Source organism: Trichosurus vulpecula, chromosome 6 (genome assembly GCF_011100635.1).
Source record: "Trichosurus vulpecula isolate mTriVul1 chromosome 6, mTriVul1.pri, whole genome shotgun sequence".
NCBI lineage: Eukaryota > Metazoa > Chordata > Mammalia > Diprotodontia > Phalangeridae > Trichosurus > Trichosurus vulpecula.
The window spans coordinates 260,679,417-260,751,505 of NC_050578.1; the positions used below are offsets into that span (position 1 = coordinate 260,679,417).

At 36.9% G+C, this 72,089-nt stretch overlaps 3 protein-coding genes and 1 pseudogene across 3 annotated transcripts; all 4 read right to left on the reverse strand.

Annotated features, from left to right (window-relative positions):
* Window positions 1-3,195: 3,195 nt before the first annotated feature.
* LOC118853354 lies at window positions 3,196-6,917 on the reverse strand (annotated as a pseudogene).
* Window positions 6,918-16,182: 9,265 nt separating this feature from the next.
* LOC118853320 (olfactory receptor 4C46-like) lies at window positions 16,183-17,127 on the reverse strand. The gene has a single exon (XM_036763337.1). The coding sequence runs from the start codon at window positions 17,110-17,112 to the stop codon at window positions 16,183-16,185; it is 930 nt and encodes a 309-aa protein (XP_036619232.1). The 5' UTR covers window positions 17,113-17,127.
* Window positions 17,128-38,757: 21,630 nt separating this feature from the next.
* On the reverse strand, window positions 38,758-39,702 carry LOC118854542 (olfactory receptor 4C46-like). Its single transcript, XM_036764910.1, has one exon. The coding sequence runs from the start codon at window positions 39,685-39,687 to the stop codon at window positions 38,758-38,760; it is 930 nt and encodes a 309-aa protein (XP_036620805.1). The 5' UTR covers window positions 39,688-39,702.
* A 15,580-nt stretch (window positions 39,703-55,282) lies between these two features.
* On the reverse strand, window positions 55,283-56,254 carry LOC118854994 (olfactory receptor 4C12-like). The gene has a single exon (XM_036765147.1). It carries the CDS (start codon window positions 56,243-56,245, stop codon window positions 55,283-55,285), a length of 963 nt encoding a protein of 320 aa, XP_036621042.1. The 5' UTR covers window positions 56,246-56,254.
* Between the last annotated feature and the right edge of the window lie 15,835 nt (window positions 56,255-72,089).

Consider the following 72,089-nt stretch of genomic DNA (forward strand, 5'->3'; position numbering starts at 1 on the left):
TTTAATGAAGAAGAAGAACAATGCTCATACTCCCTGGGGGTGGATCTAATTCATACTGGGTCCTTTTTACACAGTAAGGAAAGGCAGGGTCTTATTTGTGTGGGGCCCAGCCCAAACTAGTGGAGCAGATGCCTTGGGGCTAGGAGTGATCATAGCACATTACTCTATCACTTCATGCTCTTCACCCTTGGCCTTTTCAGGAAGTGGTATTCTGACAAAAATAGGAGAAAAAGGCTGGGTCACAAACTAATAAATGGTTATTAACATAACATTATAATATTAATTTCCCTCAGAGTAATGTAGAATAAGGTTGGAAAGTTAGGTTGAGGGTCAGGTTTGCAAAGAGCCCTAAAAATTAAATAGGGGAACTTATTGTTGAGACTAGAGACAAATGGGACCATTTGGAATTTGCAGAGGAGAAAAGTGAGATGATCATACCTACATTTTAGGGAAATCATTTTGCCATTTGTATAGAGTGTTAATTAGGTAAAGGACAGACCTGAGTCAATGATACCAGTGCTATAGTATTGTTATACCAGAAGCGAGTGAGACACACCACAGAGTATCAGTTTTAAGTGGAGAATTTATTAGCCGGTGGCCATTGGGGAACTGCACCACAAATCAATGGCCACGTTTGAAGTGAAAGGGTAGTTTATATAGGGAATTTACATGCCAGGTCACAGGGTGGTCTGGGGGTACAGGAACAAAGGCCCTGACAGATCACAGTTTCTGACAGGTTATCATTAAGTGGGATAACCTTATCTATTGACATTCCTTGGAGGAGTCACGGAACCCAAGGATATTTGCTAGACTCCAAAAGGTCTGAGTCCACTCTTTAGTATGTAAAACTGGGGTTTGTAGTTAGGGGCTGGGGGCAGGGTTTTTTTAGCAATAGCTGGCTACTCAAGTATCACAGTATACCTCTTGCTATAGTTCCATTGATGAGGTTAAAGAAAAATGATGAGGGTTCAGAACCATAGGATTTAGGGGTGCTCAAGACCCCAAAATAGCGGCACGCCAGGTCCTGCCAAATGAATTCAACTCCAACCTTCTCCACCAAGGAAAAAGACAAAGTTTATTATTTTGTAGATGAGAAACTGAGGCAAGCAGAGATTAAGTGACTTGTCCTGTATCACAAAGTAGTTAAGTGTTTGAGGCCTGATTTGAATTTGGTTCTTCCTGACTCTAGGCCCACTGCTTTATCCACTGAACCACCAGAGTATATCAATGGGTTAGAACAAAAAGAAATTGTGGAGGTAAATGAAAAGCAAAATCTGGTAACTAATGAACTATATGGAGAGACTGAGGTGTTCAGGATAATCCAGAGATCGTGAATGTGGGTTCCTGGGAGGACAGATTGATCCCTTCAACCAAAAGAGGGTAGGTCAGGTGTTTGACTGGTTTTGGGTAGAGGACATAATTAACTAAGTTTTGTACATATTGAGTTGGAGGTGCCTTTGTTTACACTAGTCGACCTTTAAGCTTGGTTAAAGGAGTCGAACAGACTAGGTGAAATAAAAATTTGTATAGATTTATTCCCTTAAAGCTAACTTGTACATGATCATGACTGGAAGAAGACAGGCAAGTGTTAAAGGAAGGAATCTCAGCTGCAGTTTATGGTCTCCATATCAAAGAAAGGAAATTCTTAGGTAAACAAGGCAATTGACCAGGTAGGGTCACTTAGAGATGCAAATGTCTCTAGCCCAAAGCTCTGGCTGCAGAATTTCTGTCACCACAGACAATAAAGATACTCCTTCTCTTTGAAATTGCTGAGGCAGGAAAAGGGGATTTTTAGAATAGAGCAAAAGCAGTTTGGAAGCTTTAGATATTATTGGGGTTCAGATAATCTGATACACTATAGTAAATATACCACTTAATGCTCACACATTTCTCCTCTGATTATCTCCAGTTTATCCTTTATCTACGTGGTTTGTATATAGGTGAGTCCTTGAGAGAAGTGATTGTTTTTTGCTTATTGTTTTTCTCGTTTATTTGTATGCACAAAGCTAAACACTCTCCCTGGCAGAGTAGTTGCTTGGGCCCTTTCTCTGAATCAAGGGTTCCTAAACATTTTGATGGATACCTTGGGGGTCCCAGTGATTTCTAGGGACACTGCTAAAATATCTTTTAAAGTAAATTGAAAAATACACAGGATTACAAAAGAAAACAATTATTATAATAAGTGTTTTACATATTTTCACAATAACCCTGGGTGGTAGGTGCTATTATAATCCCCATTTTACAGCTGAGGAAACAGAGGTGGTTGGTGACTTGTTCTGATAATACAGCTATTGTTTGTCTAAAAAGGACCAATCACATCAGGGAGGCCATGTCTTTACTTGCAAATGAATTGGATTGGCAAATAATAAGTCCCAGCCCAAGCCTCCTTTTGTTATTTTTTGGGTTTTAATGGCTCAGAGTGAATGTAAATGACTATTGTTTCTATTCTGGCAAGAGACCTGTGGATCTTCCCCTTCCAGATAGACTTTTATGAGTAGGGAAAAGATGCCTTCTTTTACCTCATTTCATACCTAGTTCCAAAAAAGAGCTGGGGAGGGGCGGTTTCTAGAAAAAGACTCTTATAATCCTGTCTATTTGGTTACATTATGACATCAAAGAGGAGAGAGAAGGAAACTTCAATCAGAAAATCTGGGTGGTAATAAACAGGCTAGACACCATCTAGTCCAAACTGCCTTAAAAATGGGCTCCTCAGTTCTGTACACAAAGAAAATATCTCCCCTTTTTTCATTCTTTAAGAAAGAAATGCATTATAGACATGCATTCAAGGTCGTGTAGTGGAGGGCCAGTTTTGTGCAACTTGAATAGGAAGCATTGTCAAAGAAAGAAAAAGACATTATATAATCACAGAGCCAAAAAGGAGGTCAAAGTTGTTTGTAGGGGGAAAAATTCAAGGCAAAGATTCTCTGCAGATGAGTTTCAAAAAGGGAAAAACATCTCAGTCAAATGGCCAAGTGTCTTATGGAAATGTAATGTGTGGTTTTGTTTAGATCTCTCATGTAAAGACTATGGGGAAATTATGATGATAAAAAACCTGCCATCGATGAACATTGGAGCCCCAATCTGTAACCTTTATTTTGAGAGAATTCTATAGGGATACTTAGATGCTAAGTAGTTTGCTGATGATCACATCCCACTTGTATGTCATGTTAAATTCGGTTGAAGGAAATAACAGAGCTAGGTGATAGAAAAATCCATGTTGTTTATTATTTTCCCTTAAAGCATAGCTAAGCTAGCTTACTTGTACGTACAAGGAGTCAGAGCATAAGCTCTGGCTGGCTGAACAAAGCAATGAGAAAACTTATATACGTTATTTTAGCAGACCTACCAAGCCTGTATTACCTCATGTTTATGACCCCCATGTATGTTTAACCATGATACAAGAAGAGGATTTTCCTTAATGGAATAGGATTTGTAAAGAATGTTGACAAAGGTCAGTTAATATTAAGCAAGGTATTCTTTCTTGGGTTTAGGGTCTCATCCTTTAATGGCTAACAGGGGTAAGAATGTCCTTAGGTCAGTCTAATCTGGCCTTGTTGATAGAGGTAAGGGTATTGCCTGAGCAAACTTTTAGAGAGAACAAAGAAGCCCAAGTCCTGGATCTTTATCCAGTTACTCATTAATTCAGGCTCTGGGCCTAGTTGAAATTAAAAATGATATAAAATGGTATAAAACGTTCCACAGCCAGAAGGACTTGAATTCAGGTCTTCCTTAAAAACAAGGCCATCTTCCACTCTATTCAGCATGAAATTTTGGCTGTAGTATGAGTATATAAAGCAGCCACATAGTAATTGATGGATGAACATTTAAAACATGAAAAACAGTAATTTATTTGCCTTCCCTAAGTATATTATTTAAAAGAAAACTCAATTTCCTATTGATGAACACCATGTGATTACTGCTAGAATCCTACTATTGGTGCAGCTATATGGCACAGTACATAGAGAGCAACAGCCCTGGAGTCAGGTGGATCTAAATTCAAATCCAGCCTCAGACAATTATTTGCTATGTGATCCTGGGCAAGTTCCTTCACTAGAATTGTGAGAGAGAGAGAGAGAGAGAGAGAGAGAGAGAGAGAGAGAGAGAGACAGACAGACAGAGACAGAGATAGACAGAGACAGAGACAGACAGATTGGGAGAGACAGAGACAGAGAGAAAAAGAGAGAGAGAGAGAGAGAGAGAGAGAGAGAGAGAGAGAGAGAGAGAGAGAGAGAGAGAGAGAATTTCAGCATTCACCTTATTTCACGTTCCGCACTTCAAAAAAAAATAATTTTTACATGACATCATTGTTTGACTCCATAAATTTCTCATGGCAATCTTTACCTCTGTATTCCTCAATGTATAGATTAAAGGGTTTAACATGGGGGTTATCATTGAATAAAAAACAGTCATAGCCTTATCAATGGGGAAGATGGTCATTGGCCGGAGATACACAAATATGCAAGGAATAAAGAATAATAGGACCACAGTGATATGGGAGACACAGGTAGAGAGGGCTTTGAGCCTCCCCTCCAGGCTGTGAGACTTTAGGGAGGTCAAGATGACTACATATGAAGCCATCAAGAGAAGAAACTTTAAGAGGCAGATGAAACCACTATTTGCTGCAACAAACAGACCCAGGGCATGAGTATCCATGCAAACAAGATTTAACAAAGGAAATAAATCACACATGAAATGATCTATGATATTGGGGCCACAGAAAGGGAGCCAGACTGTGATAAGAACCTGTATTAATGCATGGAGAAAGCCCCCAGCCCAGGCTAGCCACACGAGAAGGCCACAGAGCCTCTGGCTCATAATCATGGTATAGTGTAGAGGTTTGCAAATTGCCACATAGCGGTCATAGGCCATGACTGTGAGCAGAATGATCTCAGAACCACCAAAGAAGTGTTCTGCAAAGAGCTGGGTTATACACCCATTAAAGGAGATGATTTTCTTCTCAAAGAGTGAATCAATTATCATTTTAGGGGCCAAGGAAGATGAACAGCAGCAATCTATGAAGGACAAGTATGATAGAAAGTAGTACATGGGGGAACCCAGAATCTGGCTGGTGGTGATGGTGATGATAATGAGCAGGTTGCCTGCCAGTGTTGCCAAGTAGATGAGCAAAAACACCACAAATATGACTTTCTGCATCTCTGGATTCTGTGTAAGGCCCAGGAGAATGAATTCAGTCACATTGTTCATGCTCTTCATCTGTATAAAAATGTGAGAAATAAACTGGTTAGACTTCATTCACTTGAAAAGAGAGAATTATAATTAATTGCCCTTGGAATTGCATTTGTGACTTCATGTTGTTATATCTTCCTAGGTGAACCACATTTTGTAGATAGTAAAAACATAAGAAGGTCAAATTTTCCCCATTCTTGCAATGGGTGAGTCACCAGACTAGACCCTGGGCTAAACAAACCATGTCTAAGAGAATCCCTCATTCATTTCACCATTTCCTCACCCCCTAGGGGTGTTTCCTTTTATTCTTTTTCATTTTTTTCTGGCTGAAGCACTATTTTTTGGGGGGAGCACAGAAACATTCAACAAAGACATGACCTTCGGACACATATACACCTGTTATTTTCAAAGCCAACTTATATTGTATGTTCTAATGTGTTATAACATATTAGAAATACATGATGTTGCCTTGAAACATAAGCTCTGTCTCCCTTTCTGGCTCTGTCTCTTTCTGTCTCTGTGTGTCTGTCTCTGTCATATACACACATTCACACTACTTCACACATCCAGAGACACGACAAGATATCAGTCAATATCTCACAGTTCTAAGAATTTTAGATATCCGTTCCAAATCATTTTTCTTATCCCAGCATCCCCTGGAAAATCACTATACAATATATCTGATAAATGTCTCCTTAGGCTCTCTATGAAGCATAATCCACCACCTTCACTTGTAACTTATTATATTTCAGGATTGTTCTTTTTTAATTTTTTAAAAAAAAATATGTTCAGCCCAAATTTTCCTCTTTAAATTGTCATCCTTTCTTCTTCCTGTTAAGCAAAAGAAGACTTTTTTTATCATCCACATAAACAGCCTCCACTGCCCCATGAAGGCCTCTTCTCATGGTTCTCTCTACTTCATCCATGTTTTCTTAAATTTGGTGTCCAGAATTGGATTTAATTCTTTAGATATGGCCTGTCCATTTGAGAGTATGCTAACTGGACTATCACCTGCTAATCCTAGATGCCACGTCCTCACTTATAACCAAAGTTGCTTTTGCTTTCTCAGTTGCCTCATATCAAATTTGAAGGCCACCAAAACTCAGACGTTTCTTTTTTTTTCACGTGGATGGTTCTTCTTCTAGGTCCACCCTGTCTTGAACTTCTGGAGATTATTTGTTAAAGTAATTCTAAGAAACTGAAAATATCCATATCCTAAACATATTCTGACAAGGATCTTGCCCCCTTAGGCTTCACTGAAAAGCGTAGTTACAAAGTGAGATAGCTAATATTCTGGCTGCTTTTTCCACAGTAAGAAGAAATATGGCTGTGTGCCACATTTTAGGAAGAAGATTGATAAGCTGGAGCAGGTCCAGAGAGGATGACAAAACTGGTGAAGGGCCTTTAGAAATGATGTCATATGAGTACTGGTTGAACGTACTCATACTTATCAACGTGGATGAGAGCAGATGGGTATCTTGTAGTGGGGATGGGGTGGGGGCATATTACAGCTTCAATTATTTGAGGGTTTAATAGATGGATGGGGTAAGAAACATTCTGCTTGACAAATATAAAATAAGGGACAAGAAATGGAAATTGCAAAGAGATATATGTGGACTTATTTATAAGGATGACTTTCCTGTTAATTAGAGCCACATGAAAGTGCAGTGGTTTACATTATGAATAGTGAGATTCCCACTCACTACCTTAAGCTAAGACAGGATGACCATTTCTCAGTTAGATTGCAAACAGGATTTTTGATCCATTAGGCACTGGAAAACATGAACTATGAGTTTCCTCCCAACTCTTAGATCCTGTCAGGTACAGTTTTTGTGTGTGTGTGTGTGTGTGTGTGTGTGTGTGTGTGTGTGCATTCAGTTGCCTAAAGGAACATTAGGGAAACCATGATATTGTTGATAAAATGCTGGACTTCGAGTCAGGAAGATCTGGGTTCAAATTCTTCCTCATTTATCCACTTATTAGCTGAATGACCCAGGGTAAGTCACTTATCCTCACTGGCCATCAGTTTCCTTAGCCATAAAATGAGAAGAGTGGGACTGAGGGTGTTTAAGGTCACTTTCAGCTCTGAATCTATGATCCTTCCATTTGTATTCTTAGCTCTGTTTATTTGTAGATAGAGCTGAACTCCTGAATTCCAATAATTAATTTCAGGGCTGCATGAGGACACTAAGTATCTTTCAGTATTCAAATTCTACAAATACACTCTGAGCATGAGGAAATGTTTATGTGCTTAGATTGTTTGGAGTCAGGTAAGAACAAGATTTGAATTCCAGCTCTATTCTATCAATGACTAACTGTGTGATCCTGGGCAGGTCTCCTGACCTGGAAGGGCCTTAGTCTTCTCAATCTGAAACAGTGTATACAACCAAGGGTGGGGAATCTGCTGCCTCTAGCCACGTGAAGACACCCCTGGGACTCTACATCATAGAGATTCATGGGAACTTAATGAGACAGACATATATATACATATATACATTTCTGTGTGTACATACGCATATAAATATCATTATACATAATTATTTGTAATTTTTAAAGGCTTATTTATCATTCATAATTTGTTTTTACAATTAGGCATATTAAATTAGTATGTATGACTACAGGTTTTGGCATTTACTGTGAAATCATAGTATCTTAAAGATGAAGTCGTCATGAAAATGAGCATTTTATGTGCTAGGCAATATGGGTCTAATCCAGCACAATCATCTGTCAAGTAAAACAGTAGATTTAAAAGGATTAAGTAGTTTGGCTAAAGTCACAGAAGAGTCTTTCAGCTCTACTCAACACAAAAAGCAACAAACAATCTCTGTTACAGTGCTGGGTAACAAACCACCATCTCTCTAGTGCAGCTAGACTAAGGAGTTGAGAGCTATTGATTTTTGTTTCTTTGTTTGTTTCCTGTTTCATTTTTCCCCCTTTGTGCTTTGATCCCTATGTTTTCTAGTTAGCCTGGTAATATGGGCAAATGTTTTTAGAGAAGCAAAGTAGATTGAGATCTGATGTTGGGATCAGGAATTGAGGGTAAAAATCCAACTCAGAGACTAACCTTATAAAAGTCATTTAAATTATCCATGCCTCTATTGCTTAGTCTGTAAGATGGGAATGATCATGTATCACCTACGTTATAGTGTTATTGTACAGAGAATCTTTTTGAAACCTTAATATGTTTTCACACACCTATATATTAGTCCAGAATAGAATAGAGATGGTGATGCTGATATGAAATGAACTTGAAGAATGCAGATAGTCTCATCTTAGTGCTAAAAAAAAAATATTGACAAATGAATTTAGATTGCAACTATTCCCGTGACCTCTTGTTCCTTGTTTCTTTATTTCTTTTTTGTTGGGGGTGGGGTAAGAGGTTGATAAGTTAAATCAGTTAAAGAATGCCTTAGTTTTAGAATAACTGAGGTATGCACTGTCATGGGTAATCGTTTTTTTTCTGAATGTATCCTTTTGAAATGTAAACGACTTTTGATTTTTTCTTCATAACAAGGCACATATGAAGGTCTAATCATAGACATCATAAAATCACTTTGTTCTAATTGAACACATACACACCCATCCACACCCACACCCATACACACACCCATACACACACACACACACACACACACACACACACACACCCCACCCCCCACACAGAGGCACATCCTCCATTTCAGAGGAGAGAATTAGAATAAATAGGAATAGAAATTGAAAATGTTGTGACTGTGTCTTTTAAGGAGGCAGAATTATAGGATTTTGAGATGGAGATGACCTTAGAGATGATCAGTTCCAAAACTGTCATTTTATAGACCGAGTAACTAAAGCACAGGGAGTGCCTTGTCCAAAGTTACATAATTAATAAATATTTGAGGAAGGATTTGAACACAGGTCATTAGTTCAATATCTCATTTTGTCGAGTAGTTTCCCAACTTAATGGGTTCAGCACCTTCATTGCCATATGTAGAACAGTCATACAGATTTAAGATTAAACATACTTCAGAACACCAAAAAGAATTATCCGTTCCACCCCCCTACCCCATACACATTCATTCTCTCTCTCTTTCTCTCCCTTTCTCTCTCTCTCCCTCTCCCCCTCTCTTTTTCTCTGTCCCTCTCTGTGGATCTCCATGACTCTCTCTCTGACTGTCTCTCTCTGTGTCTCCATATTTCTGTGTCTCTATGTGTGTGTTTGTGTGTCTCTGTCTCTCCTTTTGATAATATCTTTCCCATAAAAAAATCTGGAGAAAAATACTCAAAAAGCATAAGATTTGAGATATAACCCGGTTTACCTCTAATAATACAAAATATGTGTTTAGAACTGGAAAAAAAGGTTTAAAATCAGGTTTACAGGTACCATGAGAACAGCAGTGGCTTAAAAGTCCTTGGATTAGACATCCCCTTCTGAAGTCAGTTCCTCCAATGGTATTTCTCTTGTGGCCCAAGTCCAGCTGAGCATGTTCCTTTAATCTTCCCCATGCAGATTCCTCCCTTTTCCATTACTCATTAACCAGGAGTAGAGGCAAGGAAAACACGAAGTACAGCTATCAGTGGGAGACACTGCTTTCTGCAAACAGTTCTGGCAAGGAAGCATTCCAGCCAATCCTTTTCAATTCTTTTTTCACTCATTGTAATGGGAGATTTAATATGAACTACATTCAGTGTAGGGACTGGGTGACATATTGGCCCCTTATCTCCTCTGAGGATTAATAATTGGTCCTATTAGGAAGGTATGCCATTACAACAGTTCAACTATTTTAACCCTTTAAATCTGTTGTGTTGTAATAGAACAGGTCGAATGGTCTGGTGAGGAGTTTGTAGCGGATCTGTTGGCATAAGTCTAGTCTGTGGCCAGAAGTCCACCTGATTATGGTTACTGGCTAAACTCTGCCTGGTATTATGTGGCAGTGATCAGAATTAGGGTAAGATGAATTCAGAGAAACATAAAAATTATGTGCCAACTTGTGCAGAGCAAAATAAGCATTTAATACATGTGATTCCTCTTCCTCCTCCTCTACTCTTTCTCCTTCTCTTCTTCATTGTCCTTTTTCCGCTTCTCCTTCCTCTTCTTTTTCTTCCTTTTTTTCTTTGTCCTCTTCTTTCCCTTCTTCCTCTCCTTACTCCTCCTTATCCTTCTTCTATCTTTTTTTCTTCTTATTTTTTTCCCAAAAAGCTGAGACAATTTATTTTTTCCTGTACAGCTTTTATTTTTTTATTTCTCCAGATATACCTCTGGAAAAAAAAAAACAGGCTTTTAAAAAGCCCGTTGTGTTTTAAAGGGAACTACTTACCTATGGCCTCTAAACCCTAATCACTCTAGGGTTCTTTGAATAGCCAGTAATAGCCCCAAAATGAGACTCTCTTGCTTACTATTTAGATTTTGATGGCATGGAAGAAGTGTAAATAGTGATTTTTTTTTTCTCTTCCAGCCAGAGTCTTTACTTCAAAGATCTTGCCCTCCTACAGTAATATCTTTGTGATGGTACATTTGGCCATCTTTTGTGTCAATTCTTACCCAGCCCTTTGTCATTGAATGGTCATGGCCTTAGACAAACTGAGACCTTGGAAAGACCTTAATTTAGAAAGTCCAAGGTTCACCCACTGCATCCTCGGCCATCACCAGTTGTCTGGGTCTTTGTCTCGTTACTGGCTTGTGATCACTTTGGAAAAGAGAGTGAGACCGATAACTTTGCACAGCTCTGCCTCACTTAAGTCCAATCCATGAGCAATTCAAGACATCACCCTTTGGATGTCATGAATCCTCTTGGAGAATGAAAGACAAACAACAACAACAACAATAACCGTATAAACTCTAAATATTTTTATTATTATGTATTGCCTTGGCCAAATCTATTCCCGTGTGTCTCTCCAATTATGGACTCCATGGACAGCAATTTATATTTGTAGAATACTCCAAGTTATTGGGGGAAAATGGTGTTGCTACTTTTTAAAGATATATCATTTCAGTAAATCATTTTCTTTTTGCACTAATTATGCCATCCAGCATCAGCCATTAGATCAATGAGCATTAAAACAAAGCATTTACTAAATGCCAAGCATTGGGGTAAACACCCGGAATACAAATAAAATAAGAAAAAAAACTAGCCCATACAATCAAGAAACTTATATTCTAATTGTGAAATAAGAAGAATATACATAGGTACTATATATCTATATGTAGGTTTACAATAACACACACACACACACACACACACACACACAAGCTACAAGTAACAGAGGGGATAAGAACTGTGGAGAGAAGGAAGGCTGCCTAGAGATGTTTGCTTTTCAGCCTTCTTGAAGGCAGAAGCCAGGGATTCAAAAGCTTGTAGTTGAAGAAGGAGATAATTCCAGATATTTGAGATAGTTCATACAAAGCTTTAGAGAAGAAAAGTAAAGTGACATGTGTGGGGACCAGCAAGTTAGTCACTATGGCTAGACCTTAGAGAGTGTGGAGAAAGGTAATGCCTAAGAAAGATGGGAAGGGACTACGTCATGAAGACCTTAAATTCCAAATAAATGACCTTTTTATTGAGGTTAAATATTTTATGAGTAATCACTGCAGAATATATTGAAGGAGTAGAGGGGGCACATACTTTCAGAAAATCATTTTGCACTTTGGTGGAGGGTGGATTGGAGTAGGAACTAAAGTGTACTTGAGGCACAGGGAGCATTTCAAAATCTATCATAGGGAAAACAGATATTCGAGAAAAATAAACAAACACAGCAACCCAGGGAACTTCAGTGAAAACTGCCTGTAGTTGATGATTGACATGAACATAAATGATATCATCAGAGGGGGAATCCTGAAAGAATTGTAAAAGATTACTAAAACTTAGGCAAAATGGTGAAGACATTAGGGCAAAAGTGTTGTTTTCATCATGGCTACTGATCAAAGGTAAACATTTGAAAAGATGAAAATATATTTCACAAGTGATTAGGTGGTTAATGAATCTTGTCTAAATGACTAAGAAGGAATTACTCCATGCTGGAAATCTCTTGAGTTGTAGATTACAATGCTGCAATGGAACAAGCCAGTTGTGCATCTGTACTAAGTCTAGTACCAATATGAGCAGCGGGGTTATCGAGGGACTACTAGATTGCCAAAGGTGGTTCAGGCCAGATCCAAAGTGGAGGAGGCCAAAGTTCCTATAGCCTGTCAGTGGCAGATTTGTAATCATGAGTGGTTCTTCTAGGCTGGGTGAGATAAGGAGAACCAGATTTCAACAAATAAACAAAGGAAGAATGAATAAATAAATAAGTGAATAGATGGAGGAATGAATGGATAAATAATAGGTAATTAATGAACAAACAAACAAGATGGTTTCTTTTTTTTTTTTTTTTTTTTGCTTTTTGGCAGGGCAGTTGGGGTTAAGTGACTTGCCCAAGGTCACGCAGCTAGTACATGTGTCAAGTGTCTGAGGCCAGATTTGAACTCAGGTCCTCCTGACTCCAGGGCCGGTGCTCTACTGACTGCGCCACCTAGCTGCCCCTACAAGATGGTTTCTGAAACTCATATCACCTTTATCTAAGACTTCTTCATCTCATCTCCTCACCCCTACCTTCTATTTTATGTTGTTGAAAAATCCTGACTATTTTTAAAAGTAACTGAACCCTGGACCACATTCTACAGTGAAGTGGTCTATATTTTTGTACCCACTGATACTTGAGTAGATGTAGGGACTCTTGATTCCTGCTGCACCTTACTTTTTCTCACTGTCCCCTACTCTGTAAATTTTCTCCTTTGAATTCCACCCCATTTCATTCTTCTTTCAGCCACATTTGCATTGACTTTCAGGTACCTCCTTTCTCAAGTTTAGTTTTTGACTCACAGGCTTGCTTTCTTTTTTTCATGCTTGAAAACTCTAATATACATGTCAATGTGATCTAAGGAAAAATTCCTGTCATGGTTCATTTTCCTAGTATGATTCTACTACAAGGTACACATAAATCAGAGTTGCTATATCTCTCTTCTACTTCCATCATTTTATATTCTGAAAATCCCTTTCTGCTAATACTGTCCCCGTTTTGTGTCTTTTCTTATGCCAGAACTACTTAGTCATTGTGAGTTTGTGTGTGTGTGTGTGTGTGTGTGTGTGCGTGTGTGTGCAAGCATGCATATGTGTGTGTGTTTGATTGTGTGATGGACCACATAGACTGACTAGTGAATTCTGTGTTACTCCATTCTCAAAATAATGTTTTAAAGGCATAAAATCCTTATGTTATGTGAGATTGTGATGGATACCAATTATATTGGAAAATATTTATCAAAATATTGAACAAAGTTGAAGATCCCAAGTTAAGGACATATCTTCTCATCTTTTAATCATACAGGTTCTCATAGCTCACTACACCTGGCCTAGCCTTGTTTTTCATTCTTCAGAGTCTTGTTCTTGTAGATAACTACTTGAAACTGATAAGTAGCAGGAAAAGCTGGAGATCAAGAATCCCACAAAACCATGCTCATGCTTTCTGGTTTGGTTATGTTAGATTTGTGACAGTGGGGACATACTCTGTGGATATTCACCTTTGTGCCATGTGAGCAATGTCCTTTTTAAGAGGCTGGTTGCAGGGATAGATAGATGCCCAAGCCAGAAAGATATAAGCATCCATGATATTAGGAAGTTACCAGGCCATTTATGAAGATGCAGTCAAAATAATCAACGTCTCAGCAGCACTGCACAATTCCTTTAAGGATTATATCACAGTACTCTTTATCCTGGCCTTAATAGAACAGGGGTAGTATTATAAAATAATAAATTTCAATGCTGACTCAGATCCAGATAGTTGGTTTTGGAAATGGACTACAACTAGAATGGGAGATTGGAACGGAGATGTTGTATCTTTTGATACATATTTTTAATTCCTCTTCACTTTATCATGCTTTTAGTAATCACATTAAACTCTTTAACTATGTCCTTGGACCTTGAAAAACTGCAATAATTGATAAGGCCTTTTAGGAAATTAGTGGCATGTAGGCGGGTGCTATAACTATGAGTGACAAGTATTCAGTAATTGTTGACAGATGATCTTTGCTTTATGTGGTTTAAAGTTATTGAGTTTTACTGTTAAGGAAATTAGCATATTTTAGTATTATTACAATATACTTTTGACCCTCAAAACCCTCTGGAAAGGTGTCTGCAGTAATCTCCACGGGTCTTGAGACCACACTTTGAAAGCTATCAAATTGATGGATGACTAGAAAAATAAATATTGGTAACAAAAATTTAGTCTTTCTTTACATAAAAAGTCATGACAAACCAGTCTTAATCTTACATAAATGTATAAAAATTATAAACATATGAATTAACATAAAGATTCAGATAGATGTAGATACATACCTACAATATTACAATATCAGGATGGTGATGAATGCGTGGTTTACCCAGATATTCTCAGTAATTTTGACAAAGACTTTCGTTGTATTGTTGTAAAAGGAATGGATAAGACAAAGAAATGTGGGTCAGATGATTGTTGAGCTAAATGGACATTTAACCCAGTCGAACCAGATGCAAAGAATAAGGTTTAGAATGTAGGAAGAGTTCTTTATGCATATAATCCACAACTGTATTTGTAGTCCTTTGATTTTCATCATTGCTTTCCTTCCCAATTTTTGCATTCCAAAACGGGCCTCCTTGCTACCCTTCATATAGAGCATTCCATCTCCTTTGCAATTTCTGTTTCTCATGTTTGGTAAAACAATACAAAGCAAACAAAACAAAAAAAAACCTCTTATTTTCTCCCCGTAGTAAGATTTCTGGCAAACTTGAAGGCTTGGACAAAGTGCCATCTTTTACGTGAGAGCAGCCCTAAGTTCCCATATGCCCCAAATGTTAGGCCTCCCTCTGAAATTACTTAGTTCTTATTTCATATCTCTTTTGCATTTACTTCTGACTATTCATGTTTTCCCGATAATATAGTACAAGCTTCATGAGCGCAACAATATTTTTATTGTTGGTTATGTATCCCTTGCACCAAGCATTGAGTCAGTTAACACACATTTATTAAGTACTGTGACCTTGTGGACAATGCCTGATAAAGAGTAGGCAAATACAAAATACTTGTAAAATTTAATTGATATTTTTTTCACGTGTGTTAAAACAGCTTTAATCTCGTTCTTTGAGGCTTCTTGGCACAGTAAGAAATATTGCACATGATCAACATGTATTGTTCCAGGGGTGGGGGGACAGGGAATAGGGGGAGGCAGCAGAGGGCAGAGGGGGGACTCTGGCTCCCATGGAACCCCCATACATAACCTGGAGTTTGTTATCTTGTGAAACTTTTCACTCTACTTTATGCAAAATGATTCATGAGGGCAGAACTGAAGGAGGGAAAGATGGGAGCCCTGCTACCCCATGGGAGTGGGTACTGGGGTGATAGCCCATAACTGAGAGCAGTGGCACCCACATCTCTCTCTCCCCTCCCTCAAGTGGCTGGACTCAGGTTAGTTTGGGGGTAGGGGTGGAGGACCAAGTTTGGGGGGCCTCCTGCACTTTGGCCCTGGCTCGGAGGGGGGCAGGGCAGGGTGTGCCCGTTTCCTCCTTACCTGCTACCCCACCAGGCTGTACTTTCTAATTGATATTTTTAATGAAAACTGTACCTACATTAATATTTCAGTTTCTGAAAAAATCTAATGCTTACTTTACTTGTAGTGTCTAGATATGTATATATTCAGAAATTAAGAGATATAGTGCAGTCTTTTAATGGGACCTGTAGGTCTTCCAATTCCCCTCTATTATTAATTTATTGACTGTATGAAAAATGACTTGAAAATGCTAAGTATGTACCTTCCCCATAGGGAGCCTGTTTTAAACCTTAGAAGAAATCAAATAGGAAAAAATGATCCCGATGTAGACTCAGTGAATATTAGATAGCAATTTCGTTATCCTTGAATTTTCCCTTCACTTACCAATAAAATCTTTTTCTTTCTTTTCTTTTTCTTTCCTTTCTCTCACACATGACTTGGTGTCTGATGATTTGATTAGGGGGCCTTTACTGGCTAACCATAATCTCCTTTCTGCTGAATAATTTTCTGATGGCATTTTTCATTTGTGCATTTCTCAGCGTGTAGATTGAAGGGTTTAACATGGGGGTAATCATTGTGTAGAAGACTGCAACAGCTTTATCAATGGGAAAGGTTGTTGCGGGTCTCATGTAAATAAACATACATGGAACAAAGAATAAAATGACCACAGTGATGTGGGAACCACAGGTGGAGAGGGCTTTGTGTCTCCCCTCCATACTTTGAGTCTTCAGAGAACTCAGGATGACAGCATAGGAGATCATTATCAGAAGGAAGGTTAAGAAGCAGATGAAACCACTGTTGGCTGGAACAAATAAACCAAGGATGTGAGTGTCAGTGCAGGCAAGATTTAGCAAAGGATTTAAGTCACACATAAAGTGATCTATGACATTGGGACCACAAAATGGAATCTTGATTATGAAGAACATCTGTATTGTTCCGTGAAGGAAGCCTCCTATCCAGACCACACCCACTAGAAGGGCACGCACTCGCGAATTCATGATGGTTATGTAGTGCAGGGGTTTGCAAATTGCCACATACCGGTCATAGGCCATTACTGTGAGTAGGATGACCTCAGCACCTCCAAAAAAGTGTTCTCCAAAGACTTGCATCATGCAACCATTGAAGGAAATGGTTTTCTTTTCATAAAGTGAGTCTATAATAAGTTTAGGTGTATTAACAGAGGAATAGCAGGCATCTACAAAGGACAAGTAGGCAAGAAAATAGTACATTGGGGAATCAAGGCTAGGGTTGAGGACGATAGTGATTAAAATGAGTATATTACCCACCATTGTTACAGCATACATAATGAAAAACACAACAAAAACAATTTTCTGCATCTTTGGATTCTCAGTCAGCCCCAATAGGATAAATTCAGTCACATTATTTCCATTATCCATTTATTCCATACAGATGTTGAATTCAAGCAAGAGTTGTTTTGTCTGCAAAGAAAGTAAAAGTTTTCAGTAAGGGAGCCTTGAGTTTTTTTTGGATTGTACTCTAGAAAAGTCATGTGGAAAGAAGCAGGCCTTGGAATCAAAGAAGACTGCATTTATATGCCTAATGCCCCTTCACTGGATGAATATGAACTAGGAAATTTATACTCTTTGAATCTGTATGCTCTTATACATAAAAGTGACTTAGAGAAGAGGCATAGAGTGTAGTGCATAGGGCACAGGCTCTGAAGTCATGAAGACCTGGGTTCAAATCCCCCTTAGAGGTATACTACTAATAATTATAGTAGCTGGCATTTGCAGAGTATTTGCAAAGTCCTGTACACTAATTTTTTTAAGTGATTTACGTATGCTATGTTATTTCATTTTCAAAATAACCCTTTGGAATAGACACTATAATTCTACTCATTTTGGAGATAAGTTAATTGAGGCTAGGAGAAGTTAACTTATTTTCCCAGACTAATACACCTAATAGGTTTCATAGGCAGGATTTGTTTGAATTCTTGTATTTCAGATTTCAAGACAATCATTCTATTCACTGCACTGCCTAGTTGCATAACCCTGGTTTGTCACTTAATTTCTCTTTGCCTCAGTTTCTTCATTTGAATAGTGGTGGGGTGGATTGATTTTGAAATTTTTTATGATATGATTATATTTGTTATCTCAGTGAGTACATGTGAGTACAATACTTTTTTTAAATCATAAAAACCCATTTTAACAGGGCATTTCATCAAATCTTTCCTGCTATTTTGGTAAACAAAATAGAGCATGTGGTCTAGCTGATAATATATTTAGATAGATTGGAGATTCATTAAATGTTGGGAAACAAAGAGTAAGCACTGATTTAATATTGTCTTAGAATCAAGTGTCCATTAAGAGCCATTGGCATTTCTTCTTGGTTCTAGACTGTTTCACAGTTTTTGTCATTCACTTGGATAAAGATATACTTAATATTCATAATCTATTTGCAGATGAGACAAATCAAGGAGGGATAAATAATGCCATGATTACAGATGGATTTCAATAAATTCTTGATTGGCTAAAATATTATACCAAATTAAATAAGTTACAATAAAATAAGAATACATTTAATGTTCACTTGGCTTTAAAAAGTATCTTCATAGTAATACACTGAAAAATGTGTGATTAAATAGCATTTTTTCTGAATTGCTGCTCACTAATCTTCTTATGAGAGAGCAGTGTGCTGTGAGAAACAAATGTGATTTTAGGGTATCAAACTGGAATCATATCCTACAGGAAAAAGGAGATGGTCCCCTTTGACTCTTCCAGGAACAGTCCACTTTTAGGCTGTTGTGTTTGATTCCCCATGACATATTGTAGGAAGAGTATAGATTAATGATAAATTTTCCATAGGAAGAGAACTGGGATAATTGAAGGGTATTCAGTTTATGTTTTATGAAGATTAATTGAAGGAACTTAGCATATTTGAACTTTAAGTGAAAATATTTGGAGAGCACATGAGAGCCATCATGAGTAGTAGGGATTGTGTCTGTTCCATATGGCTCCAGATTGCAAAACTTGGAGCAAGTGTTGGAAGTTGTAAAATGGTCATGACATCATAGTTTTATTGGTAAAAAAGAATATTGGGGGCTACTTATTTCATTCCACTCATTTTACATAGCACAAAGGATAAAGACTTTAATTGACTTCATTTGGTCAAAGAGGTATAAAATATTTTGAAGTAGGAAATTAACTCAGTCTACCAATTTCCTCTGACTTCAAATACAGTGTTCATTCTCCTGGACTGCATGCATTTAGCTCTTTTTACATGTGGGTAGAGGGAGAACTTTAATAATCAGAGCAGTTGGTAAGCAGAATGAGCCATTTCAGAAATAAGTAGGTGCTCAGGTTCTCATGCTGGTGTCTTCAAACAAAATCTGGATGGGACTCTCTTGGAAATACTATAGTGAGGATTATTTGGGAGAAATAATATTGATTGGCCTTTGAAGTTCCCCTAATTTGGAAATCTTTTAGTTCTGCATTGCCTTGTTCTATACAAATAAGTCACTATAATTCTGTGAAACATAATGCTTTTCCTCTTTCCTATTCCATGTATACACATACATCTGGCATAATGGTGAAAATTGTATTTACCAATCATTTACACCCCCCTTAATTCCTTCCAGCTAATTATGAAGGTTAAATAAGACAATAGATGAGAAATGCTTTAATTGTAAATGCAGAATGTAGGAGAGCTCAGGCATCATTACAGAAAATGAACAGACTTATTTGACTGTAGTGGAGTGACTGTGCATTAAAATTTTTACAGATAAAACTTTGAATAGTAGTTTGTGGCCATATTTGCTCTAAATGAAAAATTCAGGGTCCCCTCCTTTAAGCAATGAGGAACTAATGAAAGTTTCTAACACAAAAGTTGTAGGATCATTTTCTGATAACCATGGTCATGATAAATAGGGAAGAGGAAAGACTAGAAGGGAGGAAAATAACCTGATTTCCCTAAAATTTTATAATAAGTAATTAAATTGTATTAGCTATTATATTCTCTGGTAACCTATCTCTCTGTCTCTCTGTCTCTCTGTCTCTCTCTCTCTCTCTCTATATATATATGTATACATATATATATAAGTACAGAAATATATGCATGTATGTAAGCATATATGTATGTTTACCCATGTGTAGACATATGGACACATATGTATATGTATATACGTATACACACCTGCACATGCACTTTTATATATATACATATATATATATATTTTTTTAAATCATTATTCTCACAATGTAAAAGGTCCCCTAGGCTTTCCCAGATTGCCACAGGAATACATGACACAAGGTTAAGAGCCAATGGACTAGAAGAATTGTGAATTCTACAGCAACAGTCCTCTCTCCAATAAATGAAAACCTGGCTTTGATTGGTAGCTGGCAGCCACTCAGTTGTCTCTTTCTTCTCCTGAAATTTTTCCTTTACATTATTCCATTTTAAATAGCAGCTTGATCTTCATTTTCAGTCTCTTCTTCAATACTCTTTCACTCTTTGAAAGAATTCTTTCACCTGAAGGTATTTCTCTAATGGCCACTATCTTCAGTGCTAGTTGACATTTTATTTTTTTCAACCAGGATATGAATAAAAGGAGTTGTCATATATTCTCCACTGGCAAATCCAGACCCTCCCCCCTCCTTTTGCAATCTATCAGCTGCCTCTTTTGTTTAAGGTTCACTCTGTCTCCCTCTCCCTTTCTCCCTTTCCCTCTTCCTTTTTTTCTCCCTCCCTCCCTCTCCTTTTGTTGTGTAAAATATATATTTGGGTACATCTGATTTTTAAAATAATCAAAAAAAAAACTTTGATTTGTAACCCTCTGAACTTTTAGAAAAAATTCTATACATAATTGATGCCATCCGCTTTTTATACACTTCTTAACACTGTGCCATATTATGATCTGACTCTACCGCCTGACAGAAATCAATCATTCAGGATACATTGACTGAGTACTTATCAAAGTGAATGGTTCTCCTTTGAATCAGTTAGCCATTTTTCAATCCCTGTATTCACCTTCCTTTCCTCCTCTGAACTTTTAAAAAATATGTAACTTTTATCAGGTTTGGATCCGTCTGACCATTCTTTCCTTCTAAATATTCTTTCCCCACTCTGGCTTCCATGGTAGAGTCATTTACTGGTTCTCATCACAGCTCTCTAGTTTTTCTTTCTTTTTCACCTTTGCTGAACTACTAATCACATCCTTCCTGTTTAGAATGGATAACCTTCATGCCTTTGACTTGGACCTTCCTGTCTTCCCCTTTTACATTCTGACCCTTATTGATAACTTCTCCGTTCATAAATATAAGCGCAATGTCTGCACAGGTCACTTTTGAATATATATGTACAAACTAATTATTTCTCCTGTACTCCTATCCTTCAATTGCCTGTTTGACACCTCATCCAGCCTATATGGAGGTTGTATACAAAACACTACAGGTAAAAATGAAGTTATCTCCCTGTTCTTTACCCTGTGCTTTTTCTAAAATCCATATTTTTAAGCTCATCATCCTTCTTCTAGTCACCAAGGTTTGTGATCTCATAATTGTCCTTGAATATCCCCTTTCCCACATCTCCTGCATCCAATTTGTTGCCAGGTCATGCCAATTCCATCTATAAAATGTCTCCAAATTTTGTTCCCTTCTCTCCATTCAGATTGTCACCACACTTTAACATACATGTTTTATTTGATGATTACAGTATCTTCTAATCTATTGCCATAATTAATAATATATAAAATCATTAGGAAAGATTATCAGTTTTAATAACCCACCCATTCCTTATCCAGACCCTTAAGGATTCTTGCCTATCTGTGAAGAATCACTAGAGGTTTTGTTGCTGTTGTTATTTATCTTCTTATATAATCTAAATCAGATATGTGAAATAGAAATAAAGTTTGAGGGTAAAAATATGTGTCCAGTACTACTCAAATGAGAAAACGTTAACCTACTCTACCTGATGTGTTTTTTAATCTGCATGCCTCTCTCCTTTCAAATTCCAAATCTTGGCTTTTCTATTTTGAGTTTCCTTTTTTAAAAGCACTTCTCACATTCTATGGGAATTTTGAGTTATAATCCTAACTGTGTAGTTTATGATGGCAAATATACATAATGTGAAGTACAGAAGAGGCATCAACTAAGTGTTTACATTTAAAATTATGCCTGAAGATTTCTGTGCAGACTCTAAGAGAGGGAGTATCTAGGAGTGGTTCAAATAGCAACATTACTCTCCAGTATTGAATGGTTTCTATTTTATTATGACATTTTACCATACATGCATGTATGTTTCAAGAGTTTAAAAATTTGGATTATTCCAAAGTCAATTACTTATTCAATCCCCTAATTCATAATCTGTATGATGGGAATGATCATAAAACACCCACGTTATAGTGTTATTTCACACAGAATCCTTTCGAAGCCTTAACATGTTTTTCACACATACTCCAGAATAGATTAGAAATGGTGAAGCTCACCTGAAAATTCACTTGTAGAATTCACGTAGTCTCATCTTACTCATAAAAAAATATAGACAAATGAATTTAGATTGCGAATACTGCCATGACCTTACTTCTTGTTTCTTTATTTCTTTTTTCTTGGGTGAGGTCGTTTAGTTAAATCAGTGGAAGAATGCATTAGTTTGAGAATAACTCACTGTATGCACTGTCATATGTAATTTTTTTTCCAAAAGTATTCTTTTGAAATGTAAGTTGCTTTTAAGTTTTTTTTTTCTTCCATGCAAGGCATATATGACGTTTTTTACCATAGACATCACAAAATCACTTTGATGAAATTGATCTCACACAGACATACACACAGAGAGAAAATGAAGCACATCTTACATTTCAGAGGAGAGAATTAGAATGAATAGGGGTAGAAACTGAAAAATTTGTGACTGTGTCTTGGGAAGGTGGAATTATAGGATTTTGAGATGGAAATGACCTTAGAGAAGATCAGTTCCAAAGCTGTCATTTTACAGATGGAGTAACTAAAGCACAGGGAGTACCTAGTCCAAAGTTACATAGTTAATGAATATCTGAGGCAGGTGTTGAACACAGGTCTTTTAATTCAATATGTTATTTTTTCCAGTACTTTTTACCGGATATCCACTCTCCCATCTTAATGTGTTCAGCACCTTCACTACTATATATAGAACAGTCATAGAAATTTAAGATCAAACATATTTCAGAACAACAAAAAGAATTATTTGTTCCATTGCCAACCCATACAAATTCATTCTGTCTCTCTCCATCTCCCCTTATTTTTTGTCTGTCTCTGCCTGTGGATCTCCATCTCTCTCTGTGTGTCTCTGTCTCTCTCTGTGTCTCTGTATTTGTGTGTTTTTTGTCTGTCTCTGTCTCTCCTTTTGACGATATCTTTCCCATAAATAGATCAGGAAAAATATTCAAAAGTATAAGATTTGAGATATAACCAGGTTTACGTCTAATAATACAAAACATGTATTTAAAACTAAAAAAGGTATAAAATCATATTTACAGGTACCATGAGAACAGCAGCAGTTTAAAAGTCCTCGCATTAGACATCCCCTCCTGAAGTCAGTTCCTCAAATGGTATTTCTCTTACTGCCCAAGTCCAGCTGAGAGATATTCCTTTAATCTTCCCCATGCAGATTCCTCCCTTTTCCACTACCCTTTCACCAGGTGTAGACCAAGGAAAACACGAAGTACAGCAATCAGAGGGAGACACTGCTCTCTGCAAAAGGTTCTGTCAAGGAAGCAATCCAGCCTATCCTCTTCAATTCTTTTCTCACTCACTGTAATGGGAGATTTAATATGAACTACATTCAGTGTAGGGACTGGATGATATATTGGCCCCTTATCTCCTCTGAGGATTAATAATTGGTTCTATTTGGAAGTATGTCAATGAGGCAGTTCAACTACTTTAACTCTTTAAATATGTTGGGTTGTAATAGAACAGGTTGATTGGTCTGAGGTTTTTAGTATATCTGTTAGTATGAGTCTAGTCTGTGGCCAGAAGTCCACCTGATTAAGGTTAGTGGATAAACTCTGCCTGGGATTACGTGGTAGTGGTCATAGTTAGGGTAAAATGAATTCAGAGAAACATTAAAAATGTGCCAATTTGTGCAGAGCAAAATAAGCACTCAATACAATTGATTCCTCCTCCTCCTCTTCTACTCCTTCTCTTCTTCATCCTCCTTTTTCCTCTTCTTGTCTTTCCTCTTTTTCTTCCTCTTATTCTGCTTCTTTTTCCTTTTCTTTCTCTTCTTCTTCCCCTTCTTCTTTTCCTTCTCTTCTTATTCCTCCTTCTCCTTCCATCTTTTTTTCTTCTTATTTTTTCCCAAAAAAGCTGAGACAATTTACTTTTTGTCATGTACAGCTTTCATTATTCATTTCTCCAGATATAGCTCTGGAAAAAAAAACAGGCTCGTAAAAAGCCCATATTTTTTTAAAGGGAGCTACTTACCTGTGACCTATAAACCCCAATCATTCTAGCTTTCTTTGAATAGTCAGCAATAGCCCCAACCTGAGCCTCTCTAACTCACAGTTTATATTTTGATGGCATAGAAGAAGAGTAAATAGTGATTTCTTCTGTTCCAGCCAGAATTTGTACTTCAAAGTTCTTACCCTTCCAGATTAATACCTTTCTGATGCTACATTTGTCTATATTTTGTGTCAATTTTACCTAGACCTTAGTCTTTGAATGGCCATGGCCTTAGACAAACTGAGACCTGGGAAAGACTTTAATTTAGGAAGGCCAAGTTCACCCACTGCATCCTGGGCCATCATCAGTTGTTTTGGCATTTGTCTGGCTACTGGACTGTGATCACTTTGGAGAAGAGAGAGAGGCTGATGACTTTGCACAGCTTTGCCTCACTTAAATTCAATCCATGAGCAAGTCAAGACATCACCCTTCATATGTCATGAATCCTCTTGGAGAATGAAGGACAAACGACAACAAAACAACCACAACAATAAACATATAAATTCTAAATATATTTACTTTTATAAATTACCTTGGCCAAATCTATTCCCATGGGGCTCTCCAATTATGGACTCCATGGCCAGCAATTTATATTTGTGCAATAGTCCAGGTTATTGGGGGAAAATGGTGTTGCTACTTATTAAAGATATATTTCAGGAAATCATTTTGCTTTGCAGTAATTATGTCATCTGACATTAGCCAATAAATCAATAAGCATTAAAATGAAGCCTTTACTAAATGCCAAGCACTGGGGTAAACACCTGGAATACAAAGAAAAGAAACAAAAACAGCTCATACCATGAAGAAGTTCATATTCTAATTGGGAGATGAGAAGAATGTACATAGATACTATATATCTATATGCATATTTACACAAGCACACTACACATACACACACACACACATACACACACAACATGTATAACAACAGAGGGGTGGTAATAGGAACTGTGGAGATCAACAAGGCTGCCTAGAGATGTTTGCTTTTCAGCTTTCCTGAAGGAAGTTTAAAGTCCTTTGGGAGAAACAACATGTACGCACAAATTTGTCGTTGTTGAGTCATATTATTGCTGACAGAGAGTAAACATTTTCCTAGCTCTCTTCACTAAAATTTGTGGTGACCTAGTTTGCAAAATGGAGAAAAAGTCACTGAAAACCTGCCTGAGATGGCTTATGTTTTATTGTTAACATTAATCTGTTATTTTCATTTAGTCATTTCTGATTCATTGTGATAGCATTTTGGATTTTCTTGGCAAAGATACTGGAGTGGTTTACTATAACCCTGTCCATCTCATTTTACAGATGAGGAAACTAAGGCAAACAGTGTTGCCCAGGGTCACAAAGATATTAATTGTCCAGGGCTGGATTTGCCCTCATTGTAACAACAATGTTGCTAGCATTTGTTGTGGAGGTGAAAGACCAACAATACCAAGATAGAGAAGGGCTGCCAGCACTGGGTCTTTCATCTGCTTTTCTAAGGAAAGAAACTTTAAGGGGTTTGCATTCTTACTTTATTTAAACATACATATAATATTCACTTAGTTCAGGGGGAAAAGCTAGCACCCTGAACATCAAAGCAAATGCAAACAGAAATTACAAAGACAATATAAACTGATTAACAGGCAGATTTCTGTCTGACAAATCATAATATACGTAGTTACCAGTCAAGCACAGATATGTGGATTTTTCAAAGCCAGGAGGTCCTAAAAAGTGGCTACCCAGAGTCTTGTCACCAACACTCTTCCACTGAGCATTCCTCCAAAGGCAAAATGCTAACCTCTGATCTTATACGCAAGTCTCAGGGTCAAAGTGCATCATAACCATGCAACTAAAAGCAACTCAGATCAATGTGAACTAGGCATTCCCTTGACATAAGCTCGTCATCAAAGGCTCCTGATTCAATCAAAGATTCCTTAGTGCTGAGAAGCACTCCAAAACAAAGACAACAGAAAGTCCACTTTGCTTTCCATCACATATGAAAGGCAAGACACATCAAAGGTAGTTGATTACCTTAGCATTCCTAAAGAGAAAACAGTAAAATAAAAGTCCCACCCTACTTACCATTCCACTCATGAAGAAGAGTATTCTTGATTCCAAACCTAGTTCTGTATCCATTTCACCAAGTAAAAATCAGCTGTACCCAATTTGGGGTACAAACACACAACTCTGAGATTAAGAGTCCCATGCTTCTTTGAAACTGTACCCAAATGGCTATGAAACTGTTCATATTTTTGATCCAGCCATACTACTACTAGGTCAGTATCTCAAAAAGATCATACAAAATGGAAAAGGAACCACATGTACAAAAATCTTTATAGCAGCTCTTTTTGTGGTGACTGTCGATTGGAAATTGAAGGGATGCCCATCAACTGGAGAATGGCTGAACAATTTGTGGTATATGAATGTAATAGAATACTACTGTGCTATAAGAAATGATGAGCAAGTGGATTTCAGAAAAACCTAGAAAGACTTACATGGAATGATGCTGAGTGAAGTGAACAGAACCATGAGAACATTGCACAAAGTAACAACAACATTATGCAATGATCAACCCGATTAATTTTGATAGACCTAGCTCTTCTCAGCAATATAATGGTCTAAGATAGTTCTAAAGAACTCATGATGGACAAAGCTATCCACAACCGGAGAAAGAATTATGGAGTCTGAATGTAGATCACAGCATACTATATTCCCTCTTTTTTTTTCCTTTCTTGTGGATTTTCCCTTTTGTTCTGATTCTTCTTTCACAACATAACTAATGTGGACATGGATTTATTATGATTCTACATGTATAGCCTGTATCAGATTGCTTGCCTTCTACAAGAGGGGGTTGGGGAGGAGAGGAAGGAGGTACAGAGGAAGCAAAAAAATTGGAATTCAAAGTCTTATTTTTTTAATTTATTTTTATTTTTAGTTTACAACACACGGTTCTACATAATTTTGAGTTCCAGATTTTCTCCCCACCCTCCCACCTCCCTCCCCAAGACGGCATTGAATCTCATATAACTATCATGTATAACTTCGCATTGAATTAATTTATACACTAATCAAGTTGTGGAGAAGAATTACAACCAATGGAATGAATATGAGAAAGAAGAAGCAGAACCAAAAAAAAAAAACAACCCAAAAACAAAAATAAAAGAGAAGCAAAAAAGGCGAGCATGAAGTGTGCCTCAATCTGCATTCATACTTCATAGTTCTTTCTCTGGATGTAGACAGCATTCTCCATCGTGAGTCCTTTGGAATTGTGCCTGCACCTTGTGTTACTGAGAAGAGCGAAGTCTGTCGTGGTTGGTCCTCACGGAATCCATACATCTGGGGTTGTATACAGTGTTCTCCTGGCTCTGCTCCGCTCACTCAGCATTATGTCGTGTAGGTTTTTCCGGGTTGTTATGAAGTCCGTATCATCCCCATTTCTTATGGCACAATAATATTCCATTACCTTCATGTACCACAGCTTGTTCAGCCATTCCCCAATTGATGGGCATCCCTTTGATTTCCAATTCTTGGCTACCACAAAAAGAGCCGCTATAAATATCCTTGTACATATGGGTCCTTTACCCGCTTGTGTGATTTCTTTGGGATACAACCCTAGAAGTGGTATTGCTGGGTCAAAGGGTATGAACATTTCTATAGCCCTTTGGGCATAGTTCCAAATTGCTCTTCAAAATGGCTGGATCAGCTCACAACTCCGCCAGCAATGTAACAATGTTCCAATTTCCCCACAACCTTTGCAGCATTTATCATTTTCCTGTTTTGTTATTTTAGCCAATCTGATAGGAGAGATGTGGTATCTAAGAGTCGTTTTGATTTGCATTTCTCTAATCAGTAGTGATCCAGAGCATTTTTTCATATGCCTATAGATAGCTTTAATTTCTTCCTCTGAAAACTGCCTGTTCATATCCTTTGACCATTTCTCAATTGGAGAATGGCTTGTATTCCTATATATTTGGCTCTGTTCCCTGTATATTTTAGAAATGAGGCCTTTATCAGAGATACTAGTTGCAAATATTTTCTCCCAATTTTCTGCTTCCCTCCTAATCTTTGTTGCATTGGCTTTTTTTTTTTGTACAAAAGCATTTCAATTTAACATAATCAAAACTATCCATTTTGCATTTTGTAATGCTCTCTATCTCTTGTTGGGTCATGAATTCTTTTTTTTTCCATAAATCTCATAAGTCAACTATTCCTTGCTCTCCAAAATTATTTATAGTATCAGGCTTTACTCCTAATTCATGAACCCATTTTGACTTTATTTTGGTATATGGTGTAAGATATTGGTCTATGCCCAGTTTCTATCCTACCATTTTCCAATTTTCCCAACAGTTTTTGTGAAATAGTGAATTATTAGCCCAGAAGCTGGCCTCTTTGGGTTTATCAAAGAGTAGATTGCTATAGTTGTTGACTTCTCCATCTTGTATTCCTATCCTATTCCACTGATCCACACCTCTGTTTCTTAGCCAGTACCAGGTAGCTTTGATGGCTGCTGCTCTGTAGTACAGTTTAACATCTGGTATGGCTAGGCTAACTTCTCTAGCATGTCTTTTCATTAATACCCTAGATATTCTAGAGCTCTTGTTTTTCCAGATCAATTTTGTTATAATTTTGTCCAGCTCAGTAAAATAATTTTTTGGTAGTTCGATTGATATGGCACTGAATAGATAGATTGATTTAGGTAAAATTGACATTTTTATTATATTAGCTCAGCCTAACCATGAGCAACTGATATTTTTCTATTTATTCAGATCTGACTTTATTCGTGTGAAAAGTCTTTCATAGTTATGTTCACATAGGCCCTGGGTTTCTCTTGGCAAATAGACTCCCAAATATTTTATAGTGTCTACAGTGACTTTGAATGGAATTTCTCTTTCTATCTCTTGCTGTTGGGCTTTGTCAGTAATGTATAGGAATGATGAGGATTTATGTGGGTTTATTTTATATCCTGCAACTTTGCTAAAGTTGTTTATTATTTCAAGTAGTTTTTTACTTGATTCTCTAGGATTCTCTAAATAAATCATCAAATCATCTGCAAAAAGTGATAATTTAGTTTCTTCTTTTCCTAATCTAATTCCTTCAATTTCTTTTTCTTCTCTTATTGCTACAGCTAAGTTTTCTAGTACCAAATTGAATAGTAGGGGTGATAATGGACATCCTCGTTTCACCCCTGATCTTATTGGGAATGCATCTAGCTTATCCCCATTACAGATAATGTTTGTTGATGGTTTTAGGTAGATGCTATTTATAATTTTAAGGAAGGTTCCATTTATTCTTATGCTTTCTAGTGTTTTTATAGGAATGGGTGTTGTATTTTGTCAAGGCTTTTTCTGCGTCTATTGAGATGATCATATGGTTTCTGCTAGTTTTGTTGTTGATATGGTCAATTATGCTAATCGTTTTCCTAATATTGAACCAGCCTTGCATTCCTGGAATAAATCCTACCTGGTCATAGTGTATTATTCTCATGATGAGTTGCTGCAGTATTTTTGCTAATATTTTATTTAAAATTTTTGCATCAATATTTATTAGGCAAATTGGTCTATAATTTTCTTTCTCTGTTTTGACTCTACCTGGTTTGGGTATTAGTACCATATTTGTGTCATTAAAAGAATTTGGTAGGATTCCTTCTTTACCTATTTTCCCAAATAGTCTACAAAGTATCGGAATTAGTTATTCTTTAAATGTTTGATAGAATTCACATGTAAAACCATCTGGCCCTGGAGATTTTTTCCTAGGGAGTTCATTGATGGCATGCTCAATTTCTTTTTCTGAGATGGGGTTATTAAGAAATTTCACTTCCTTCTCTGTTAGCCTGGGCAGTTTATGTTTTTGTAGATATTCATCCATATCTCTAAGGTTGTCAAATTTATAGACATACAATTGGGCAAAATAATTCCTAATTATTGTTTTGATTTCCTCTTCATTAGAGGTGACCTCACCCTTTTCATTTTTGATACTGGTATTTTTTGATTTTATTCTTTCTTTTTTTAATTAAATTGACCAATGGTTTATCAATTTTATTGTTTTTTTTTCATAAAACCAGCTCTTTGTTTTATTTATTAATTGAATAGTTTTCTTGGTTTCAGTTTTATTAATCTGTTCTTTGATTCTCAGAATTTCTAATTTGGTATTTAATTGGGGATTTTCAATTGGCTCTTTTTCTAGCTTTTTCAGCTGTATGCCCAGATCATTAATCTCCTTTTTCCCTATTTTATTCATGTAAGCATTTAGGGATATAAAACTTCCCCTAAGAACTGCTTTTGCTGTATCCCATAAGTTTTGGTATGTTGTTTCATTATTGTCATTCTCTTGAATGAAGGTATTAATTGTTTCTCTGATTTGTTCTTTGGCCCACTCATTCTTTAGAATTAGATTAGTTTCCAATTAGTTTTTAGCTTATTTTTCCATGGTTCTTTATTAAAAATGATTCTTATTGCATCATGATCTGAAAAGGATGCTTCAGCTACTTCTGCCTTTTTGCACTGGATTGTGAGGTTTTTATGCATTATTACATGGTCAATTTTTGAGTATGTGCTATGTACTTTTGAGAAGAAAGTATATTCCTTTTTATCCCCATTCAGTTTTCTCCAGAGGTCTATCATATGTGCCTTTTCTAAAATTCTGTTTACCTCCTTAACTTTTTTCTTATTTATTTTGAGGTTAGATTTATCAAGTTCAGAAAGGGGGAGGTTGAGGTCTCCCAATATTATAGTTTTCCTGTAACTCCCTTAACCTCCTCTAAGAATTTGTATGCCTTACCCCTTGGTGCATATATGTTAAACAATGATATCGCTTCATTGTTTATGGTTCCTTTTAGCAGGATATAATGTCCTTCCTTATCTCTTTTAATTAAATCTATCTTTACGTTTGCTTTGTCTGAGATTAGGCCTGTATCATATTGCTTGCCTTCTATGGAAGGGGGTTAGGGAGGACAGGAAGGAGGTACGAAGGAAGCAAAAGATAATTGGAATTCAAAGTCTTATAAAACTGGCTGTTGGAAACTAAAACTAAAAAACAAACCAAAAATTTAAAAAAAAATGCCTCATGATCTGCCACTGAAATAGCTCAGCAACTTGTCTAAAAATAAGGATATACAAACACATTTAAAAGTACATATTTTAAGAAGACTAGTCAATAAAAAACAGGGGAAATGGTGGGTATTTCTTTCAAAAAAATTTCAAGCAGGTGTTTTTTAAGCAGGATTTTAAAGACCCAGGATTCTAAACGACAAAATTGTGGGGGGAATATATTTTAAGTCCAAAGACTTGGGGATGAGATACAGTGTTTCATTCAGGAGGAACAGGAAGCAGGGTGAATGTTAAACATGAGTTTGGGAGCTGTCTGAGGCAAATTTTCCCAACAAATAACATGGTCATTTCGTTGAGCACCATATCATTTATTAATGGGGCATGTGATAAAGGACAGGTCAATGGCATGCGTCCATTTGTGCCAAAGTCACAGAAGAACAGCCAATAATATCTTTACATCTTTTTATGTCTTCTATCTGATTGGCCTGTCAGTACATCTTTGGAACCTCCCCTGGAAATCCTGATTGGTAGACATTTTAATAAGGAAGTAGGCCAAGAGTTCTGAGATTCTCCCCATATTTGGGATGGGGGAAGGTAGTGGGATAGCCCCTAGATATGGTCCCTTCTGCCCCTCTATGATTCCTAAGGAAGATAAGTTGCTAGCTGGGAAGCTATATGGTACATTAGACAGAATGTCTGGCCTGGAGTCAAGAAGACTCCCCTTAATGAGTTCAAACTATCTATGTGACCCTAGGCAAGTCACTTGATGATCCTTGCCTCACTTCATCATCTGTAAGAAGAGATGGAGCAAGATATGATAAATCAGTTTAGTATTTTTGTGAAGAGAAGCGCAAAAAGGGGTCACAAAGAGACAGATACGACAGGACAACAGTAACAAATCAGTCTTAACCTGAAAAACATAAGCCATCCTATATTGGTTTTCAGGGGCTTTTTCTCTCTTGTGCAGACCAGGTCACCCCAAACTTTAATGAAGAGAGCAAGAATAATGCTCATACTTCCTGGGGGTGGATCTAATTCATACTGTGTCTTTTTTACACAGTAAGGATAGGCAGGGTCCTGTTTGTATGAGGCCCAGCCTAAACTAATGGAGCAGATGCCTTGGGGCTAGGAGTGATTACAGCACATTATCACTTCATGTTCTCCACCCTTGGCCTTTTCAGGACATGTTGTCTTGACCAAAATAGGAGGGAAAGGGTGGATCACAAATTAATCAGTGGTAATTAATAAAACAGTATAATATTAATTTCCCTTAGAGTAATGTAGAATAAGGGTGGAAAGTTAAGTTGAGGGTCAGGTTTCCAAAGAGCCCTAAAAATTAAAGGGGGGAACTAATATTTGAGACTAGAGACAAATGGGACCTTTTGGAATTTACAGAGGAGAAAAGTGAGATGATCATACCTAAATTTTAGGGAAATCATTTTGCCAAATATAGAGAGGGTTAATTAGGTAAAGGACATACCAGAATAATGATACCAGTGAGAAAGGTCTTGCTATAGTCCCATGAAAAGTAATAATAATTAATAATAATGATAATAACGATAGCAGCTAACATTTATAAAGTGGCTACTCCATGCTAGGCAGTGTGCTAAGTACTTTACAAATATTATCTCATTTTCTACTCACAGCAGCATTGGGAGCTTGGTGCTATTATTATCCCCATTTTACAGATGGGAAACTGAGGCAAATAGAGCTTAAGTCACTTGCCCTGTCTCACACAAGTAGTTAAGTGTTTGAGGCCTGATTTGAATTTGTTCTTCCTGACTCCAGGCCCAGTGCTTTATCCACTGTGCCACCAGAGCATATCAGTGGGCTAGATAAAAAAAAATAGTGGAGGTAGATGAAAAGCAAAATCTGGTAACTAATGGGCTATATGGAGGGACTGAGGTGTTCAGGACAATCCAGAGATGGTGAATGTGGGTTCCTGGGAGGACAGATTCCTCCCTTCAACTTAAATTTAGTAAGTGAGAAGTTGGACTGGTTTGGGGAAGAGGAGATAATTAACTAAGTTTCGTACATAGTGACTTGGAGATGCCTTTGTTTACACTATAGTAAACATACCCCTTAATGCTTATCCATTTCTCCTCTGATTATCTCCAGTTTATCCTTTATCTGCATGGTTTGTATATAGCTGACCCCTTGAGAGAATTGATTGTTTTTTTGTTTAATGATTTTGTCATTTATTTGTACACACAGACCTAAGCACTCTGCTTGGCACAGAGTAGATGCTTGGGCCCTTTCTATAAATCAAAGCTTCCTAAACATTTTTGTGGGCTGGATACCTTGGGTTTCCCGGTGATTTCTAGGGACACCACCAAGATATCATTTAAAATAAAATAAAAAATACATAGGATTGCAAAAGAAACCAATTATGTAGTGGGGAAGGAAGGAAACAAGCATATCTAAATGCCAGTTACTGTGCTAAGAATCTTGCATATTTTATATCATTTAATCTTGACAATAACACTGGGTGGTAAGTGTTATTATGATTGCTATTTTAGAGCTGAGGAAACAGAAGTGGACAGATGTTAAGTGAACTGATCTGATCATACAACTTCTGTTTTTCTAAAGAACAGCAAGCACACCAGGAAGGCCCTGTCTTTATTGGCAAATGAATTGGACTGGCAAATAAAAAGTCAGAGCCCAAGCCTCCCTTTGTTAATGTTTGGATTTTGATGGCTCAGAGTGAGTGTAAATGACAATTATTTCTCTTCTGGCCTGATAACTAGTGGATCTTCCCCTTATAGACTGATTTTTTGAGTAGATAAAAGATGTTTTCTTTTGTTTCATTTCATACCTAGCTTTAATCACTGAATGAATGTTGCCTCAGCCAGTCTGAGAGCTGGGACAAACCTTACCTTAAAAAGGTGCAGGTTACGCACTTCATCCTCGGCCATCTCTAATTGTCCTGATCTATGTCTTGCCACTGGACCCATATGGCTTTGGAGGAGAGAGAGACTGATGACTTTGCCCAGCCCTGGCTCACTTAAACCCAGGTCCAGATCACACAGCTAGTAAATGACTGAAGCTAGTTTTCAACTCAGGTCTTTTCAACTCTAGGCCCCGCACTCTATCCACTGCCTACTCTAGCTGCCTCTGTTTGTATAGATATAAAGCAGTAATTTTCCACCAAATTCACAGATCCCCTGATATCTATCAATGGACTTAGGAAATGATTCCCTGTTCTGAATCTATTGGCATTGCCCAAATATCAATTTTGCGTCAGATTTAGCAATTATTTATTCACTATTCCTCCTACATGATCAACCCACCTACTCTCAGATGACATTTTATTTATGACTTCTTTTTCTCAGATGTTCACCGTTAATAAGTTTCAGTCTTCTCATGTTTAGATATTGTCTGTCTATTGTCCATGGTATCCCGCAACTTGAATTATTTAGAGATCATGATGTTTCAAGAACTGCTGCCCTATCACATTACTGAAAAAATATTGACATTAAATGAATGATTTGTGATTTCAGAATGTTGAAATTATTGAAAGCTCTGTGTGATTTCATAAAACCAATCCTACTAGTTATTTCTACCAATTTTTTTTAAATCTCCATCCATAGTGTTTTTTTCTCATTAAATATCCTTATTTATTAAAAGCTAGTTGAGGTTAATTGATGAAAAGATATAACACTAATCAATGTAGTTAGTAACATTAATGATATGTTAGTTGTCATTAATCAGCTAATATTCAAGTGATAACTGATTACTGATATTGAGTGGAATGAACAGCAAGGAGAGCTTGAGCTGACAGCATTAGGAGAAACATCCTAACCTTTAGGACTACCTCTTTGAGCTCTGAAGGAAAAAAGAAGATATGATCAGTGGGCTCAACTCTGCATTGTGAGTGGGAGTTAAGTTAAGGATCCCCAGAAACTGTATTGACTAGATTTATAAGACAGTTCATTTCAAGGATAAACTAGAGACAGAGCAACTATTACCTCAGTTCATGTGTGGGAATGCTTTCTCATGTATATTAAATTTAAAAATCCAATAACTTCAGGCAACAGAATTTCTTCCTTAGTAAAAATAGACTGACAGAAGATGGAGTTTATTTATCAAGTGAAAGACATAATCAATAATATAAGTGATAGAGATTTATAAAATTTAAATCACCTCTCTTATTGATTTCCTCTGAGTGTTCCTTTTCAGTTTCTAGGTCTATGTGTCCTATCCTTGGTTCTGAAAAAAAAAGCTGGATAGGGGGAGTTCCTTAAAATAAGACTCTAAAAATCTTGCCTAATTTATTACATTATGACCCAAAGTGGAGGGAGAAGGAAACTTCAGTCACAGAATCTGGGAAGTAGAAAAGATGTTAGACACCCCTTAGTCCAATCTTCCACCTGAGTAAAAAATGGGCTTACCCCCAGGTTAAGGGGGAACATTAACACAGTAGAGGCTGTGGCCATAGTGTGGTAGGTACCCTGCTCACAGTTCAAGGAGGTAAAGACTATTTGTGGTTACTCATAGACTAGAGTAAAGGACAGGAGAGCAGTGACCACACATCCCTTTATATCATAGTACCTGACAGTGGCAGATTTGTAATCATGAATGGTTCTTCTAGGCTGGGTGAGGTAAGGAGAACCAGATTTCAACAAAGAAACAAAGGAAGAATGAATAAATAAATAAGCAAATAGATGGAGGAATGAACGGATAAATAATAGGTAATTAATGAACAAACAAACAAGATGGTTTCTGAAACTCATATCACCTTTATCTAAGACTCTTTCATCTCACCCCTACCTTTTATTGTACGGTGCTGAAAAATCCTAAACTATTTTTAAAAGTCACTGAACCCTGGTCCACATTCTACAGTGAAGTGGTCTATATTTTTATACCCACTGACACTTGAGTAGATGTAGGGACTCTTGATTCCTGCTGCACCTTACTTTTTCTCATTCTCCTCTACTCTGTAATTTTTCTCCTTTGAATTCCACCCGATTTCATTCTTCTTGCAGCCACATTTGCATTGACTTTCAGGTACCTCCTTTCTCAAGTTTAGTTTTTGACTCACAGGCTTGCTTTCTTTTTCTCATGCTTGAAAACTCTAATATACATGTCAATGTGACCTAAGGAAAAATTCCTCTCATGGTTCACTTTCCTAGTATGATTCTACTACTAGGTACACACAAATCAGAGTTACTATACCACTCTTCTACTTCCATCACTGTACATTCTGAAAATCCCTTTTCTGCTAATACTGTCCCAGTCTTGTGCCTTTTTCTATGCCAGAACTACTTACTCCTTGTGTGTTTGTGTGTGTGTGTGTGTGTGTGTGTGTGTGTGTGTGTGTGCAAGCATGCATATGTGTGTGTGTTTGGTTGTTTGATGGTCCACATAGGATGACTAGTGAATACTGTGTTCCTCCATTCTCAGAATAATATTTTAAAGGCATAAAATCCTTATTTTATGTCAGATTATGATGGATACCAATTATATTGGAAAATATTTATCAAAATATTGAACCAAGTTGAAGATCCCAAGATAAGGACATATCTTCACATCTTTTAATCATCCATGTTCTCATAGCTCATTAAACCTGGTCTAGACTTGTTTTTCTTTCTTCAGAGTCTTTACCTTGTAGATAACTACTTGAAACTTTGATAAGTAGGAAGAAGAACTAGAGATCAAGAATCCCACAAAACCATGCTCATGCATTCTGGTTTGGTTATGTTATATTTGTGACTGTGGGGACATACTCTGTGGATATTCACCTTTGTGCCATGTGAGTAATGTCCTTGTTAAAAGGCTGGTTGCAGGCATACATAGATGCCCGGGCCAGACATATATAAGCATCCGTGATATTAGGAAGTTATCCAGGCCATTTATGAAGATGCAGTCAAAATAATCAAAGTCTCAGCAGCACTGCACAATTCCTTTAAGGATTATATCACAGTACTCTTGATCCTGGCCTTAATAGAACAGGGGTAGTATTATAAAATGATAAATTTCAATGCTGACTCAGCTCCAGATAGTTGGTTTTGGAAATGGACTACAACTAGAATGGGAGATTGGAATGGAGATGTTGTATCTTTTGATACGTAGTTTTAATTCCTCTTCACTTTATCATGCTTTTAGTAATCACATTAAACTCTTTAACAATGTCCTTGGACCTTGAAAAACTGCAATAATTGATAAGGCCTTTTAGGAAATTAGTGGAATGTAGGTGGGTGCTATAACTATGAGTGACAAGTAATACTTACTTCAATAATCTCCAGGGGTCTTGAGACCACATTTTGAAAGGTATCAAATTGATGGGTGACTAGAAAAATAAATAGTAGTAATAAAAATTTAGTCTTTCTTTAAATAAAATGTCATGACACACAAGTCTTATTCTTACATAAATGTATATAAATTGCAAAGATATGAATTAACATATAGATTCTGATAGAAGTAGATATATATCTACAATATTATTTGACAGATCAGGATAGTGATGAATGCATGGTTTACCCAGATATTCTCAGTAATTTTGACAAAGACTTTCGTTGTATTATTATAAAAGGAACGGACAAGACAAAGAAACGTAGGTCAGATGATTGCAGAGCTGAATGGACATGGAACCCAGTCAAACCAGATGCAAAGAATAAGGTTTAGAATGTAGGAAGAGTTCTTTATGCATGTAATCCACAACTGTATTTGTAGTCCTCTGATTTTCATCATTGCTTTCCTTCCCAATTTTTGCATTCCAAAACGGGCCTCCTTGCTACCCGTCATATAGAGCATTCCATCTCCTTTGCAATTTCTGTTTCTCATGTTTGGTAAAACAATACAAAGCAAACAAAACAAAAAAAAACCTCTTATTTTCTCCCCGTAGTAAGATTTCTGGCAAACTTGAAAGCTTGGACAAAGTGCCATCTTTTACATGAGAGCAGCCCTAATTTCCCATATGCCCCAAATGTTTAGGCCTCCCTCTAAAGTTACTTAGTTTTTATTTTGTATCTCTTTTCCATTTACTTCTGAGTATTCATGTTTTCCCGAAAATATAGTAGAAGGTTCATGAGGGCAACAATATCTTTATTGTTGGTTATGTATCCTTTGCAGTAAGCATTGAGTCAGTTAACAAACATTTATTAAGTACTGTGTTCTTGTGGACAATGCCTGATATAGAGTAGGCAAATACAAAATACTTGTAAAATTTAATTGATATTTTTAATGAAAACTATACCTACATTAACATTTCAGTTTCTTAAAAAAATCTAATGCTTACTTTACTTGTAGTGTCTAGATATGTATATATTCAGTAATTAAGGGATATAGTGTTGTCTTTTCATTGGGCCTGTAGGTCTTCCATTTCTCCTCTATTATTAATTTATTGACTGTATGAAAAATGACTTGAAAATGCTAAGTATATACCTTCCTCATAGGGAGCCCTTTTTGAACATTAGAAGAAATCAAATGGGAAAAAAAGATCCCATTGTAGACTCAGTGAATATTAGATAGCAATTTTGTTATTCTTAAATTTTCCCTTCACTTACCAATAAAATCTTTTTCTTCTTTTTCTTTTTCTTTCCTTTCCCTCACACATGACTTGGAGTCTGATGATTTGATTAGGGGGCCTTTACTGGCTAACCAAAATCTCCTTTCTGCTGAATAATTTTCTGATGGCGTTTTTCATTTGTGCATTTCTCAGTGTGTAGATTAAAGGGTTTAACATGGGGGTAATCATTGTGTAGAAGACTGCCACAGCTTTATCAATGGGGAATGTTGTTGGAGGTCTAATATAAATAAACATACATGGAACAAAGAAAAAAATGACCACAGTGATGTGGGAACCACAGGTGGAAAGGGCTTTGCGTCTCCCCTCCATACTGTGAGTCTTCAGAGAACTCAGAATGACAGCATAGGAGACCATTAACAGAAGGAAGTTTAAGAAGCAGATGAAACCGCTGTTGGCTGCAACAAATAAACCAAAGATGTGAGTGTCAGTGCAGGCAAGATTTAGCAAAGGATTTAAGTCACACATAAAGTGATCTATGACATTAGGACCACAAAATGGAATCTTGATTATGAAGAGCATCTGTATTGTTCCATGAAGGAAGCCTCCTATCCAGACCACACCCACTAGAAGGACACGCAACTGCGAACTCATGATTGTCATGTAGTGCAGGGGTTTGCAAATTGCCACATACCGGTCATAGGCCATTACTGTGAGTAGGATGACCTCAGCACCTCCAAAAAAGTGTTCTCCAAAGACTTGCATCATGCAACCATTGAAGGAAATGGTTTTCTTTTCATAAAGTGAGTCTATAATAAGTTTAGGTGTATTCACAGAGGAATAGCAGGCATCTACAAAGGACAGGTAGGCAAGAAAAAAGTACATTGGGGAATCGAGGCTAGGGTTGAGGACAATAGTGATTAAAATGAGTATATTACCCACCATTGTTACAGCATACATAATGAAAAACACAACAAAAACAATTTTCTGCATCTTTGGATTCTCAGTCAGCCCCAATAGGATAAATTCAGTCACATTATTTCCATTATCCATTTATTCCATACAGATGTTGAATTCAGGCAAGAGTTGTTTTGTCTGTAAAGAAAGTAAAAGTTTTCAGTAAGGGAGCCTTGATTTTTTTTTGGATTCTACACTAGAAATGTCTTGTGAAAAGAGGTAGGCCTTGGAATCTAAGAAGACTACATTTATATGCCTAAAGCCCCTTAACTGGATGAATATGAACTAGGAAATTTATACTCTTTGAATCTGTATGCTCTTATACATAAACATGACTTAGAGAAGAGGCATAGAGTGCAGTGCATAAGGTACAGGCTCTGAAGTCGTGAAGACCTGGGTTCAAATCCCCCTTAGAGGTATACTACTAATAATTGTAGTAGCTGGCATTTGCAGAGTATTTGCAAAGTCCTGTACACTAATTTTTTAAGTGATTTACGTATGCTATGTTATTTCATTTTCAAAATAACCCTTTGGAATAGACACTATAATTCTACTCATTTTGGAGATAAGTTAATTGAGGCTAGGAGAAGTTAACTTATTTTCCCAGACTAATACACCTAATAGGTTTCATAGGCAGGATTTGTTTGAATTCATGTATTTCAGATTTCAAGACAATCATTCTATTCACTGCACTGCCTAGTTGTATAACCCTGATTTGTCATTTAATTTCTCTTTGCCTCAGTTTCTTCATTTGAATAGTGGTGGGGTGGATTGATTTGTAAATTTTCTTATGATATAATTATATTAGTTACCTCAGTGAGTATTTTTGACAACAATACTTTTTTTTAAATCTTAAAGAGCAATTTTAGCAGGGCATTTCATCAAATCTTTCTTGCTATTTTGATACACAAAATAGAGCAACGTGGCATAGCTGATAATATATTTAGTTAGATTGAGGATTCATTAAATGTTGGGAACAAAGAGTAAGCACAGATTTAATATTGTCTTATAATCAAGTGTCCATTAATAATCATTACCATATCTTCTTGGTTCTACACTGTTTAACATTTTTATCATTCACTTGTATAAAGACATACTTGATATTCATAATCTATTTGCAAATGACCCAAATAAAGGAGGAATAAATAATGCCATGATTACAGATGGATTTCAATAAATTCTTGATTGGCTAAAATATTATACCAAATTAAATAAGTTGCAATGAAATAGGAATACATTTAAAGTTTACTTGGCTTTAAAAAATATCTTCATTGTAACACACCAAAAAATGTTTGATTAAATAGTATTTTTTCTTAATTGGTGTTCACTAATCTTCCTATGAGAGAGCAGTGTGCTCTGAGAGGCAAAAGTGATTTACGGTGTCAAACTGGAGTCATAACCTACAGGAAAAAGGACATGCTCCCCTTTGACTCTTCCAGGAACAGTCCACTTTTAGAATATTGTGTTTAGTTCCCCATGACATATTGTAAGAAGAACACTGATAAATGATAAATTTTCCATAGGAAGAGAACTGGGATGATTGAAATTTATTCAGTTTATGTTTCATGAAGATTAACTGAAGAGATTTAGCATGTTTGAACTGTAAGTAAAAAGATTTAGAGAGCACATGAGAGCTATCACGAGTAGTAGGGATTGTGTCTGTTCCATTTGCCTCCAGATTGCAAAATTTGGAGCAAGTGTTGGAAGTTGTAAAATGGTCATGACCTCATTGTTTTATTGGCAAAAAAAGAATATTGGGGGCTACTTATTTAATTGCACTTATTTTACATAGCACAATGAATAAAGAATTTAATTGAGTTCATTTAGTCAAAGAAGTATAAAATAATTGAGGTCAGAATTTAACTCAGTCTACCAATTTCCTCTGAGTTCATATACCGTGTTCATTCTCCTGGACGGCTTGCATTTAGTTCTTTTTACCTGTGGGTAGAGGGAGAACTTTCATAATCAGAGCAGTTGGTAAGTAGAATGAGCCATTTCATAAACTAGTAGGAGCTCAAGTTCTCATGCTGGTGTCTTCAAACAAAATCTGGATGGGAATCTTTGTTGGGAATACTATAGTGAGGATTATTTGCGAGAAAGAGTATTGATTGGCCTTTGAAGTTCCTCTAATTTTGAAATCTTTTAGTTCTATATTGGCTTGTTCTATACAAATATGTCACTATATTTCCATGAAACATGTTTTCCTCTTTTTTCTATTCCACGTATACATGTACTTCTGGCATAATGGTGAAAAAAGCATTTAGCAATCATTTACAACCCCCTTAATTCCTTCCAGGTAATTATGAAGGCTAAATAAGACAATAGATGAGAATGCTTTAATTGAAAATGTGGGATGTAGGAGAGCTCAGGAATCTTTACAGAAGATGAATGGACTTGCTTAACCGTAGTGGAGTGCTTATGCATTAAAATTTTTACAGATAAGACATTTAATAGTAGTTTGTGGCCATACTTGCTCTAAATGAATAAAATTCTGGGTCCCCTCCTTTAAAAATGAGGAACTAATGACAGTTTTCAAGACAGAAGGTATAGGATCATTTTCTGATAACCATGGTCATGATAAATAGGGAAGAGGAAAGACTAGAGTGGAGGATAATAACCTGATGTTCCTAAAATTTTATAATAGATATTTAAATTGTATTAGATATTAGATTCCCTGACAACCTAAATACGTATACATATGTACACAAATATGCACATGTATGTATATGTATGTTTACCCATACATAGATATATGGACACACACACACACACACACACACACACACATATATATATATATATACATATATATATGTATATACTTACACATACATTTATACATATTTTTAAAAATCATTATTCTCATAATGTAAGAGGGTCCCATAGGATTTCCCAGGTTGCCACAGGGATACATGACACAAAGTTAAGAGCCAATGGACTAGTAGGCCTGTATATTTTACAGCAGCAGTCCTGGCTCCAATAAATGGAAACCTGGCTTTGATTGGTAGCTGGCAGCCACTCAGTTGTCTCTTTCTTCTCCTGAAATTTTTCCTTTACATTATTCCATTTTAAATATCAGCTTGACCTTTCTCAAATGTACCTTCTTTCTCAGTCTCTTCTTCAATACTCTATGTTTCACTCATAGAAATAATTCTTTCACCAAAAGATATTTCACTAATGACCAACATCTTCAATGCTAGCTGACATTTTCTCTTTTTTTAGCCAGGATATGAATAAATGGAGTTGGCTTATATATTCTCCACTGGCAAATCCAGACCCTCTCCCCACCACCTTTGGCAATCTATCACCTACCTCTTTTGTTTAATGTTCACTCCATCTTCCTCTCCCTCTTTCCCTTTCCTTCTACCTTTCTCTTTGTCCCTCCCTCCCTCCCTCTCCTTTTGTTACCTAAAATATATATTTGGGTCTATTTAATTTTTAAAATAATCAAAAAAAACTTTGATTTGTAACGCTCTAAACTTTTAGAAAAAATTCTATACATAATTGATGCCATCCCGATTTTATACACTTCTTAACATTTTGCCATATGATAACCTGACTCTACCACCTGACTGAAATCAATCACATTGACTGAGTACTTATCAAAGTGAATGGTTCTCCTTTGAATCAGTTAGCCATATTTCAACCCCTGTCTTCACCTTCCTTCCCTCCCATGAACTTTAAAAAATACATAACTTTTATCAGGTTTGGATCCTTCTGACCATTCTTTCCTTCTAAATATTCTTTCCCCATTCTGGCTTCCATGGTAGAGTCATTTCCTGATTCTCATCATAGCTCTCTATTGTTTTCTTTCTTTTTCACCTTTGCTGAACAAATAATCACATCCTTCCTGTTTAGAATGGATAACCTCATGCCTTTGACTTGGACCTTCTTCTCTTCTCCCTTTACATTCTGACCCTTATTGATAACTTCTTTCGTAGATGCAAGCGCAATGTCTGCACGGATCACTTTTGACTATATTTGTCCAAACTAATTATTTGTCCTGTACTCCTATACATCAATTGTTTGCTTCACACTTCATCCAGCCTATATGGAGGTGGTATACAAAACACTACAGATTAAAAAGAAGATATCTCCCTGTTCTTTTACCCTGTGCTTTCTCTAAAATCCATATTTTTAAGCTCATCATCCTTCCTCTAGTTACCAAGGTCTGTGATCTCATAATTGCTCTTGAATGTCCCATTTCCCACATCTCCTACATCCAATTAGTTGCCAGGTCATGCCAATTCTATCTATAAAATGTCTCAAAATTTTGTTCCCTTCTCTCCATTCAGATTTTCACCACACTTTAGCACGTTATATTTGGATGATTACAATAGTTTCTAATCTATTGCCATAATTAATAACATATAAAATCATTAGGAAATATTAACCATTATAATAATCCACCCATTCCTTATCCAGATCCTTATGGATTCTTGCCTATCCTTGAAGAATCACTAGAGGTTTTGTTGCCGTTGTTATTCGTCTTATGTTATCATCTAAATCAAATATTTGAAATAGAAAATAAAGTTTGAAAGTAATGAGAAAATAATGAGAAAACTTTAACCTGTTCTACCTGGTGTGTTTTTTATTCTGCATGTCTCTCTCCTTTCAAATTCCAAATCTTTGCTTTTCTATTTTGAGTTTCTTTTTTTAAAAGCATCCCTTCTCACTTTCTAGGGGAATCTTGAGTTATGTATGTTTCAAGAGTAAAAAATGTGGATTTTTCCAAAGTCAATTACTTATTCAAGCCCCTAATTCTTAATCTGTAAGATGGGAATGATCATGGAACACCTACGTTATAGTGTTATTATACAGAGAATCCTTTTGAAACCTTAACATGTTTTTAACAGACCTGTATATTAGTCCAGAATAGATTAGAAATGGTGAAGCTCACATCAAAATTCACTGGTACAATTCACATAGTCTCATTTTAGTCATTAAAATAAATTGACAAATGAATTTAGATTGCAACGATTGCTATGACCTTATTTCTTATTTCTTTTTTTCTTTTTTTCTTGGGTGAGGTTGCTTAGTTAAATCAGTGGAAGAATGCATTAGTTTGAGAATAACTCACTGTGTGCACTGTCATATGTAATTGTTTTTTTTCCAAATGTATTCTTTTCAAATGTAAATTGCTTTTAAGGTTTTTTTTCTTCCAATAAGGGATATATGAAGTTGTAAAAATAGACAACATAAAATCACTTTGATAAAATTGAACACACACGGACATACACACACAGAGACAATGAGGCACATCTTACACTTCATAGAAGAGAATTAGAATGAATAGGAGTAGAAACTGAAAAATTTGCGACTGTGTCTTGGGGAGGTGGAGTTATAGGATTTTGAGATGGAAGTCACCTTAGAGATGATCAGTTCCAAAATTGTGACTTTACAGATGGAGTAACTAAAGCACAGGGAGTACCTAGTCCACAGTTACATAGTTAATAAATATTTGAGGCAGGTTTTCAACACAGGTCTTTTCATTCAATATCTCATTTTTTCCAGTAGTTTTTAACAGATATCCACTCTCCTATATTAATGTGTTCAGCACCTTCACTACTATATATAGAACAATCATAAAAATTTAAGATCAAACACATTTCAGAACACCAAAAAGAATTATCAGTTCCACCCCCAACAAATACACATTCGTTCTGTCTCTCTCCTTCTTCCCCTCTTATTTCTCTGTCTCTGTCTGTGGATCTCCATCTCTCTCTGTGTGTCTCTGTCTCTCTCTGTGTCTCTGTATTTGTGTGCGTTTCTGTGTGTCTCTGTCTCTCCTTTTAACAATATCTTTCCCATAAAAAAATCTGGAAAAAAACTCAAAAGCATAAGATTGGATATATAATCAGGTTTAACTCTGAGAATATAAAACATGTATTTAAAACTAAAAAAAAAAAGATTTAAAATCAGGTTTACAGGTACCATGAGAACAGCAGTGGCTTGAAAGTCTTTGGATTAGACATCCTCTTTTGAAGTCAGTTCGTCAAATGGTAATTCTCATACTGCCCAAGTCCAGCTGAGAGATTTTCCTTTAATCTTCCCCATGTATATTACACCCTTTTCCATTACTCATTAACCAGGAGTAGGGGCAAGGAAAACATAAAGTACAGCTATCAGTGAGAGACACTGCTTTCTGCAAATGGTTCTGGCAAGGAAACATTCCAGCCTATCATTTTAAATTCTTTTTTCACTCACTGTAATGGGAGATTTAATGTGAACTGCATTCAGTGTAGGGACTGGGTGACATATTGGCCCCTTATCTCCTCTGAGGATTAATAATTGGTTCTATTTGGAAGGTATGTCATTGTGTCAGTTCAACTACTTTAACTCTTTAAATATGTTGGGTTGTGATAGAACTGGTTCAATGGTCTGGTGAGGGGTTTGTAGTACATATGTTGGTATGAGTCTAGTCTGTGGCCAGAAGTCCACCTGATTAGGGTTACTGGCTAAACTCTGTCTGGTGTTATGTGGCAGTGATCATAATTAGGGTAAGATGAATTCAGAGAAACATAAAAAGATGTACCAACTTGTGCAAAGCAAAATAAGCACTCAATACAAGTGATTCCTTCTCCTCCTCTTCTACTTCTTCTCCTTCTCTTCTTCATCGTCCTTTTTCCTCTTCTTCTCCTTCCTCTTCTTTTTCTTCCTCTTATTCTGCTTCTCCTTTTTCCTTTTCTTTCTCTTCTTCCTCCTCTTCTTCTTATCCTTCTCTTCTTACTCCTCCTTCTCCTTCCATCTTTTTCCTTCTTATTTTTCCTCAAGACATCTGAGATAACTTCCTTTTTGCCCTGTACAGCTTTCTTTATTCATTTCTCCAGATATAAGTCTGGAAAAAAAAACAGGCTCTTAAAAAGTCCATAGTGTTTTAAAGGGAGCTACTTACCAATGACCTCTAAATGCTAATCACTGTGGCTTCTTTGAATAGCCAGTAATAACTCCAACCTGAGCCTCTCTAGCTCACTGTTAAGATTTTGAAGGCATAGAAGTAGTGTAAATAGTGATTTTTTTCACTTCCAGCCAGAATTTGTACTTCAAAGTTCTTGCCCTCCCAGATTAATATCTTTGTGATGGTATATTTTTCCATTTTTGTGTCAATTTTACCTATCTCATAGTCATTGAATGATAAAGGCCTTAGACAAACTGAGACCTGGGAAAGACCTTAATTTAAAAAAGCCAAATTCACCCACTGCATCCTGGACCATCATCAGTTGTCTTGGTATTTGTCTGGTTACTGGACTGTGATCACTTTGGAGAAGCGAGTGAGGCTGATGACTTTACATAGCTTTGCCTCACTTAAATCCAATCCATGAGCAAGTCAAGACATCACCCTTTGTATGTCATGAATCCTCTGGGAGAACGAAGGACAAACAGCAACAACAATAATGACCACATAAACTCTAAATATGTTTACTTTTAAAAATTATGTTGGTCGAATCTGTTCCCATGTGGCTCTCCAATTACAGACTCCATGGCCATCAATTTGTATTTGTAGAATAGTCCAAGTTATTGGGGAAAAATGGTGTTTCTACTTATTAAAGATATATTTCAGTAAATCATTTGGCTTTGCGCTAATTATGTCATCTGACATCAACCAATCAATCAATAACATTAAAATAAAGCCTTTACTAAATGCCAAGCACTGGGGTAAACACCAGGGATACAAATAAAAGAAGGAAAGAAAAACAGCCCATACAATCAAGAAGTTTATATTCTACTTGGGAGATAAGAAGAATGTACATACATACTATAAATCTATATGTATATTTAAACAAACATACTACACATACAGACACACACACACACCAAATGTAAAGCAACAGAAGGGAGGCAATAGGAACTGTGGAGATCAACAAGGCTGCCTAGAGATGTTTGCTTTTCAGTTTTCCTGAAGGAAGTTTAAAATCTATTGGAAGAAACAACATGTATACAAATTTGCTGTTGTTGAGTCATATTATTGCTGACAGAGAATAAACATTTTCCTTCCTCTCGTCAGTAAAATTTGGGGTGACCCAGTTTGCAAAAGGGAGAACAAGCCATTGAAAAGCTGCCTGAGATGGCTTATGTTTTAATGTTAACATTAATCTGTTATTTTCATTCAGTCATTTTTGACTCATTGTGCTACCATTTGGGATTTTCTTGGCAAAGATACTGGAGTGGTTTACTATAACCCTCTTAATTTCATTTTATAGATGAGGAAACTGATGCAAACAGTGTTGCCCAGGGTCGCAAAGATATTAACTGTCCTGTGCTGCATTTGACCTCATTGTAACAACAATGTTGCTAGCATTTGTTGTGGAGGTGAAAGACCAACTATACCAACATAGAGAAGGGCTGCCAGCACAGGGTCTTTGATTTGCTTTTCTAAGGAAAGAAACTTTAAGGGGCTAACATTATTACTTTAATTAAAAATACATATAGCATTCACTTAGTTCAGGGGGAAAAGCTAGCACCCTGAACATCAAAGCAAATACAAGCAGAAATTACAAAGACAATATAAGCAGATTAATAGGCAGATTTCTGTCTGACAAAATCACAATATACTTAGTTACCAGACAAGCATGGATATCTGGGCTTTTCAAAGTCAGGGGGTCCTAAACAGTGGCTACCCAGAGTCTTATCACCAACACTCTTTCAGTGGGTTTTCCCCCAAAGGCAAAATGCTAACCTCTGATGATCTTGTATACAAGTCTCAGGGTCAAAGGACATCATAACCGTGCAACTGAAAGCAACTCAAATCAATGTGAACTAGGCATTCCCTTGACGTAAGCTTGTCATCAAAGACTCCTGATTCAATCAAAGCTTCTTTATTGCTGAGAAACTCTCCACAACAAAGTCAGCAAAAATTTGTATTCCATTACATAAGAAATGGAAGACCCATCAAAGGCACTTGATTACCTTAATATTCCAAAAGACAAAACAGTAAAAAATCCCACCCTAATGACCATTACACTCACGAAGATGAGTATCCTTGGTTCCAAATCCAGTTCTGTGTCCACTTCACCACCTAAAAATCAGTTGTGCCCAATTTGGGGTTTAAACCTACAACTCTGAGATTAAGAGTCTCATGCTTCTTTGAAACTGTACCCAAATGGCTATAAAACTGTGCATATTTTTGATACAGCCATACTACCACTAAGTCAGTATCTTAACAAGATCATAGAAAAGAGAAAAGGACCCACATGTACAAAAATCTTTATAGCAGCTCTTTTTGTGGTGACTGAGAATTGCAAATTGAGGGGATGCCCATCAATTGGGGAACGGCTGGACAAGTTGTGGTATATGAATGTAATGGAATGCTATTGTGCTGTAAGAAATGATGAACAAGTGGACTTCAGAAAAATCTAGAAAGACATATGTGAACTGATGCTGAGAGAAGTGAACAGAACCAGGAGAACATTGTATGAAGTAACAACATTGTGCAATGATCAACTCGATCAAATTTGATAGACTTAGCTCTTCTCAGGAATATAATTTTCTAAGACAGTTCTAAAGAACTCATGATGGACAATGCTATCCACATCTGGAGAAAGAATTATGGAGTCTGAATGTAGATCATAGCGTACTATACTCCCTGTTGTTTTCCTTTCTTGTGGGTTTTCCCTTTTGTTCTGATTCTTCTTTCCCAACATGACTAATGTGGAAATGGGTTTCATATGATTCTACATGTATAGCCTGTATCAGATTGCTTGCCTTCTATAGAAGGGGGTTAGGGAGGAGAGGAAGGAGGTACGGAGGAAGCAAAAAAAAATTGGAATTCAAAATCTTTTAAAACTGACTGCTGAAAAATAAAACTAAAAATCAAACCAAAAATTAAAAAAAATGTCTCATGCTCTGCCACTGAAATAACTGGGCAACTTGTCTAAAAATAAGGATATATGAACACATTTAAAAGTACATTTTTAAAAGAAGACTAGCCAATAAAAACAGGGGAAATGGGGGGTATTTCTTTTAAAATGTTTTCATGCAGGTGTTATTTAAGCAGGATTTTAAAGACCCAGGATTGTAAATGACAAAATTGTGTTGGGAATATATTTTAAGCAAAGGGTACAACATGTCCAAAGACTTGGGGATGAGATATAGTGTTTCATTCATGAGGAACAAGAAGCAGGCTCAATGTTAAAAATGATGTTGGTAGCTCTCTGAGGCAAGTTTTCCCGACAAATAACATGGTCATTTCTTTGAGCATCATATCATTTATTAATAGGGCATGTGACAAAGGACAGGTTAATGATATGCATCCACTTTTGCAAAAGAAACAGAGTAATAGCCAATAGTGTCTTGTATATCTACTTCTATCTTCTATGCGATTGACCTGACAGTACATCTTTGGGACATCCCCTGAAAATCCTGATTGGTGGATACTTTAATGAGGAAGTAGACCGAGAGTTTTCAGGTTCTCCCCATATTTGGGATGGGGGAAGGTAGTGGGATAGCCCCTAAATACGGTCCATTCTGCCCCTCTCTGATTCCTGAGGAAGATAGGTTGCTAGCTGGGAAGCTATATGGTGCTATAGATAGAATGTCTGGCCTGGAGTCAGGGAGACTCCCCTTAATGAGTTCAAACTATCCGTTTGACCCTAGACAAGTCACTTAACCCTCTTTGTCTCACTTTCTCATCTGTAAAATGAGATGGAGAAAGATATGATAAACCAGTTTAGTATTTTTGTGAAGAAAAACCCCAAAAGGGGTCACAAAGAGACAGGACAACAATAACAAATCAGTCTTAACTTGAAAAACATAAGCCATCTCAGCTAGGTTTTCGTGGGCTTTTTCTCTCTTTTGCAGACCAGGTCACCCCAAACTTTAATGAAGAGAAGAAGAACATACTCCCTGGGGGTGGATCTAATTCATACTGGGTCCTTTTTACCCAGTAAGGAAAGTCAGGGTTCTATTTGTGTGGGGCCCAGCCCAAACTAGTGGAGCAGATGCCTTGGGGCTAGGAGTAATCACATCACATTATCCCTTCATGCTCTTCACCATTGGCCTTTTCAGGAAATGGTGTCTTGACCAAAATAGGAGGAAAAGGATGGATCACAAATTAATAAATGGTTATTAATATAACAGTATAATATTAATTTCCCTTAGAGTAATGTAGAATAAGGGTGGAAAGTTAAGTTGAGGGTCAGGTTTGCAAAGAACCCTAAAAATTAAACAGGGGAACTTAAAGTTGATAGTAGAGACAAATGGGATCATTTGGAATTTAAAGAGGAGGAAAGTGAGATGATCATACCTAAATTTTAGGGAAATCATTTTGCCATTTGTATAGAGGGTTAATTAGGTAAAGGACAGACCAGAGTCAATGATACCAGTGAGAAAGGTCTTGCTATAGTCCCATGAAAAGTAATAATAATTAATAATAATAATAATAACGATAGCAGCTAACATTTACAAAGTGACTACTCCATGCTAGTCAGTGTGCTAAGTACTTTACAATTATCTCATTTTCTCCTCACAGCAACATTGGGAGCTTGGTGCTATTATTATCCCCATTTTACAGATGAGAAACTAAGGCAAACAGAGGTTGAGTGACTTGCCCTGTATCACACAAGTAGTTAAGTGTTGGAGGCCTGATTTGAATTTGGTTCTTCCTGACTCCAGGCCCAGTGCTTTATCCACTGCACTACCAGAGTATATCATGCGTTAGATAAAAAAAAAAAAAATTTGTGGAAGTAGATAAAAAGCAAAATCGGGTAACTAATGGGCTATATGGATGGACTGAGGTGTTTAGGACAATCCAGAGATAGTGAATGTGGGTTCCTGGGAAGACAAATTCCTCCCTTCAACCAAACTTTAGTAGGTCAGAAGTTGGACTGGTTTGGGGGAGAGGAGATAATTAAGTTTTGTACATACTGAGTTGGAGATGCCTTTGTTAACACTATAGTGAACATACCACTTAATGCTTATACATTTCTCCTCTGATTATATCCAGTTTATCCTTTATCTACATTGTTTGTATATAGGTGACTCCTTGAGAAAAAGGATTGTTTTTTTGTTTAATGATTTTCTCATTTATTTGTACTGTGAAAAATATTACACTAATTCATATCATTTTTAATTTCAACCAGACCCAGAGCTTGAATTAATCAGTGACTGGAAGAAGATCCAGGACCTGGGCTTCTTTGTTCTCTAAAAGTTTGCTCAGGAAATACCCTTACCTCTGTCAACAAGACCAGATTAGACTGACCTAAGGACATTCTTACCCCTGTTAGCCATTAAAGGATGAGACCCTAACTCCAAGAGAGAATATTAACTGACCTTTGTCAACATTCTTTACAACCTTATTCCATCAAGGAAAATCCTCTTGTTGTATCATGGTTAAACATACATGGGGGTCATGGAGGTGAGGTAACGCAGGCTTGCTGGGTCTGCTAAAATAACATATATAAGTTTTCTCCTTCCTTTGTTCAGGCAGCCAGAGCTTATGCTCTGACTCCTTGTACATACAAGTAAGCTAGCTTAGCTATGCTTTAAGGGAAAACAATAAACAACATGGATTTTTCTATCACATAGCTCTGTTGTTTCCTTCAACCAAACTTTCAGTTTTAATAGTACACACAGAGCTAAACACTCTCCTTGGCACAGAGTAGATGCTTGGGCCCTTTGTATAAATCAAGGCTTCCTAAACATTTGTGTGGGATGGATACTTTGGGTGTCCTGGTGATTTCCAGGGATACCACAGAGATATCATTTAAAATAAAATAAAAAATACATGGGATTACAAACGAAACCAGTTATCTAATGGGGAAAAAGGAAACAGCATATCTTAATGCCAGTGTGCTAAGCATTTTGCATATTTTATCTCATTTAATCTTGACAATAACCCTGGGTGGTAGGTGCTATTATAATCCCCATTTTACAGTTGAGGAAACAGAAGTGGACAGATGCTAAGTGAATTGTCCTGATCATACAGCTGTTGTTTGTCTAAGGAGGAGCCAGCACATCAGTTAGGCCCTGTCTTTATTTGAAAATGAATTGGACTGGCAAATAATAAGTCAGAGCCCAAGCCTCCCTTTGTTAATGTTTGGATTTTGATGGCTCAGAGTGAGTGTAAATGACAATTGTTTCTCTTCTGGCCAGATAACCAGAGGATCTTCCCCTTCTGGATTGATTTTTTTGAGTAGGTAAAAGATGTCTTCTTTTGCTTCATTTCATACCTAGCTTTAATCACTGAATGTGTGTTGCCTCAGCCAATTCGAGCTGGGAAAAAGTTTAAAAAGGTGCAGGTTACACACAGCATCCTCAGCCATGTCTAATTGTCCAGATCTATGTCTTGCTACTGGACCCATATGGCTTTGGAGGAGAGACTGACGACTTTGCCCAGCCCTGGCTCACTTAAGCCCAGGTCCAGATCACACAGCTATTAAGTGTCTGAAGCTAGTTTTCAACTCAGGTCTTTGCAACTTTAGGTCCTGCACTCTATCCACTGCCTACTCTAGCTGCCTCTGTATAGCTGTTTGTACAGCTGTATAAAGCTGCAATTTTCCACCAAATTCACAGATCCCCTGATATCTATCAATGGACTTAGGAAATGATTCCCTGTTCTGAATCCATTGACATTGCCCAAATATCAATTGTGCATTATATTTAGCAATTATTTATCCGCTATTTCTGCTACATGATCAGCCCACCTACTCCCAGACGACATTTTAGTTATTACTTTTTCTTCTCAGGTGTTCACTGTTAATATGTTTCAGTCTTCTCATGCTTAGAACTTGTCTGTCTATTGTCTGTGGTATCCCGCAACTAGAATTATTCAGAGATCATGATGTTTCAAGAACTGCTGCCCTATAACATTACTGGAAAAATATTGACATTAAATGAATGATTTGTGATTTCAGAATGTTGAAATTATTGAAAGCTCTGTGTGATTTCATAAAACCAATCCTACTAGTTCTTTCTACCAATTTTTTTGAAATTGTGATCCATAGTGTTTTTTCCTCATTATACAGCCTTATTTTGTAAACGCTAGTTGAGGTTAATTGATGAAAAGATATAACACTAATCAATGTAGTTAGTAATATTAATGATATGTTAGTTGTCATTAATCAGCTTATATTGAATTGATAATTGGTTACTCATATTGAGTGGAATTAACAGCAAGGAGAGCTTGAGCTGACAGCATTAGGAGAAACATCCTAAACTTTAGGACTACCTCTTTGAGCTCTAAAGGGACAAAGAAGATATGATCAGTGGGCTCAACTCTGCATTGTGAGTGGAAGTTAGGTTAAGGATCCCCAGAAACTATATGGGCTAAATTTATAAGACAGTTCATTTCAAGGATAAACTAGAGACAGAGCAACTATTACCTTAGTTCATATGTGGGAATGCTTTCTGATATATGTTAAATTTAAAAATCCAGTAATTTCAGGGAACAGAATTTCTTCCCTAGTAAAAATAGATAGACAGAAGATGGAGTTTATTTATCAAGTGAAAGACATAATCAATAATATAAGTGATAGAGATTTATAAAATTTAAATCACCTCTCTTATTGATTTCCTCTGAGTGTTCCTTTTCAGTTTCTGGGTCTATGTGTCCTATCCTTGGTTCTGAAAAAAAAGCTGGATGAGGGAGTTTCTTAAAATAAGACTCTAAAAATCTTGCCTAATTCATTACATTATGACCCCAAAGAGGAGGGAGAAGAAAACGTCAGTCACAGAATCTGGGAGGTAGACCCCTTAGTCCAATCTTCCACCTGAGTTAAAAATGGGCTTTGCAATTCTGTACATAAAGAAAATATCTCAATTTTTTTTTCCTTCTTTAAGTAAGCAATACATTGTATACATTCATTGAATGTCATGTAGTGGAGGGCCCGTTCTGAAAATTTGAATAGGAAGCATTATGAAAGAAAGCAAAAGAGGTGATTAAATCATAGAGCCAAAAGAAATTGTCAAACTGATTTGTAGGGGAAAAAAATCAAGCCCAAAGATTGTCTGCAGATGAGTTTCAAAAATGGCAACAAATCTCAATCAAATGAACATCTTATGTAAATGTAGCATGTGGTATTGTTTAGATCTCTGAAGCCAATATTATGGAGTATTCGTGGTGATTTAAAAAAAATCCTCCACCAATGAAGATTGGCACGCCAATCTGAAACCTGTAGTTTGAGAGAATTCTCTAGGGATATTGAGATGCTAAGTAGTTTGCCGATGAACACATCCCATTTGTATGGCAGAAGAACTTGAATTCAGGTTTTTCTTAAAAACAAGGCCAACTTCTACTCTATTGGGCATGAAATTTTGGCTGTACTATAAGCATATGAAGCAGCCACATAGTATTTGAAGGATGAACATTTAAAACATGAAAAATAGTTTTATATTTGCCTTCCCTAAATATATTATTTAAAAGAAAAGTCAATATCCTTTTCATCAACAAAACATGATTATTTCTAGAATTCCAGTATGGGTGCAGCTAGATGACACAGTTGCTAGAGTAACAGCCCTGGAGTCAGGAGGATCTGAATTCAAACCCAGTCTCAGACACTTATTTGCTGTGTGATCCTGGGCAAGTCTCTTCATTCCAATTGTGTGTGTGTGTGTGTGTGTGTGTGTGTGTGTGTGTGTGTGGTGTGAGCATGTGCATGAGAGAGAGGCAGACAGAGAGAGAGAGAGACAGAGAGAGACAGAGACAGAGAGATTGAGAGAGAGAGAGAGAGACAGAGAGAGAGAGAGAGAGAGAATTTTAGTATTCAGGTAATTTCATGTTCAGCCCTTCACAAAAAAAAAAATTCTTACATGAGATCATTCTTTGACTCCATAAGTTCTTCATGGCAATCTTTACCTCTGTATTCCTCAATGTATAGATTAAGGGGTTTAACATGGGGGTTATCATTGAATAAAAAATAGTCATAGCCTTATCAATGGGGAAGATGATCATTGGCCGAAGATACACAAATATACAAGGAATAAAGAATAAGAGGACCACAGTAATATGGGAGACACAGGTAGAGAGGGCTTTGAGTCTCCCCTCCAGGCTGTGAGATTTTAGGGAGGTCAAGATGACTACATAGGAAGCCATCAAGAGGAGAAAGTTTAAGAGGCAGATGAAACCACTGTTTGCTGCAACAAATAGACCCAGCACATGAGTGTCCATGCAAACAAGATGAAGCAAAGGAAATAAATCACATATATAATGATCTATGATATTGGGGCCACAGAAAGGGAGCCAGACTGTGATGAGAACCTGTATTAATCCATGGAGAAAGCCCCCAGCCCAGGCTACCCCCACCAGAAGGGAACAGAGCCTCTGGCTCATAATCATGGTATAGTGCAGAGGTTTACAAATTGCCACGTAGCGGTCATAGGCCATAACGGTGAGCAGGATGATCTCAACACTACCAAAGAAATGTTCTGTAAAGAGCTGGACCATACACCCATTAAAGGAGATGGTTTTCTTCTCATAGAATGAGTCAAGTATCATTTTAGGGGCTGAGGAAGATGAACAGCAGCAATCTATGAAGGACAGGTATGATAGAAAGTAGTACATGGGGGAACCCAAAGTCTGGCTAGTGATGATGGTGACGATAATGAGCAGGTTGCCTGCCAGTGTTGCCAAATAGATGAGCAAAAACACCACAAATAAGACTTTCTGCATCTCTGGATTCTGTGTAAGGCCCAGGAGAATGAATTCAGTCACATTGTTCATGCTCTTCTTCTGTATAAAAATGTGAGAAATAAACTGATTAGACTTAATTCACTTGAAAAGAGAGAATTAAAATTAATTACCCTTGGAATTTAATATGTGACTCTGTCTTGTTATAGCTTCCTAGGTGAATCACATTTTGTACATAGTACAAAACGTTCTTGCAAAGGATAAGTCACTAGTCTAGGCCTTGGGCTAAAGAGGCCATGTCTAAGAGAATCCATCATTCTTTTCACCACTTCTTCACCCTCTACAGGTGTTTCCTTTTCTTCTTTTCTTTTTCTTTTTCTGGTTGAAGCTCTATTTTTTGGGTGGGGGCACAGAAACATTCAGCAAAGACATGACCTTGGGACAAATATACAGTTCTTATTTTCAAAGCCAACTTTATGTTATATGTTCCAAGATGTTATAACATATTAAATCCATATTATATTCCCTTGGAAAATAAGTTATCTCTATCTCCCTTTCTGTCTCTGTCTCTATGTCTGTCTCTTTCATACACATACAGATACACACACATACACACACACCATATCATATAGCCAGAGATATGACAAGATGTTAGTCAATATCTCAGAGTTCTAACAATTTTAGATGTCTATTTTAAATAATTTTTCTCATTTTTGCCTCCCCCTCAAAAATCCCTCTACAACATGTCTGATAAGTGTCGACTCAGGCTCTGTATGAGGCAGAATCTACTGCCTTCTAATGTAACTTATTACATTTCAGGATTGCTCTTTTTTTAGATTTAAAAAATATATATATATATATATATATATATATATATATATATATATATATATGTGTGTTCAGCCCAAATTCTCTTCTTTAAAATGCCATCCATTGTTCTTGTTAAGCAAAAGAAGACTCATTTATCATCCACATAAACAGCCTCCACTGCCCCATGAAGGCCTCTTCCCATCCTTCTCTCTACTTCATCCACATTTTCTTAAATGTGGTATCCAGAATTGGATTCAATTCTTTAGACATAATCTGTCCATTTCAGAATGTGGTAACAGGACTATCACCTGCTAATCCTAGATGCAGTATTCTTACTTATAACCAAAGTTGCTTTTGCTTTCTCTGTTGTCCTAGATAAGGTTGACTCATATCAAATTTGAAGTCCACCAAAATCCCAACATCTTTTCTTCCCCCACATGCAGTATTCGTTTCCCAGGTCCACCCTGTCTGTACTTGTGAAGATTATTTATTAAAATTAATTCTTAGAAACTGAAAGTGTCCACATCCTAAATATATTCTGACAAGGAACAAGAGATTGTTCACCCTGAAGATCTCTAGTGATGAATATCATACAACCTATGCAGGTAAAACACTAAATTTTCTGATAGTTATACTCCTTGAGAAAATATTCCTACAATGAGCAAATAGAATTGTTTTCTACTCATCGGTCCTTTATCTGCCATCTAATATCAAGAAGAAAAGAATGGGAGACAGCAAGGAAAATAAGAATCTGCAATGGTTTTGGATTCAGTGAAACTCAACTTGAAATTGAATCCTAATATTTCCCAACTTTATGACTCAGAGCTAGTTTCTTAACCATTCTTAGACTCAATTTCCTTCTCTATAAAATAAGAGAATTTAACCAGAAGATCACTAAAGTGTCTTGTAACTCCAAACCTAATTACCATAAAACCGTTTTATTATTTTTCCTATGCCACACTTAGCAGACACCAAATAACAAGAACATTACCATATACAAATTGGAACAATGAGGATTGCAGATTAAAATTCAAATCTTGATTATACATAGCTTAATTTCCCTTTTGAGCATGTAAGTTAAACATTTAACTTTATTTAATCATTTTAAAAATTTCTTTAATTCGACACGTAACTTTCAAATATTTCCTGCTTCTCTGTTTTCTTTTTTATCTTTCTGCTCTCTTCTGTTCATTTTGAAATCATTTAATGACCCTTTTTCCTTTATTTTCTTTTTCCAATATCCCTCCTCTCCCCCCACCTCTCTTAGTTTTTATAAAATGAAAAAAAAAACACAAAAATGTAGCAAATATGCACATTTTAGGGGAGAAAAACAGCTGTACCATTAAATCCAATTTGGTTTCCAGACTTTTTGGTTCCTATTGCTCAGGTATGTGTGGCTGGTTATTAATGAAAATTTGCGGTTCCATGTTGTGTTCCATGTATACCAAAATCCTAAGCCAGTTCAAGCATTTTACCCCCAAGTGGTTTGAATTTGGACCTTGGTTTGCTTCACGAATTTCTTGTGTGTGATTCCTTTGAAGATATACCTAATTACCTGTGAATTTGTTAGAATATCCAGAAGAATAACCTCTAAGAGGCAAGGGAGGTGAGCTCCTATGATGTGGGGACAGATGAGAGAGCAAGGGAACATGGAAAAGCAAACATCCACCATTATCAGTAGGCAGCTATTTATACGAGAAAGATGTAAGGGGTTTAAATTGTAAGACACAACAGATAAAACACAGCAACAAAAAATCATACTACCTTATGCTTCACTGAGAAGCATAATTGCAAAATGAGATAGTTAATATTCTGGCTGCTTTTTCTCTACTAAGAAGACATGTGGCTGTGTGCCACATTTTAGGAAGTACATTGATAAGCTGGAGCATGTCCAACAAGGATGACAAGACTGGTGAAGGACTTTTAGAAATCATGTCATATCAGTAATGGTTGAAAGTACTCATATTTTTTAACCTGGATGAGAGAAGAGTGGGATCTGGTAGTGGGGGCAGGGAGGGGTGATATTACATCTTCCATTATTTGAGGGGTTAATACATGGATGAGGTAAGAGACATTCTGCTTGACAGAGATAAAATGAGGGAGAAGAGATGGAAATTACAAAGATATATATTTGGACTTAATTATAAGGATTAATTTCCTGATAATTAGAGCAACATCAAAGTGCAGTGGCTTACATTATGAATAAGACCTTGAGCTAAGGCTGGATGACCACTTCTCAGTTAGGTTGCAAACAGGATTTTTGATCCATTAGGCACTGGAAAACATGAACTATGAGTTTCCGACCAACTCTTAGATCCTGTCAGGTACAGAGTTTTATGTGCATTCAGTGGCTTAAAGGGGCCTTTAGGGAAACCATGATATTGTTGATTAAACACTGGACTTTGAATCCGGAAGATCTGGGTTCAAATGCTTCCTCACTCATCCGCTTATTAGCTGGATGACCCAGGGTAAGTCACTTATCCTCACTGGTCATCAGCTTCCTCAGCCATAAAATGAGAAGAGTGAGACTGAGGGTATTTAAGGTCCCTTTCAGCTCTAAATCTATGATCCTTCCATTCCTAGTCTTACCTCTGTTTATTTGTGGATATAGCCAAAGTCCTGAATTCCAGTAACTAATTTCAGCACTGCGTGAGGACACTAAGTATCTTTCAGTATCCAAATTCTACAAATACACTCTGAGGATGAAGAAATGTTTATGTGCTTAGTTCATTTGGAATCAGGTAAAAGCAAGATTTGAATTCCAGCTCTATTCTATCAATGACTAACTGTGCGATTCTGGGCAAGCCTCCTGACCTGGCACAGCCTTAGTCCTCTAACCCCAAAACAGTGTCTACAATCAAGAGTGGTAAATCTGCTGCTTCTAGCCACATGAAGACACCCCTGGGACTCTATATCATAGAGATTCATGGGAGCTTAATGAGACAGATATATACATACATGTATACATTTCTGCATGTATATATACACATATAAATATCATTATATGTAATTATTTGTAATTATTAAAGGTCTATTTAAGTATCATTCATAATTTGTTTTTATAATTAGGCATATTAAATTATTATGCATAACCACAGGTTTTGGCATTTACTGTGAAATCATAGTATCTTCAGGATGAAGTCAAGTCATGAAAATAAGCATTTTATGTGCTAGGCAATATGGGTCTAATCCAGCACAATCATCTGTCAAGTAAAACAATAGATTTAAAAGGATTACATAGCTTGGCTAAAGTCACAAAAGAAGAGCCTTTTAGCTCTACTCAACACAAACAGCAACAATCTTCACTACAATGCTGGGTAAGAAACCACCACCTCTCTAGTGCAGCTAGACTAAGGGGCTGAGAGCTACTGACTTGTGTTTCTTTGTTTTTTGTTTCATTTTTGCCCTTTTGTGCTTTGATCCCTGTTTTCTAGTTCAGCTGGTAATATTGGCAAATGCTTTTTGAGAAGCAGAGTAGAATGAGATCTGATCTTGGGATCAGGAAGTGAGGGTTAAAATCCAAATCAGAGACTAACCTTATAAAAGTCATTTAAATTATCCAAGCCTCTATTTCTTAATCTGTTAGATGAGAATGATCATACATCACCGACGTTATAGTGTTATTGTACAGAGAATCTTTTTGAAACCTTAACGTGTTGTTCACACGCCTGTATACAGTCCAGAATAGAATAGAGATGGTGATGCTCATATGAAATGTACTTGAAGAATGCAGATAGTCTCATCTTAGGGATAAAAAAATTGACAAATGAATTTAGATTGCAACTATTCCTACGACCTTGTTCCGTGTTTCTTTATTTCTCTTTTGTTGGATGTGGGGTGAGAAGTTGATAAGTTAAATAAGAAGAAATTAGTTTGAGAATAACTCACTGTATGCACTGTCATGGGTAATTTTTTTTTCAAATGTATCCTTTTGAAATGTAAATGGCTTTTGATTTTTTTTCTTCATAACAAGGCATATATGATATTGTAATCATAGACATCATAAAATCACTTTGATAAAATTAAACACACACACACACATACACACACACACACACACACACACACACACACAGACAAACCCACATTTCAGAGGAGAGAATTAGAATACATAGGAGTAGAAACTGAAAATTTTGTGACTGTGTCTTAGGGAGGCAGAATTATAGGATTTTGAGATGGAAATGGCCTGAGAGATGATCAGTTCCAAAACTGTCATTTTATAGATGGAGTAACTAAAGCACGGGGAGTGACTTGTCCAAAGTTATATAATTAATAAATATTTGAGGCAGGATTTGAACACAGGTCATTGGTTCAATATCTCATTTTGTCCAGTACTTTCTGTTGGATATCCACTTTCCCAACTTATTGTGTGCAGCACCTACATTGCCATACATAGAACAGTCATATAGATTTAAGATCAAACATATTTCAGAAAACCAAAAAGAATTGTCAGTTCCACCCCATACACATTCATTCTCTTTCTCTTTCTTTCTCTTTCTCTCCCTCTCCCTCTCCCCTGCTCTTTTTCTCTGTCCCTCTCTGTGGATCTCCATGACTCTCTCTCTGACTGTCTCTCTGTGTGTCTCCATCTTTCTGTGTCTCTGTTTGTGTGTTTATGTGTCTCTGTCTCTCCTTTTGATAATATCTTTCTCATAAAATATCTGGAAAAAATAGTCAAAAGCATAAGATTTGAGATATAACCAGATTTACCTCTAATAATACAAAATACGTATTAAAAACTGGAAAAAATGTTTAAAATCAGTTTTACAGGTACCATGAGAACAGCAGTGGCTTAAAAGTCCTTGGATTAGACATCCCCTCCTGAAGTCAGTTCCTCCAATGGTATTTCTCTTACTGCCCAAGTCCAGCTGAGCATGTTCCTTTAAATTTTATCATGTAGATTTCTCCCTTTTCCATTACTCATTAACCAGGAGTAGGGGCAAGGAAAACATAAAGTAAAGCTATCAGTGGGAGACACTGCTTTCTGGAAATGGTTCTGGCAAGGAAACATTCCAGCCAATCTTTTTCAAATCTTTTCTCACTCACAGTAATGGGAGATTTAATGTAAACTGCATTCAGTGTAGGGACTGGGTGACATATTGGCCTGTAATGTCCTCTGAGGATTAATAATTGGTCCTATTAGGAACATATGTCAGTGCAGCAGTTCCACTATTTTAACTCTTCAAATCTGTTGTGTTGTAATAGAACTGGTTGAATGGTCTGGTGAGGGGTTTGTAGTAAATCTGTTGGTATGAGTCTAGTCTGTGGTCAGAAGTCCACCTGATTAGGGTTACTGGCTGAACTCTGTCTGGTATTATGTGGCATTGATCATAATTAGGGTAAAATGAATTCAGAGAAACATAAAAAATGTACCAACTTGTGCAGAGCAAACTAAGCACTCAATACAAGTGATTCCTCCTCCTCCTTTTCTACTCTTTCTCCTCTTCATCATCCTTTTTCCTCTTCTTCTCCTTCCTATTCTTTTTCTTCCTGCTTTTCTGCTTCTTTCTCCTCTTCTTTCTCTTCTTCCTCCTCTTCTTCCTCTCCTCTCCTTACTCCTCCTCCTTCTCCTTTTTTTCTTCTTATTTTTTCCAAATAATCTGAGATAATATACCTTTTGTCCTGTACAGCTTTCATTTTTTTTATTTCTCCAGATATACCTCTGGAAAAAAAAAACAGGCTTTTAAAAAGCCCATTGTGTTTTAAAGGGAACTACCTACCTATGGTCTCTAAACTCCAATCACTCTAGCTTTCTTTGAATAGCCAGTAACAGCCCCAACCTGAGACTCTCTTGCTTACTGTTTAGATTTTGATGGCATAGAAGTGCAAATAGTGATTATTTTTCTGTGCCAGCCAGAGTTTCTACTTCAAAGATCTTGCCCTACCAGATTAATACCTTTGTTATGGTGCATTTTGCCATCTTTTGTGTCAGTTCTTACCTAGCCCTTAGTCATTGAATGGTCATGGCCTTAAACAAACTGAGACCTGAGAAAGACCTTTATTTAGAAAGGCCAATGTCACCCACTGCATCCTTAGCCATCACCAGTTGTCTGGGTCTTTGTCTGGTTACTGGCTTGTGATCACTTTGGAGAAGAGAGTGAGACCGATAACTTTGCACAGCTCTGCCTCACTTAAATCCAATCCATGAGCAATTCAAGACATCACCCTTTGGATGTCATGAATCCTCTTGGAGAATGAAGGACAAACAACAACAACAATAACCATATAAACTCTAAATATTTTTACTATTATGTATTGCCTTGGCTAAATCTATTCCCGTGTGTCTCTCCAATTATGGACTCCATGGACAGCAATTTATATTTGTGGAATACTCCAAGTTATTGGGGGAAAATGGTGTTACTACTTTTTAAAGATATATCATTTCAATAAATCATTTCGTTTTGCACTAATTATACCATCCAGCGTCAGCCATTCAATCAATGAGCATTAAAATAAAGCATTTACTAAATGCCAAGCATTGGGGTAAAGTCCTGGAATACAAATAAAAGAAGGAAAAAAAAAACCAGCACATACAAACAAGAAACTTATATTCTAATTGTGAAATAAGAAGAATATACATAGGTACACAAACATACAAACATGCACACACACACAAGCTACATGTAAAGTAACAGAATGGATAAGAACTGTGGAGAGATGGAAGGCTGTCTAGAGATGTTTGCTGTTCAGCTTTCTTCAAGGCAGAAGCCAGGGATTCAAAAGCATGTAGTTGAAGAAGGAGATAATTCCAGATATTTAAGATAGTTCATACAAAGCTTTAGAGAAGAAAAGTTAAAGTGACATGTGTGGGGACCAGCAAGTTGGTCAGTATAGCTAGACCTTAGAGAGTGTGGAGGGAAGTAATGCCTTAGAAAACCAGAAAGATGGGAAGGGACTATGTTGTGAAAACCTTAAATTCCAAATAAATGACCTTTCTATTGAAGTTAAATATTTAATGAATAGTCACTGCAGAATATATTGAAGGAGCAGGGGGGCACATACTTTCAGAAAATCATTTTGCACTTTGGAGAAGGGTGGACTGGATTGGGAACTAAAGTGTACTTGAGGCACAGGGACCATTTCAAAATCTATCATATGGAAAACAGATATTCGAGAAAAATAAACAAACACAGGGAAACAACAACAGAAAGGAAATAATCTAAAAGCAGAGGAGTCAAAACAGAACTATAAAAGTGATGATACTGAAACAGAGACAATATATTTTGAAAACTAAATTTACTCAGTAACCCATGGTTCCCAGCCCTGCTTATTAACCATTGTTGGGGGAAGCTACTTTAGGCAAAGAAAGCGATTGCATCACCTGCTTTTGTCAAGATCCTGCTACCTTGGCAAGGAATGGAGATACATTGGCCGAACCTTTTTGCTGAGGTGTAGGTATGTGAATTGTGTTAAAGTTACCTATAAAAGCTGTCCCCACTGAGAGGAGGCAAGTCTATCAAAGTTGGTCCTTACATATACCATGTCTCTATAACCATGTATAATTATCTCCTGGTTCTGCTCCCCTCACTCAGCATCAGTTCGTGTAAGTCACTGCAGGTTATAATGAAGTCCAGCTCTTCATTTCTCATAGCACAATAGTATTCCATTCTATTCATATACAACAATTTATTTAGTCATTCATCAATTGATGGGCATCCCCTTGGGTGGAGACACCAGTGATCTGGGCTGCTGTAATATATGGGAAAATCTGGAGACTTGGTTGCTTTCAAAAGCATGGTCTTTTCCTTTTAGGGGTCCAGGTCCCATCACCCCATCATTCCCCCTCAAACAAATGGGACCCGAAATCTTTTGGGGTAAGGGGTAAAGGTCTTAGCTTCTGAAGCTGCTTCCTGTTTGCAAAGGTCTTATATCTGTCCCTGCTTTTAGGGGGTCTCGGGGAGGAGGCTAACTGGAACTGAGCACAGGTTCCATCCTGGGGATGATGGGATGAGCAAAACATGGGTTGGTACCCACTGTTTTCTAACAACTGTAGGGGCATGGCCCAGAGTTTAGAAGACAAATCTGAAAAGCGAGTTCAATATGTAGGGCTGAAATATAGGGAAAATTGGAGGTGATGTCAGAATGGAAGGAAAACAAAGAAAGAAAGCAAAAGTGCCATTAGAATAATTCACATTTAACATACAGGATTGTCTGATTTTGTTACTTTCTGTGAAGTTGCCACTCTGATTCTAGCTCCTTTAGAGGATCAGATACTATTGAGATTCAGTCCTAGAAAGAAAAACACAAATAAACAACATTCTTGCATGTAAACATTTTCTACCCTTGTGTTCAATAGTTATACAAATGAATTTGCCAATTATAACAAAAGACGTGGGAGGATATGTAAGAAATGTCTAGGACAAATATCCATTTTTCTATAGGTTACCTCCCTCTAAGAAAATTAAATGCATTGAAATTCTCTTCCTCAAACAAAACTGAAGATGTTTCTTATTTAATTTCAGTAATTAATAGCAATATACAATTCCCAAGTTGTTTAGGATATAGAAAGAAGTATAATTTAGGCTTAATAGCTCAGATCTTAAACAAACATTTTATTATCCCAGACTTAGTTTATAGGATAATATTTCACATGACTATACTGGCAGGTAGATGACAAACCGTACTACTAATTTACCCAGTTGTTTGGGATATGGAATGACTACACATTCAGGGCAAAACAGCAAGATCTCATGTACTTGCATTGTGGTCATATCTTTTACTAATCATTTGCTCTTATAATAGAAATTTACTATAAAAGAATAAAGCATGGAAGTAATTACTGATTCCACCTACTAGCTGGACTCAGGAATAGCCGGGTAGGTAAGAGTCATTTTAAAAAACACCATGGGGAAACTGAGCCAGTGTTAGGTTAAGCTAAATTAGGTTCAGATTTGGATTCATGCTGGCAATAAAGCACACTCCCCACAGAACATAATTTTTATTGAAAGACAGGGGAAATACTTGGACAAACACAGTTAACACAACAAAGACAAAGACACAGATGACATAGATTCATCACATCCCAAAGGAACTCCAGCACTTGATCCTCTCAAAGCTGAGGAGATCCTGGTTTACATGGTTCGATCAAGGCCCTGGAAAGGAGGGTGGTCCCAGGCAAAGCATCCTCCCCATGGGTGAGATCTCATGTGCTTATTCCATGTGGAGACTTTTATAGTGTCCTGAACAAGGAAGGCTTAGTGCTAACTGTCCTGGGTATTCCCTGCCAGAGAGGGTAGCCACTCCTCTCAGAAAGGGACGATCTTGTCAATCATTTTGTTTTTGAGAACTGGCTACGTCCTCAAGAAGCAGTTTCAGAATTTCCTGTCTTTTGCTCAAGACCTATCTGTCTCCTAGTGGTAGTGTATTCCACTCTTTGTTTGGGCCTATGAGCCAGAGATGAATGTCTGAGAGGTTCATTCTTATTAAAGATTTATCAGTTGGAGAGAAAAGCCTGATTCTTTATTCCAAGCTGGAAAGTTTAAAGATCTTGCAGGAGCTGGGGGATAGGCTGGGGGGAAGGAAGAAAAGCCAGGCTTACACTATAATATGGAAGATCTTCTATAATAATTTATCATTCAGCCAGAACCCCCATCTTAGGCTGAGGTTAAAAACTGCCCTCTCAGCTTTTCCAGACCTCTACCTCGAACAGTAAGTTTCATTTATCACAGCTTGGGGGGAAAATTTTCCAGGACTTACATCTCAAATTTAAATTTGTCTGGTTTAAAAGTCAATTGTTACAGGTAATTTCTATATACTTTCAAATTCTCACCAAGGCAAGTTAATTATTTAGAAATTCCATAACCCAAAAAAAGATCTTTGGCAAGTTTACAAAATAAAGGGGACTGACTGAGACCCAAGAGAAGAGGCTTCCTATCCACACCATCTGCCTTTAGAACTGCTGTGGGCTACGCCTTTTGACTAGCCCTGAGGGCTCCTCTGAATGGGCAGAACTCAACTGGATCAGGCTTTCACCTCATCTCCTCCTTTCCACAACATAGTAATCAATTACCGGTTTTAGGTTTCAGCATTAAAAACAACACCAATATCTCAGTTAATAATCTTACAATTTTTAGAACTGAAAGCCAAATTGTTTTATCTCCAACTTCTTCTTAACTACAGGCAAAGAGGAAAGTGCCCAGTTTTATAAATGGAAGTTACCAAGTGTTATAAGACAGGGTTATCAGAGAAACAATTTTTTCAACTGTCTTTATTTTCTCTTAGTTCATACTTTAATAACATCCAAGTTATGAAAAGTTGCTTGACATAGCTGATAAAAATGCTTACCCATTTGAAACTTGAAACAAACCCATTAGCAATCAAGTGACATCAAATTTTGTCAAATGCATTTCCAAATTACTTCACACAGCGAGTCAGCATCTCATCATTAACATGTTAACACTACAAGTTTAAAAGAGTGGGCTTACCAAGTGCAGAGAATGGCTGACATCTTACCCCATACTGCCTTGGCCCATACCATTTTCCAAGCTGCAGATGCTGCATGCAGCTGTTGGGGAAGGGGGGTGAGTAAAATGTGCTGAACTTGGAGGTTACTTCCAGGATTTCCAGACAGGCTACAGGGTGCAAAGGGTCCTGATGCAGCTGCTGACACTTTACCTCCTTCCTATCACCAGGTCAGGGAGGGTGAATTCAGAGGTGGGAGAGGAGTGACACAAATTCTCTACCATTCTCCAGCAGGTGCTGGAAAACCTCAAAATGTCAGGGTACAGGGCAAGACTGCCTGGAAAGCATTCAAGAAGTCAAGCCTTCTTCCATTCAAAGGGCAGTTCATTGTAAAGCCAATAGAATTGGGCAGGGTTTCTGGTGAATCTCCAACTTAATGGGGATGAGACTGAAGTTTATACACAAAAAGGACAGGGAAAGGATCTGGTTGGGATTAAGGAGTGGTAAATAGTGTGGGGTGGGTCAGGTACAAGCAGTGAAAGGACGATCAAGTAGTATAATTAGGTGATCTAGGTGGGATTAAGTTTTATTTCTGTGTAAAAGACAAGATCAACAAATCAATAAAAGGTATTAATGAAACAACATACCAAATTTTCTAGTATGCAACTAGATCCATACTGTGGGGGAGGGGGAATATATCCTTATAAATATAAGGACATAGGAATATATCCCTATAAATATGCATATAAATATAATATATATATAATATGTAATATATCCCTATAAATATATAATGAGCAAAATACAAACAAGAAAATTTGTTAACTGAATAAATATGATATAGTATAAATAATATATATCATATAATGTTAATTATGGGGGAAGTAGAAGAATCTAAAATTAGCAAAAAATGAGATTAAAAGAGGATAAATAGATCAAAATTTACAGAATGATAGACTAAATGCTTGTTCTTGAAAAATATAAATAAAATTTATAAGATAATCTAATTTAAAAGATGAAAAATAAGTAAATAAACCTAATAGTGAGTGAACAATGATAATGACAAATTGAGAAATATTTAAAAAGAGTTATCAGAGCCTAAAACATACAACTAAAGGCTAACAAAACAGAGGACCCAGGTTAAAGAGAAGAATAATTTTAAAAGCATAATGTATAAAAATAAATAGATGATCAAATAGAGAGAGTAATAAACCAATCTCAGAAAAAGAAATATGACTAGCTGTAAAGGAACTTTCAAAGGAGAGGTTGGAAGAAAAAAAAAAACTAAAAAAAAGCTAGTCATAATATTAAAAAAAATACAACTAAAACAGAAAGTCTTCTTGATCAGCATGGAATCACAAGAGAATTCTACCCAACTTGGAAAAATAACTATTACCAAAACTATGCATATTCTCAAAAATTATGAATAAAGGCTTCTTATTACATTATTTTTATTAGATAAATAAAGGTTTAGTACATCCATTAGAGAATGATAAAGCTCAGGAGAATTATAGATGAATATCATATTAATATCAAAACATATTCTATTTTTTTTTATATTTCCTAATTACATTTTAATGTCTGTGTGTTTACCACTATCAGGAGTATTGTAGGCTGCATTAAGCAGTTCCTTTGGCAACTCTTTGCATAAAACTACTTTAAATTGTGAAGCCAACAAAATATAGGTGTAGGGGGAAATTCTTTTTTTTTATTTTTATTATATTTTTATTTTTAATTGTTATTTATTTATTTAATATTTTTAGTTTTCAGCATTGATTTACAAATTTTCTCCCCATTTCTACCTTCCCCTCATTCCAAGATGGCATATATTCTGATTGCCCCATTCCCCAGTCAGCCCTCCCTTCTGTCCACCCACTCCCCCCCATCCCCTATTCCCTTACTTTCTTGTAGGGAAAGATAGATTTTTATGCCCCATTGCCTGTGTATCTCATTTCCTATGTGCATGCAAAAACTTTTTTTGAACATCTGCTTTTAAACCTTTGAGTTCCAAATTCTCTCCCCTCTTACCTCCCCACCCACTCTCCCTAAGAAGGCAAGCAATTCAGCATAGGCCATATGTGTATCATTATGTAAAACCTTTCCACAATACTCATGTTGTGAAAGATTAACTATATTTTGCTCCTTCCTATCCTATCCCTCCTTATTCAATTTTCTTCCTGGACCCTGTACCTTTTTGAAAGTGTTTGCTTTTGATTACCTCCTCCACCATTTGCCCTCTCTTCTATCATGCCCCATTTTTATCCCTTCTCCCTACTTTCCTGTTGGGTAAGATACCCAATTGAGTGTGTAGGTTATTCCATCCTCAGCTCAAATCCATTGGGAACAATATTCACTCATTCCCCCTCCATGGCCCCCTCTTCCCTTCCAACAGAACTGCTTTCCCTTGCCACTTTTATGTGAGATAATTTACCCCATTCTATCTCTCCTTTTCTCCCTCTCTCAGTATATTTCTGTCTCCTCCCTTAATTTGATTTTTTTTGATATTTCCCCTTCCTATTCAACTCACCCTGTGCCCTCTGTCTATATATATGTATATTCCCTTCAGCTACCATAATACTGAGGTCTCATGAATTACACACACATTTTTCCAGGTTGGAATGTAAACAAAAGAGTTCAACTTTAGTAAGTACCTTATGATTTCTCTTACTTGTTTACCTTTCCATGATTCTCTTTATTCTTGTGTTTGAAAGTCAAATTTTCTATTCAGCTCTGGTCTTTTTTTACTGAGAAAGGCTGAAGTCCTCTATTTTATTGAAAATTCATATTTTATCTTGGAGCATGATACTCAGTTTTTCTGGGTAGGTGATTCTTGGTTTTAATCCTGCCTCCATTCACCTCTGAAATATCATATTCCAAGCCTTTCAATCCCTTAATGTAGAAGCTGCTAGATCTTATGTTACTCTGATTGTGTTTCCACAGTACTCACATTGTTTCTTTCTGGATGATTGCAGTATTTTCTCTTTGATCTGGGAACTCTGGAATTTGGTGACAATATTCCTAGTAGTTTTGTTTTGGGGTTTTTTTTGAGGCAGCAATTGGTGGATTCTTTGAATTTCTATTTTGTCCTTTTGGCTCAAGAATATCAGGGCACTTTTCCTTGATAACTTCTTGAAAGATGATATCTAGGCTCTTTTTTTGATCATGGCTTTCAGGTAGTCCAATAATTTTTAAATTGTCTCTCCTGCATCTATTTTCCTGGTCAGTGGCTTTTCCCATGAGATGTTTCACATTGTCTTCCATTTTTTCATTCCTTTGGTTCTGTTTTATAATATCTTGATTTCTCATAAAGTCATTAGCTGCCACTTGCTCCAATCTAATTTTTAAGGTAATATTTTCTTCAGTGGTCTTTTGGACCTCCTTTTCCATATGGCTAATTCTGCATTTCAAGGCATTCTTTATTGGCTTTTGGAGCTCTTTTGCTATTTGAGTTAGTCTATTTATAAGGTGTTATTTTCTTCAGTGTTTTTTTGGGTCTCCTTGAGCAAGTCATTGACTTGTTTTTCATGGTTGTCTCACATCACTGTCATTTCTCTTCCCAAGTTTTCCTCTACTTCTCTAACTTGATTTTCCAAATCCTTTTTGAGCTCTTTCGTGGCCTGAGACCAGTTCATTTTTTTCTTGGAGACTTATTGATGTAGGCTCTTTGACTTTGTTGACTTCTTCTGTCTGTATGTTTTGGTCTTCTTTGTCACCAAAGAAAGATTCAAAAGTCTGAGTCTGAATATGAGTCAGTTTTGACTGCCTATTCATGTTCCCAGCCAATTACTTGACCCTGGAACTTTTTGTTCAGGGTATGACTGCTTGTAGAGTACAGAGTACTTTGTCTGAAGATTTAGGGGCTGTGCTGTTGTTTTCTGTGCCAATTCTGCACAGCAAGATCTGCCACACCAGTGCTTCTCCTCCCCCAAGAACCACCAACCCTGAACTGCTACTCAGATCTAAGTAGGCTCTGCATTCTAGCTCTGATATGCCACTTAATTCCTCCCACCAGGTTGGCCTGGGGCTGGAAGCAAATGTAGGTCTATAAGCAGCCTCAGAGCTGCACCACATCTGCCACCCCAGGGACCTGGCAGACGGCAAACTCCTTTCACTTGTTCCTGCAGTTTTTCCCACTAACCTTCTCTGTTGTATTTTGTGTTTGTGGATTGAGAAGTCTGGTAACTGCCACAGCTCACTGATTCAGAGCAGTACAGCCTGTTCTGCCTGGCTCCCCATCTGGTTGGTCCAGGCACAGCCCTCTGCTCCACTCTGCTCTGCTCCCAGATCTGTTTGCGATAGACCTTACCCAGTGACCATCCAGGCTGTCCTGGGATTGACCCTTGCTTCCCTCCACTATTTCATGGGTTCTTCAGTTTGAGAATTTGTTCAGAGCCATTTTTATAGGTGTTTGGAGGGTCCTGGGGGAGAGCTGCAGGCAAGTCTCTGCTTTCCAGCCACCATCTGGGGGAACTTCTTTTAATGACATAAAAAGTCTAACTAAAATAAAAAGGAAAGGCAGCTAGCTGAAGCAGTGGATAGAGTGGGGGGTCCGAAGTCAGGAAGACTCATCTTCAGTTCATACTGTCCTCAGACACTTACTAGCCATGTGACCCTGGAAAAATCATTGAATTCTGTTTACCTCAATTCCTCATCTGTCAAATAACATGGAAAGAGACATAACAAACTACTCTAGTATCTTTGCAAAGAAAAGACCAAATAAGGTCAC

Bases quoted from the DNA above. Each gene is read 5' to 3' on its own strand.
- LOC118854542 (XM_036764910.1), bottom strand. From the start codon at position 39,687: ATGGATAATGGAAATAATGTGACTGAATTTATCCTATTGGGGCTGACT.
- LOC118854994 (XM_036765147.1), bottom strand. From the start codon at position 56,245: ATGAACAATGTGACTGAATTCATTCTCCTGGGCCTTACACAGAATCCA.
- LOC118853320 (XM_036763337.1), bottom strand. From the start codon at position 17,112: ATGGATAATGGAAATAATGTGACTGAATTTATCCTATTGGGGCTGACT.